The sequence below is a fragment of the Macrotis lagotis genome, chromosome 2 (assembly GCF_037893015.1).
Source record: "Macrotis lagotis isolate mMagLag1 chromosome 2, bilby.v1.9.chrom.fasta, whole genome shotgun sequence".
Lineage (NCBI taxonomy): Eukaryota > Metazoa > Chordata > Mammalia > Peramelemorphia > Peramelidae > Macrotis > Macrotis lagotis.
The window spans coordinates 113,230,538-113,302,626 of NC_133659.1; the positions used below are offsets into that span (position 1 = coordinate 113,230,538).

Consider the following 72,089-nt stretch of genomic DNA (forward strand, 5'->3'; position numbering starts at 1 on the left):
TACTTAACTTTTCCTAGAAAGCAATCCCACCCCTTTCTATTCTGTCCCATTTTCAAGCTGTTTCATCTTGCAACTCATAAATATCTTTAAAAGTATGAACTGTCTCAATTCTTCATATCTTTCCATTTAATAAAAGGCACTATCAATAATTTTGAAATCATACCTTCAACAAATATCCTATCACTCCATGCAGAAGGTAGAGTCCTTGGTTTCCTAACCTTGAAATGATGGCTAAAATGATGCATCAGTCATGAGGTCAATATCCCACACTGATATTGTGGAAGAATCTGATTGTTTCATTTTAAAAAGCAGACACTAAAATTAATTTTCTTATTTGTTTCCTGTCCATTAACAAAATATTATGTGGGTCACAGCAACTCTTTATGTGCCTTATCTCCCGAGTCCCATAAGAGCAAAGACCACACAAGTCCTATCTAAACTCTGCACCCCTACCTACTGTGTCTAGGACAATTTCACTATAAAGGAGGTTTCTAAAAAAATTGTTAAAAGTTGCTGAATAAAAGAAGCAAACTCCAAATGCTCGCAAAGATATATATATATATATATATATATATATATATATATATATATTATATAATATATATTATATAAAATATAGAGAGAATTTTAGTTTTTCTTTTTATAATTCTTGTTGACAAGACTACCAAACTCAGCCTTCTTTCCAACCCTTCTCTTTGTTACAAGAGAACAAAAAATTGAGAAGCTTAAAATAAAGATGATCAGTGTGCTTCTTTGGCATCTTCTAAGAGTAGATATGTGTTTGATTAAACCAATGTAACTAAAGATTCCCAATATCCCCAAACAACTAGCACAGTATATGTGTATTTATTATTAAAAAACATTAACTTTTCAACTGATCAGACCCAACCCTCCTATTTATATTCAAGTTATGGCCTGAAGAGCATGCACAAAATGACTAAATAGGTATGTAAAAATTAGTTTATTTTTCTACTTTTGATAAATGAGAAGAGAGGGGAAAACACAGTAGCCTGTCTCATATAGAACATTTATAATACATAACAATCCATAAAGCCTCATGGTGAGGTAGGAATAGCTTTGGAAAACAATGTACAGTCATAAAACATATTTAAAAAAACCACACCAAAAATCAGTAAAATTTTACACAGAAAATATATTTGTATCTGCATTTAGTGAGATGACAACTGCATAAAACTGCACCACATTCTGCCTAAATAGTTGGCAATAGCAGACACCACAACTACATTATGAAAGTTCCATAAAGACTCACAGCATACACTGATGCATTTTCATTGTGTGCTGTTATCAAGGCAGAACGATAACATGGCCATTTCTATGTCTTGACAAGACTTCTCATATACAACCATACATGCTAACTGTATGCTACATTCCCTTCAGTATCTTTTTGTCAAAGATACCGGACCATCAAATTTTTGGTTTAAAAGTTTAAACTGCAGGACACCCAAGAGGTCCTTTGCTAGTGAAAATGATTGCTAAAATATTCCTGGTTTTGCCAGTAAAATGAAATTGCAGTTACAGATAAAGTCTGTAAAGCTACATCAAGGTGATGCTATTCAACTCCTTTTCAGAGATGGTCAGATAATAAGCTTGACTCAGGTCTAACAGAAAAAGGAGGGAGGGAAAGTTTCTTCTGCTATTACACCAAGTTTTAACACTGTTTTGTGATTCACCATTACACTGAAATTCAGTAGTAAGCAAATATTTCTATATGGTTTGAAGAGCTTCAGCAACATCAACCATGTTACTCTCCACATTTGTTTTTTCATACTTTGTGAAGACATTAAGACAAAAGGTGAAAACGTGACATTTATAACTTTCTTAAAAATGTGTTAGCATTCAAAAAAATTTTCAACCCAACAATTTTCCTGCTTTAAGTATTTTCATGTTTTCCTTTAATGTTTTCAAGTTTCTAATTTTGGAAAAACAAAAATATGAACATTTAAATGGAAGTTCTTCAAAAATAACAATAGCAAGCAAACAAAATTTCCCTCACAATTCAGCACCCTTTTCTCTGACAGTGATGGAAAAAATTCCACTCAAATTGCTTGGCCTCAGAAATATGGCATTTCCCACCCAGCCCCCCCCCAAAAAAAAGACATTCAAATACACTGAGTAAAATAATTTTTCTAATTCTTTCTTAGTGCAGATATGTACTCCAAACTCACAAATTCAACAATCACACAAGCTAAAATGTCACAATGGAGAATCTACTCTCCCTTAATTAAGGCTGCATTTGGCTTGGAAAAATTTTTTTTTCCTAGATTGGTTTTAATTCAGGCACATAGAGTGCCTCCTTTCCTGTAAGATAGACAATAGACAAAATTCTAAGCATTCATATCATAAACTCACTGATCTTACTCACAAAGGAAAAGCCAGCTTAAAAAAGCTGCAAGGCGATAGAACTGGTGCAGAAATGCAAAAGGATTTTTTTCCCCTTAAATATTGGACTCAAGTGCCCTAAGAATCTGAGGGAGGATCCCCCCCCCCATTTCCTTTCATAAAGGCAAAAGGGATACAAATTTAGGAATTCTAAATACAAAACCGCAACCCCCCCCCCAAAAAATGTTTTTTTTTAACGTAACTTCTTATATAGTAAAACATGGATTAGAAAGTGCATTGTAGAGAGAAACACTGTTCTCAGTTAAAAGACAAAAAAAGTGAGTCAGTCGTGCCCACTGCTTTTGCTATTGAATAACAAACTATTTTGAGAAGGAATACGTCAGGGTACCACTTTATGCATTTTATATAAACTACTTTAAAACAAGTTATGAAAAATCATCAGATAACCAAACTTACAGGTTAGTACTTTTGAGAAAAGCATAGCCCTTGTCCTGTGCTTATATTTTTAAAACCTCAATTCTTTATGAAGCAGACCCTATTATAGTGCATTTGTTCAGAGAACCCTTTTTGGATGTTAAGATATTCTATTAGTTATCTTTGTATATCATTACTGAAATGTTTACAAAATATAAACTCAGCTCTGAAATACCTTAAAATAAAATATTCCATTTAAAATGTTAAATTAGGACTGCGCATGATAACGGTACAATTAGCAGCTTTCTTCTTGTTTACCCCCATAATGAGACTCCTCCCCTCCCTGATCTTTGTTTAAAAAGACTCAAATTTACACAAAAAATTAAAGATATCAATTTAGGAATTATCAAATTGAATCATGAGGGTGATATTGGCAAAATATTATTGAGAGACCCCGATTGGCAGGTTTACAATTTTGGCCTATTTTAGCAAACCTGAATTTATAAACTGTGTTTCCATTGTTATCTAAGCACAAATGGTTCTCATTCTTAATGGGATATACACTCTCCATTAACATGGCCTATTCAAAAAAATAATAAGCCCATTGCCAGCAACAGGCATGCATCAAAAGGGGAAAACTTATGCCTGCTACTTGCAAGGATCATACACTAAAAATGAAATTTCTAATTCCAGTCTTTTTTCAATATCTTTATCTTAAAACTTTATGTTTAAATAGTGAATTGTTGTCTAACTCAAAAAGATAAGCCATTTCCAGAAGTAGTCATCTATAAAAACAACTAAAGTAGTCAGAACACTATGGTCTTGGCAAAATAGTTCTAGGTATGATAACTGATGTGATCAATATTACTCTCATTACAAACAAAAAAGCTACACTTAATAAAAAAAAAAGCATAATGATTCTTTCAATCAAGACAATTTTTTAAAATGTTAAATACTGTTTAAGTAACTGTACTTAAAAGGAATAGCATTAAGAAAATAATTAAAAGCAATTTCAGTCATAGTTCAGTCAACTCATGTGTGGGTATTATACTGTATATATATATTCAAAATAAGTCACTGTTGGAAGACCTGAGCAATGACAAGACATTATAGAAGTGAGAGTCCAGTCTTAATTATGAATTTAATTTTTAAAGGATTTAATACTCAAGTGATCTTAACCTCCTAATTTTTTTTCTCCCTAGTAAGTGGCTCACAAAAAAAAAAAACAACAACTAAAAAAAAACCCCCAAAACACTGTTTAGCTTTCTTCTAAATCTATTTGGGGATAGATGCCATGAAATAACTTGAGATCTTTAATTTAAATAAATTACATTTAACAGCTGCTAAAACATTTTTTTGTTTTAGATACTATGTAAGAATCTTTGAGCCTTCAGTCTTACTAATGGAGACAAATCTTACAAACATAAACAATGCTGGTGAACACCTCTGTATAATGTACATATTCATAATTTTTTGAAAGACAAATGTTTTACGCATGTATTGAAAGTTTTTAAACAATTCAAATGTTCTTCCAAACATTAACAAGTTATAAAAGAATCTAAATGATGTTCTGTTGGGTTAACTTTTATATTCTTCAAACACGCTACTATGTGTATAAAATGTAATTTCTCGTTAATTATCTCACATTTCAACTGGAATAATACTCAGCAATAAAGCATAGAATGTAATACAAGATAGTAATTGATCTTTGTTTTTGGTAAAATGAAAAAATTGCTCTGCATGGAAAAAAAATGGATTAACTTTTCCCATCAACATCCATGAGTCGGTTAAAAAAAATGCTACAATTATGCTATGTAATCATTTCAAAGGGGTAAAGGAAAATACAAATCTAAAATGTTTAAGGAAACAAAAATACTATTTCAAGTTTCATCAAGAAATCTCAAATACAAGGAAAACATTGGGTGAGGGGTAAAGACAAAGCAGAGAAGTTCTAGTAACAAATTAATTTTAATTTATTTATCCCCAATTAAGTTGTGCTATGGGAAAACTGAAATCAAAAGTATCATTATGTTATACAAGGTTTATACTTACTTTAACAAAAAAAAATGTAACATAGTGTTAAAACTGGCTTTCCAAAATTGTTACAGCATAGCTGTACTGTGCACTGATAATCACAAAGTAGTACTAAAAAAACTTTGTGTTATGCAATTCCTTTTATGTTCTTACAAAAATAGAATTAAACAGTGTGACCAAAACAAGGACTTCAGCAATTATACTACTTGGCAACTTAAGATTTCAATGGAGAGTCTCTTCCTCTTGTAGATGAAAACAAGTTGAATATCACAAGTTTTGAAAACTTACTTAGGGGAATCTGGGTGCTTGTTTGGCATCTTCTTTATGTCTATCATAACAGCAGGTACACCATCAGTTTTAGTCCTCCTGGGCTGCTTCTCTAAATTGTCACTAAGTTCTAAACAAGAAATGCTAACTGCTGAACTCTTTTCTGATTCCCTTCTCGAATTGGATTTCTGTGAGGTCCCACAACACTGCTTCAAAGCACACTGAGTTCTACAAGCAAGCTCACACGGGGTAAGGCTTGATTTACCGTCTACACTAGCAAACTCAGGCTGAATGGTAGTGGCGTGGATTCCGTGATTGTGAAACACGTCTTTGATGCTTTTAGCCACCTCCATGTAGGACGCAGGGTCGCGACACTTTATGTGAGCGGTGGCGATGATTCGGCTTCCAGCAAGTTGCCAGACGTGAAGTTCGTGAACTTCCTCAACTCCGTCAACATTTCTAAGTTCTATTTTCAAATTTCTGATATCTATTTGTTTAGGTACAGTTTGCAGAAGGATCAGGGCAGATTCCTTAAGCAATGGGTAAGTGGTGTAAAGGAGTATGCCAACCATCACAAGACAAAGGGTTGGATCTAAGTAGAGCACCCAGCAAGGGCCAGCTTCATTTGCTGGTTCTGTACTATTAAGCAGACCTACCAGTGTCTCGCAGGGGTCAGGGATACACGGGTTCTTACAGAACATTCCATCAGAACAAGATTTCCAAGAAAAGAAAAAGACCAAGGCATTTATCACTACAATTACTGAACCCAAGGCATCTCCAAAGACATGCAAAAAAACTCCACGCATGTTCAGTTGTCCGCTAGTATCTCCATCTTCCGATTCTAGATTCTCTGAATCATCGCCGATAAGATTCCCGTTCACTTGCACATCCATTGCTTCCTCTCCGGCTCCTTCTTCTACAAAGAGATGCAAAAATTAGAAAATGTTCACACAAAAGTTGCATTCTCAGAACTGCTTTGTGAGGGTAAGATTGGTGGTAAAAGCCTAGATGGTCTTTAGTGCCCTTAGAAGTTAAACCGATACATAACGGCTGGGCATAACTCGGGCTATGGCTTTTTCCAACAGTACTTACTAAGTCATTAATTAATTCTACCGCTTTTAAAACCTTAAAGGAAGAAAAAACTTGCTTAGCAAAAGACCTCTGAAGACCTGAAGGAATAAAAAGGTAAATCTGAAGGTAATAGAGTATTATGTTATAGAGACTGTGGGGCGCTCCAGTTCCAGTTTGGGGTTTTCTTTTTTTAGTCGGCCACCTTTTCCCCATACCATAGACTTAAAGCCGATTTCGGCTCGTGTCATTCGTTCGAATAGCGCGGAGCCTCTGCGGGGGCTGAGCTTTCCCTCAGGCTCTTTTTAATTCCACTTAAAAATTTGGATCTGTCAAACGGGTCTACAGGGGCACTTCAGCACCCTGCGAGCGGGCAGGGGAGGAAAGTCCTTGGGGCGCCGCCGCCCCCTCCCCCCGGGCCCGCAGAGATCCGGGCATCTCCCGGCCCCGCGGGTCGGCGTGGGCGCGCGGAGTGGGCAGGGGTGCCGGCGCCGCACGTGGGCGTAGGGGGCGGGCGCGGGGCCGGCGGCCGGCAGGGGGCGCCGGGCGCTCGCCGCCCCGCCGGGGTCCCGGGCGCCCCCCGCCCCGCGGCCCCGCGCTCACCTGCCGGCTCCGCCTCGGGCCCGGGCGCGGGCTTGGTCCCGTTGGGGCCGCCGCCGCCGCCGCCGCCCAGCACCAGGGTGTTGGTCTCCTCCGCGCGGGGCTCCGAGCCGGGGCCGCCCCGGGCCCGCGCCCCCTTGGCGCGGCCGTGGCCGTGCCCCCCGTGGGAGTGCCCGGGCCCGTCCCCGAAGCCGCTGTGGTGGTGGAAGAGGCAGAGCCCCAGCAGGTTCACCAGCAGCCCCGCCACGCCGACGCCCAGCACCACCAGCGGCCGCTGCATCTCGTGCGGCTCGATGAAGCGCTCGATGGCCTCCAGCAGGATGGCGAAGCACAGCCCGGTCAGGAAGATGGCGTTCACCAGGGCGCCCATCACCTCGGCGCGGATCCAGCCGAACGTGTTCTTCTGCGTGGAGCGGGTGCGGCGCGCGAAGCGCTCGGCCACCAGGGCCACGACGAGCGCCAGCACGTCCGACAGCATGTGGAACGAGTCCGACAGCATGGCCAGCGACGCCGTCAGCCGGCTCACCGCCACCTCCAGCACCATGAACAGGAAGGTCAGCGTCAGCATGCACAGCAGCCGCGCCCGGTTGCGCCCCCAGCACCCCATGGCGCGGGCCCGGGCGCCGCCGCCGCCGGGAGGGCGGGGGCGCGGCGGGGAGCGGGGCGGCGGGCGGCGGGCGGCGGGCGGGGGCCGGGGCAGCGGCGGCGGCGGCGGCAGCGGCGGCGCCGGGCCGGGGGGCCGGGCATCTGGGGCCGGCGGGCGGCGGGCGGCGGGCGGCGGCGGCGGCGGGGCGCGGAGCGGCGCGGAGCGGCGGCTGCACTCGGCCCCGGCTCGGGCGCTCTGCTCGCCCCCCCGCCTTTGCAGACGGTTTACAAAAAAACTTTGCTTTGCACTCGGAACCCCGTTTTCACACGGACCCGTGCGTGACACTGTCCCCGGCGCCCCGCCCCCCCGCCGCCCCATTCGCCGGCGCGCCCTCACGACAGACGCGCCGCCCCGCCCCCCGGGCTCGGCCATTGGGCGAGGGCTCGGCGGGGCGGGCGGGGGGCGGGGCGGCGGCGCGCGCGGGGGGCGGGGCCTCGCGCCGCCGCGCCGGGTGGAGGGTCGGGGTTGCCGGGTGCAGCCGGCGGCGCGGGGGGCGTGCGGAGGAGGCCGGGTGCAGCGGCCGGGCCCCGCGGCCCCGGGCCCACGTGGGAAGGGGCCGGGCCGCGGCTGTCAAGCGGCGGCGCGGCCCCGGGGCCCGGCGGGCTCCGCACCCCGCCCCCGCCCCCGCCCGGCTCAGACGCGCGGGACTCCCGGGTGGGCGACGCGCTGCCGCGGGGCCCAGAAAGGCTCGCCGACTTTCCTTTCTGTGCCCGCGGCCCGCGGCCCGTGGGAGCGCGCCCGGCACCAAGGAGCCCCCGAGGAGGGCGCCGCCGTGGGCCCGCCCGCACCCCTGCCCACCCCCGTGCCGCGCCCCGGCCTCTTGGGTGGCCCAGCCCCGACGCCGCCTCCAGGCCACGGCCTTCCCCGGCCCCCTCCCCCGAGGGTCCCCCGCATCCCTTTCCTTCCCCAGACGAAGGGCCGAGCCCAGGTGCCCAAGGCAGCAAGCGTGCGAGGTCCGGCGGCTCTTCCGACCCCAGCAGCAGGAGCCTCTCCCCCAGACCCTTTTGTTTCTCTGCAGGCTTGTAGGATCTGTTTTCATATTTGCCTTTAAATTCCTGGTTCTTTGTATACACTCAAACTATTCTTACCAGGATCTTTGTCCTGGCTATTCCAACAGTGTGAAAACAGGACTGCACTGAGGACCTACGGTTAGTAGCTGTTAGTGTTGAATTGGATTGAATCAAATGTTCAGGGTCTCATCAGGTCTTACCTGGACCATTTAAACTCTCTCCTAAGTTTCCCTTAGTTCAGACTTTGCATTTTACCCATAAATACATTGAAGTCTTTAGTAACCTGATCTTTACCTTCCCTCACTTATCCTTTACATTGCTATCTAACCTTATTGTGACTCTGCTACGTCTGACTCACATCATGACTTGTGAGAGCGTTATTTGCCTAGGCTCAACCTCCCTACTGGATTTTAAGCTCCTTGAGGTCAGGAAACAACAACAAACTAGTAATAACAATGTCTAACATTTATGTGGTAGTTTTAAGACTTGCAAAGATTTTTCACACATATTTCCTTTGATTCTCACAACACACCTGTGAAGCAGGTATTCTTATTATCCTCATTTTAAAAAGGAGGGAATTGAGGCTGAGAAGAGTTAAGCAACTTGCCAAGGATCACAGGGAAGTGAGTATCTAGGGTGAAAGTCAAACTCAGGTCTTCTTGAATCCAATCAGTATTTAATAGACTAACTCATACTGTGTCTAGCAATAATTTAGTGTTTGTTTCATTGAATCGAATCAAATAGAACTGAAAATCCTTAGAAGTGTCTGTGGGGGGGATCTCCAACCCTATAGAAAGAAGAGGTCAAAAAGAGTTTGTCTATTGGTTTTAGAAAGCCAAATCCCTAGAAAGGGACTTAACTAGAACCATGTTTTTGCTATTTAAACTGTGGCTCTCAGAAATATTCATTTGGAGATTGCATATATTTTAGAGTCGTAGTAAGATATTTGTGGTTTTTGTGCCTTCCCTCCTCCCCACTGCCTTCCTCTTATTATTGTAGTTATAATAAAATCAGCCCTGGGACATTATGGTCTGACATGCAAAGGGCCAATCTTCCTGGTAGGCCATTACCGGGACTATCCCAAGATTCTGGGAAGGAGACTTGAGCCATTAATTGGGAAATCCTCCTCATGCCCAAATGTATGAGAATTCATAGATTTGGGGCAGGGCCCGTTAGGGGGAAGAAAAAAAAATTAAGCCAAACAACAAGGAAATGAATAACACCCTCCCAAAATAAACTGAAAGGATGGTAATAAGATTTGCACAGATACCCCAAAAATCTGAGCTCACATAACAGCAGACCTCCTAGAGATAGAATTTCAGTTGTCAATTTCCTTGACAATAAGTTCCATTTTCGATGTAGTTTCTAGAAAGTGAGATCTTTGAAGGGAAGAAACATGTTTTTGCCTTTTTTTCTAACTCCATAGCATTTACTACAATAACTGCCACCTATAACCAATTAAAAAGTATTTGTTGTGGCAGCTAGATCGCACAATGGATAGTGCGCTGGCCCCAGGGTTGGGAGGACCTGACTTCAAATTCAGCTTCAGACTGACCCTGGGCAAGTCATTTTATCCTATTGATTCACCAAATAAAATGTGATGGTTGACTGACTTCTGGTGAATACTCACATACTTGAATGTTAAAACCCCTGTATCCAATAATTTGTCAAGACCTATTATATCTCTTCCCTGCTAGAGACCCTCTTTTCTCTCACTCTTGCCTCCATGCTTGTTCAGGCCTTCATCAGATCTTGGCGATTGCAATAGTCTGCTAAGTGTTTTCACTTTGGAGGGAGCAGACATGGAGGGGATTAGATCTGGGAGCAGGACATCCCCTTTCACTTTGTAAGACAAAAAACTTCCTAAGTTTTCTTTTTATTCCCATATTCACTTTGATTCAAAAGAAGTGGTTCTGTGGGAATGTGGGTGGAGGGCCTCACCTATCTGTAAGGAGTTCATTTGAAGACATCCTTATGAAGGGTCCACTCTGGGCAACAACAAACTAGTAATAACAAATCTCTTCCACACTCTAATCCAGCCTCCTCTTAGCTGTCAAATTGATCTTCCTAAAGTACAGGTCTGACCCTGCCATCTTCCTATTCAGTAAAGTCCAGGGGTTCCCTGTTACCTCCAGATTCAAATATACAGTCCTTTGATTTGTGAAGTCCTTCATAACCTCCTCCCTTCCTACCTTTGCATTCTTCTTTCACCTTATTCTACACTTGCAGTGACACCGGCTTCCTTGCTGTTCCCCAAACACTAAATTCTAGTCTCTAGCCTGACCCTGCCTAAACCCTCAGCTAGCGCCCCCCCCCCCCAACATCTGCCTTCTCTTCCTCCTGTTGTCCCTGCCCTTCTTGGAGTCTCAGCTAAAATTCCATCTTTTCTGCCACACCAAGATTTCCCAGTCCTCTTTAATCTTGTGCTTTTCTTCAAGACCACTCCCGATTTATCCTGTACACCATATGTGTTATTTGCCTGTATGTTGTGAGCTCCTTGAGAGCATGGATTGTTTCTTTGGCAGTGGTGGTGGTGGTGGTTTGGGTCTTTCTTTGCTTCCCTAGGGTCTGTCACAACATTGATTAATGCTGGGGGACTGGTTGCCTCCCATGTCAGTACATGACAGAATTATCAAGGATCTTCACTTGTCCAACCCCCTAATTTAACAGATGTTGAAAGTGAGTACTAGAGAGGTGAAGTCTGCCTAAGGTCAACCAGGTAGTAAGGCCAGATTGGAGGCCAGACCCTCAGACTTCAATTCCAGTGCTCTTTCTATCTTTTTTCAACCAGTCTAGTGGGTTAGTTGGCATGAAGAAGGCAAAAAGAGCATTGGCATGGTCTAGAGAGCCAGCCTTGGAGACAGGAAAGTGGGTTCTGGTAGTGCCACTGACATACCGGGTGTGTGACCTTGAGCAAATTACCTCACCTCTCAGGTGCTCCAGGCAACTTTCTAAGATGATAAACTGCTGAGCGTTTCTTGCTGACTTGTAGTAATAAAAGGGGGATATCCTCACTAAAGAATAAATTAGTGAAATCACAGGTCCAGTTCCCATCCTAGCTCACTTAAGCTTAGGGCTTGTCAACTAGTTCTCATATTGACACAGACCAAGTGTATTAAAAGTGAGATTATACTTTCAAAGTTATGCAGCTCATTACTATAGTGAGTGAGCAGTCCTCTTGGTTGACTAGGCTCCATTTTCATATTTGACAGAATTTGCTTTAACTCACTAAAAATTCACCTCATCCAAAAATATGGGGAGAATGTTCCTTTTTTGGAAAAAGAAACTGCCCCTTTGGATGAACATCTGGTTGTCAGTTCTTTGTTGTTTTTTTTTTAAAGTTTTTGCAAGTCAATGGGGGTTAAGTGGCTTGCCCAAGGCCACACAGCTAGGTAATTATCAAGTATCTGAGGCCGGATTTGAACTCAGGTACTCCTGACTCCATGGCTGGTGCTCTATCCACTGTGCCATCTAGCCACCCCCAAGGTTGTCAGTTCTAATGAGAATATTTCACTGCCTCTGGGCTCCAGGAGAGGTCTGTGTTCTCCTGAATCCCATAGGAAACTCCATTTCTCATCTCTAAGCATTTTCTCTGGCTGTTCCTCATGTTTGGAATGTTCTGCCTTCCTTGTCTCTGCCTCCTGACTTCCCTTGGTTTCATATAAGTCCCAACTAAAATCTCACTTTCTATAGAAGTCATTGTTACAATCCCTCTTAATTCTAGGGCTTTCCCTCTCTCTATCTCCTAATTGTCCAGTGACTAGCTTGTTTGCATATTTCTTTATTTGTGTTCCCCCCCCCCCCATTAGATTGTGAACTCCTTGAGGACAGAGTAACTATCTTTTGCCTCTTTATTTTCCATCCCCTGTGCTTAGAACTTTGTTTATTGACCTACTGACTGAATCCAAACAAAAGATGGATGAGAACCCTATTCCTCTAGAGTTCTGGGAGCCCAACTGGTCAATGGTCAGTTGGGTGGAAAAACTTTGGCACTAGTTTGAAAAAATTCTAGTTTTGAAAAAAAATCTGAATTCTAGAATGGCAGCAACCAGTAGCTGGTCAAAGAAAAACTGCTGTGGAGAAAGACAAAACCATGTAATTCAGATCTTTTGGGAAGATTATTCAATAGTTAAATTTGGGGTTCATTTGAGGCACCCTTTAAAATTCAACTTTTGACCATTACATTTGCATGGAAAGAAAGTGTTGGAGGGTCCATTGATAGAGGTTCTCTTTTTGAAGGGCTCCTGGGCAGTGGGTTACAAATGTAAATTCACATTTCAGGCAAGCCAATTTAAGGTCACCATTTGAGTTTTGGCTGCCCCCAGAGGGAATAGGCCCTGGCCTGAAAGAACAAACAAGAAACAATAAAATAACAAGTACAGAAAGAACACAAAGGGAAACCATAAGAAAGAAATAGGTCAAAGCAGGAAACAGTGTTCATTACAAAAGGGAAACAGGAATAACATGGAGCATAGAATGTACAGTGACAAGTCTGAGACAAAGGCTTGTTTTTATTTATTTATGTTTTAAGCCAAAAAATTCCAGGTAAGGGTAAATAGGAACTGCTGGCCTACATATTGTATGGAAATGAAATATATGAATTTAGCATCAACCAGTATATTAAAGAAATTGATCCACATAGAAACCTTCATTAAAGAGTATTTTTATACATAAAAGTTGTTAAATAAATATCAAAATAATGTCATAGGTCAGATTGCCAGTTTTTAGGCAAGACTTTTCTACACTATTCTATCTCATGTAATATTGAGGAGTTTATGTGTCTACATACAAGTTTTTTTCACTTCATCCCATGAGAAAAATAGTGTCTTTAAGCAAAATATGACAAAAGGATGATGGACTTAGGAACTGAGAAAGTATGCCTTGATTTTAGACCCATCTCAGCTACTAATTTACTGTGTGACCTTGGGCAAGTCATTTAAATGTGTGACAATAATTTAAATTATTAGGAAAATCTGAGATTCAAAAAAGTGACTTGACCCAGATCACAAAGTTAGTAAGTGTTGAAGTCATGGTTCAAAACAGGAGCTCTGGTGGACTCTGTTGCAAGGGTGATTACTGGCTCCACAGACTGAGCTCCACAAGATATTTGAATCTTTTTCTTTAAAGGTTTTTGCAAGGCAAATGGGGTTAAGTGGCTTACCCAAGGCCACACAGCTAGGTAATTATTAAGTGTCTGAGACCGGATTTGAACCAAGGTACTCCTGACTCCAGGGCCAGTGCTTTATCCACTGCGCCACCTAGCCGCCCCAGATGTTTGCATCTTGACACAGATCCAGCCTGGTGCAATACACCCTAACAATTCACCCAGGAATAATCAGACTGATTCAAACCAACCAAATGCCAATTTGTTCATTTATATCAGGAAATAGTAGCTTGAGACCACTTGTCAGAGATGATGTTGAAAATGGGTCAATGGATAAGCTCTAATAAATGACTTTGGAGGTACCTTCCAGGGGTTCTCTTACAGCACTTACATCCTTGATTGGGTGACCTGTCTAGTTAGAATCTTAAGAGTGTGTCATTTTTATAGAAGTAGTTGAAACAAGAGAGGAGTAGAGAAGCAGATAAAGGAAGACTCTATGGAGCAGTACAAAAAGCATGAGATTTGGAATTGGAAGGTGTAGCCAGTTCTCAATTCTGTCATTTATCACCTGGGTCATCTGGAAGAAAACTGGGCTGAAGTTTCCTTATCTGTAAAATGAGGCATCTGGACTAGATGGCTACTAAGGTCGTTCCTAGTTCTAAAAGCCTATGATCCCGTGGCAGCAGGTATTTGGGCAAGACCCTTCTTGATGGTTCATTACAAAGCAGAAGGTTGCTTAGGGCACAGGATTAGAGCAGGAAGAGTTATTTTTTTTTTTAGGTTTTTTGCAAGGCAATGGGGTTAAGTGGCTTGCCCAAAGCCACTCAGCTAGGTAATTATTAAGTGTATGAGGTCACATTTGATCTCAGGTACTCCTGACTTCAGGGCCATTGCTCTATCCACTGCGCCACCTAGCCGTCCCAGGAAGAGTTATTCTTAAGAGAGATCTCTCTCAAATAATGAGAGCTTGTTAACAATAATAGCATTTATATAGATGGTGTTTTTAAGTTTGTAAAGCACTTTATTGATATCTCACTGTACCCGCACAACAACCCTGGAAGGTAGTGTTATTATCATCATCATTTGACAGAGGAGGAAACTGAGGCAGGTAGCATTAAGTGACTGAAGCTGGCTTTGAATTCAGGTCTTCCAGATTCCAGGCACAATCTACTGCATAACCTAGATCTTCTCTACTCTAGGGATCTTTCTGTCTAGATAACTGGAACTGGTCTTTGGAATGAAAACATCCTTTCTCCTGAATAACATTGACAAATGATTGTTCTTTGTCTTTTCTATTTGTCAACTCCATATAGACTTTTCATCTTCTACATATAATTTACCTAGTTATTTACATGTTATGTTAAAACAGACATATTTCATTTAAATGAACACAACTTGAGGTTAGGAATTATTGAGGTTTGGTATGGTTTGGCCTTCTTTTCAGCCCTAGCACTTAACAGGATGCTTACTAAATGATGGTGGTTTGAACTGACTGATAGACCTGATCACTCTCCCTTTATGCTATGAGTTTAGACCTGTTACCTTTAATTAGATTGAAGCATATTTTATATCAGTTATTAAATACAAATTTATATTCATAATTATTTAATTGTGCTGTTATATATGATTATAATATTTATTATTTAATTTATATTTAGTTATGTTTTGGAACTTTGCTAGCCTGGCATGGTGGATAAAGGAATGACCATGGACACAGGGAAACTTGGGTCGCTGCATGCCTCCAAGACATACTAGCAGAGAAAGTCACTTATCCTCTGAGCACTCCCATCAACTCTCTGAGATTATATAAATAACAGAATTGCCAATCAGTACTGGTGGAGGTACCGATGAAATCACAAGGCATAAGATCATAGAATTATATATGGAAAGTACCTGAGAAGTCATCTAGTCTTATCTGTTTTATAAACGAAGAAACTGAGGTTCAAAGAAGAAAGGTCATTTGCTCAAGGTCACAAAAAATAAAACGAAAAGAAAAAAAGCCTAATTGGTTTGATGGAATGTAGCAGGCCTGGTCCTTTGATCAGAATTGGGAGACACCTTGATAAGATTTGGAACCTTGGTTTTATCAGCTGCACATTTACAAATTTTCTGAGAGTCTTACTTTTTTTTTTTTAAGCCTTGTTCCCAAATTCTGGAGGACAATTTTGTTGGGAGCTGGTATTTCCCTTTGCCAGTCCCTATTGGCAATAAAGAAATTATGAATCTCTTCTTGAGCTTTCCTAATCCTCTAATTTGAATGCATTTTTCATTGTCTCTCTAGTAATTTGTTAGTAAATTGTCTATCTGTTGTTTGGTCTTATTCTTTCATAGCCTTCCCAAAAGTTAGAATCTTGCTCTCAAGAGACTATTAATTAGATACAAAAGTTTTCATTCCTCTAAGCCCACCCTGAAAGGCAGCTATTACTACACAAAGAAAACATTCCATTTCGAAGGATGTTTTCTCACCCTTGCAAATTAAATTAATTGTCTTGTCCTCTCAGGAAAATAATTTCTTGAAGTTGATCAAATTCCAGATAGGAATAAACATTTTATTTTTACTTTTTTTTTTTTAGTGCATAGAGATAATTATTTTGTGGTTTTTGGTCATATTTTCAACATACTTAATAGCTAAAGTGCCCTGGGGTTCCTTAATAATTTGGGTTGGGCTGAAGGCCCTAGCAAGCTTGAGGGTCCCCCTAACTCAAACCTCTTATTACCTAACAGGAAATGCTTTCTCCAGGCTTTACTACTCCAGTAATGACAGGGATCCTAAAAGACGAGAAGAATAAAAGGTGTTTAATATTTGAAATACAGAAACAGCAGTAGAGTGGGTGGGAGGTGAGAAGCTACCATCTGCCTCTTGCTGACTAATGAGTAGATTATAATAAGTAGCTAGCATTTATATAGATTTGCAAAGCGCTTTACAAGTATGATCTCATTTGGTCCTAACAGCAATCCTATGAGATAGAATAGATATTATTATCATCCTCATTTTACAGATGAAAAAACGGAGACAGAGAAGTTAAGTTACTTGCCCAGGATCACACAACTAATAAGGATCTGAGGCAGAATTTGAACTCAGGTCTTTCTGATTCCACATCCAGGGCTCTATCTAACCATGCCATTTACTTGCCACATGGCAAAGGAACACATTATGATAGCATCATAGTCATTTCAGTCCCTGACTTCCCCTTTTTTTTTCCTCAAGAGATAGTTTCTGGGTAATTTAATCATTTTAATAAGGCCAGCAGATTATTAATAAAAAAAAGTATGTCTCTCTTAGCTCAAAGACTATTCCTCCTTGTTTTAGGCTTGACTTTCTGATGTCTCTATAGCTGATTTCTTTTCCCTGTGCCAACAAGGTTTGTCATCTGATATCATGTATTGATTTAATTTCTTTGTATCACACATGAGTTCCAGGGAGAACCCTCTATGGCTAAAGTATCTTAAAACTGACCTACAGTCAGACGGACAGGTAAATACATGGCAGACCCCTGCTGATCTAGGGGTTCCAAAACTGCAAGTAGAAAACCTCAAATGGAAAAAAGGAGTAGTTGTCCATTTTGGGCAAAAAATACTTCTCTGATTCATCTTGGTGTGGTATCTAAGGAGGTATAACGGAAAATAGGGGTGAGTTTACATCAGAGTAGAATGGAAAGTTAACTGAGTTGCCAAGCAAGTCTGTCAATTCAGCCCCCCAAAATGATTCTTAGATTTGTTGCTTCCTATCCATTCCCCTCCCCACATCCTACTCCAAGTCCTTATGTCACAACTGAACTGCTAAAATGGTCTCTCTACCTCCAGTTTCTCCTCTTGAACACAATCTCACTAAAATACTCCTGCACATACATCACTCTCTTGCTCAAGAAGTCTCCATTTCCTACAGTATAAAGTCCATATTCCTTAGTTTGATAAGGCCCTCCACAATCTGGCCTCAGTCTTTCTAACCTTATCATGAAACCTCAGCTCTAGCCAAATTGCTGCATTTCACTGCCACTATCACCAGACGTCATACTTTTTCCATCTTTGTCCATATTATCATCCTTAAGACATCAGACAAGTAATCAATTTTTATTGAGTAAATAAAGGGATGAATGGATAGAATACCCTCTCCTCTGTTTCTAAGGTTCCACCTGTTCTTTCAAGATCTGGATTCAAGTTCCATCTCCATTTCTCACCCCATGGTAATTTCTCCTTCTGACTTAACAGTAAGTAATGTGAATACTTATGATTATGTGAGATGATTTCTCATTTTTGTCCTGGTCCCTCAACTATATCTCCTTCCTCCCTGACTAATCACAACTCATAGGTCATATGGAATATTAGAGATTATTCAATACTTGTTCATCTTCAGAGGATAAAATTGAGACTCTGAGAATTTATGTGACTTGCCCTAGGCAAGAAAGAAGCTGGGGCTATTGCTTTTCATTTTATATGCCCCTAGTACTTAGCACAGTGTTTTTCATATGATAGATGCTCAAAAAAATTTGATTCTATTATTGAAAGCTGTAATAATAATATAGATTCAACCCTATCATTTAACAACTGAGGAAACTGAGGTCTCAAATTCATTAACTCTTGTAGGTACAAAGTATAAAGTTTGGATTTGAATCCAGGTCCTGAGACTCCTGATCCAATTTTTAGGACACTCTCTCACCTCAGTAGATAACCAAATTCATGAATTCTCTGAAGGCAAATGTACTTAGCAACTATCAACACTATTAGAAAGCTAACAGTTTTCTAATTTGAAATTGTTCCATGCTCAACTGCCTGTCCCAACAGCCACAGAACCTTTCAGTCCCAACATTCTACTCTTCTGGCTGAGGGAGCCTCAACTGAAAGCTGCTATTTGAATTCAATTCAAAACTCATTACACTATAAAGAGTTCCAAGGGGGATGTTCTAATTCTTTTGGTGCTCTGGAATTTTGTTGTGTTGAAGTTAGCTTGAAAGAAGTGGGCCACCAGCTGGGAATCATAAATCTTTTTGTTTCACATTCATAGATATTTTTTTCATGATGCTATTTGGTATTCCATTATCTAAGAACATATTCTCTGTCTTCTGTACTTTGGATTATAAACTCCTTAAGGGTAGGAAAGCTATACATGTATAATAGGTAAATATATATATATATGCATATGTATAATTTAATATGAGTTTTATTGATTTTTATCATATCAAACAATAAACATTAATACCTACAGTATTCTAGATACTGGGTCAAGAACTGAGAATAGCAAAAAGAGATATGTAGTTCCCTGCTTTCAAGGAGCCCTCAATTTAATGGTGGCAACAATAGGCAGATAAATATAGACAAAGCAAGTAATATACAGAACAGGAAATAATTAACAGAGGAAAGGCACTGGAATTTAAAGGAGATAGAAAAAGATTTTCTGTAGAAGGTGAGATTTTGTGACTTAAAAGAAATAATCATTTCAGTAAAAAAAAAAAAAACCCTCTAGTGTCTCCAAACTGAACCCTTCCTTGTAATACAAAAACAAACAAAAACCAAAACCCCCCAACATTCTGCCCTGTCTCCTGAATGAGAAGAGAAAGGAATGGGGCATTATTAACTTTTTTCAGTACACTAAGTGGTTTTTTTAGTTGCTCAGAGTTTGGTTTAATGACCTTTTAATTTCCACTATTGTGGTCATTGTGTTCCATTTGTTGTTCTTTGGTCTTGCTGACTTCACTCTTCTCCATTTGTACAAATCTTAATATGTTTCCCTGATTTCCTCATCCTCGTCATTTCCTATTGCACAAAACCCACTTTGCCCCCCCAGAACAATTCACTAATTATTTGACAATAATTTAATTCAATGGAACAAATGTTAGGTACCCACTATGCCCTAAGGTGATATTCTTTTTTATTATATAAATATTTTATTTGTTTTCCAATTATATACAATAGTAGTTTCTACCTATCATTTTTGTTAAGGATTTGAATTTTACAATTTTCTCCCCACCCTCTCCTCCCTCCCCCTCATCCCCACAGAAGGCAATCTGATAATCTTTACATTGTTTCCATTGATCAAAATTGAATATGTTGAGAGAAACCACATCCTTGAGGAAAAAATAAAATATTAGAGATAGTAAAGTTATGTAGTACATAAGACAATTTAAAAAAAATATTGAAGATAATAATTTTTGGTCTTTGTTTCAACTCCACAGTTCTTTCTGGATACAGATGGTATTCTCCATCATAGTTACCCTAAAATTGTCCCATTGCACTAATGGAATGAGCACGTCTAAGGTGATATTTTAAGCCTGTGGGACATGAAGCCAGAAATGAAATAGTCCCTGTCTTTAAGGAACTTACGGTCTAATGGGACATACACTTGAACACAGATAAGAAAATGTGAATATACACAAATTAATAGAGTCATTTCAAAAAGGAGAGAGAAGTAACAATTTAAAGGTGTTGGGTAAGACCGTGTAAGGGCAACAACATTTGAGCAGTGCTTTGAGAAGGAAACTAGGGGTTCTTCCAGGCAGAAATAATGAGAGAATGCATTTCAGATGTGGAGGTCCATCTGTGTAATGATTTCAAAGCAACAGATGAAATTGAATTGTTTTCAATATTATAATTTTTTTACTCTTTAGATACTAGCTGTTTCAGGTCTGGCTATTTCCATTGCTTTTGGGTCCTAGATTGCTAGATTGATAAAAAAAAAAAAAGTATATTTTTTTAGATTTTTTTCAAGGCAAATGGGGTTAAGTGGCTTGCCCAAGGCCATACAGCTTGTGGTAAGTACTAGGGGCATATAAAATGACATATAGACAAAGCAAGTAATATTATTAAGTGTCTGAGGTCAGATTTGAACTCGGATACTCCTGACTCCAGAGCCAGTGCTCTATCCACTGTGCCACCTAGCTACCCCAAAAGAATGTATTTTTTAATAGTCATTCTACTTTGATTTCTCATGGTTCAGGTAGCAGAGGGTCTTAAGTGACCTTTAGTGACCATTATTGCCATAAAATGCCAACCAAAATGCTTTGTCCACTGGTGACCTCCCCCTCAAAAAAAAATATTCATGTGCTCCTTTCAATAATCATTCCTAACCACTCATCTCCATAAACATTTTCCCACACAGAATTTTGGAATTAGAGAGAGTCAGGAAGACCTGAGTTCAATCCAACCTCATACATTTATTAGTTGTATGATTCTGGCCATCTCCAGTTGTCCTGAACCATATCTGGCCACTGGACCCACTCTGGAGGAGAAAGAGAGGCTGGTGACTTAGCACAGCACCCCCTCACTCAAATCCAGTTCATATGCTTGTTATGATATCACCTCCCTGATGTTCTTCTTGGAAAATGAAGGACAAACAATGATTCTAGGCAAGTCACACTATCTCTTTTTGCCTCAATTTCCTCACCTTTTGAATGGGGGAAATAAGAGCACCTACCTTCCAGGGTTGTTGTGAGAATCAAATAGTAAGTGATATTTATTATTATCTTAGTGGTTAGTTTATCCTTATTTTATGCATAAAGAATCAGATGCTGGGAGAGACCAAATGACAAATAGTGAGCATGGTACATTGAAAGGGAAACCTGGCTCTGAAGTCAGAGGACTTGAGTTCAAATTTCACCTTCTGAGCTTACTCTCTGAATGACCTTGAACCATGGCTTAGTATCCCTAGGCTTCAGTTTCCTCCTTTATAATAAAAACTAGAGGGTCCCACTACTAGATGGTCTCTGAGTTCCTTCTAATTCTCTGCCAGAGGATTCCTGGACTAGATCTAGACCTCCTTGTCCTAGGCCTGTGTGTTCTCCATTACGCCATGCTGCCTTATACAACTGATCAGATCAGGGAAAAGACCCATTTAATTTCTTCTCCAAGGAAAAAAGATGTTATCCAAAGTATCAGTGGGAAAGCATCCCATCTGTATGACTCATCCTCACTCCAAGATTAACTACTTTCATTATACCACTTTCATTCCTTCCCTCCCACTCAGTTTCAAGTCTCACTTGGGCCTCAAGATTCCTCCCTCCTTTATCCTCTCTTCTTTTTTTTTCTGCCCCAGTTGCGCTGTCCTCCTCCTCCCTAGCCTTCATTGCATCATCTCCAGATTTTACTGGCCACTTTCAGTGGGATCCATTTTAAGGAAGGTATGTCTTCCTGAAATATCATGTTGACCTCCAGTAAGGATAGAATAGACAAATCTCATCAAGTCTCTGCAGTTGCATATGAATAAGCATACACCCATATGCTGCTGAGATGTCATTAGGGTCCATGCATTTTAACAGAGAATTCCTTTCTCTCTCAAAGCATATGTTATATTGAAATCACCTCCAAGGGACATATTCTTCACTTGCAGCTGAATTTTGCAATGGAGAATATTGTTCCTAAGCTTGACTTTTAAAGCCCTTCCATCTGGATTCAGCTTCCTTTTCCAGACTTATTTTATGTTATTATTCTTCCCTTTTCTCTCTACTTCACTGAATGCTACCCTTCCTTAGGGGCCACTTCAAGTCTGACCACTATTCCCTACCAATCTCCCTTCTATGGACTTCCTGTACCGAACCCCTTAGCTCCTGCTTTTAACAATCTTGTCTTCCAAGCAGATCATCATGGAAGGAACCAAATCTTATACTTCTCTCTGTCTCTCAGAATACCTAACCCAGGCTAGGTTGGTGAATATGACTTTTGGTGGCCATGAGATAAAAGTTGAAAAGTAGAGCCCTAAGGGAACACAGAAAAGTATTGGTAAGAAGATAGAAGATAGATGATAGATAGTAAAATATAGATATAAATGATGATAGATAGGTAGATAATAGATATAGATGATAGATAATAGGTAGATAGATAATCTGGATTATATTAGCCTTGCTACTCACACCCTCTGATTGGAGGATGGAAGCCTACTCAAAGAATTTCTATTTAAGGAGAATGCTTAGGCCAGCCATCTCTTCACTTCCCACCAGGTTTCACTTCTCAGGACTTTTCCATCAGGCTCCCAAGATGGTACTTTTTCTCCTCTCCTCTCCCTTTTCAGTTTCCATTTCAGAATGTAAACCCCTTAAAGGCAGGGACTGACTTTGTTCTCATTTGTATTCCGAGTGCTTAGTACAATTCCTTGCCTATGGTAGGCACTTAACAATTGCTTGACTGACTAGTGCATCTATTTTTTTCTGTAAATGACCTCATCCATAGGGTTAAAAATATGTGGCACATAAGGGTCATTTACCACCTCACCCAACTCACCTTTCTAGCCTTATTATCCATTACACCCTGCTTCACACTCCCTACAGACAAGTCCAGCTGGCTTTCTTGCTTTTCCTCACACACAATACTCCCTCATCCATTTTAGCATCTTTGCACTAAAGGAAGGAACCAAATTTTATACCTCTCTCTATCCCTCAGAATACCTAACATACACTGGGTTCAACTGATGCATTCCTCCTCACTTCTCCTCTTAAAATAACTTGTTTCTTTCAAATCCTAGTTTTACATGAAACATTTTATTATTTCTCTACCTACTGGTGTCTCCTAACCCAGATTACTTTATGATTATTTTGCAATATGAATCAAATATGGACATTGTCTCAGCAGAATAATAGCAGCTCTTTGAAGACAGAGATAGATTTATTATAGGATGGTACCTAACTAGCACCCATATTATCATTGGTCCTCTTTGAAAATGAAAGATAGATTAGTGAAAGCAGAATTAAAATGGACCCAGTTGAGGCTAGCTTATATTAAGGTGACCTCTCTTTCTGATAATATGCCTCCTCCTAGAGCCTTCATTTAAGGGGACCCTTTAGGCCAGCCATGTCTTCATTTCTCTCTAGGCTGTACTCTGAACTTCTCATTCACCCCAATCCTCATTTTCAGTTTCCTTTAATGTATGTGTTCCCCAATTAGAATATAAGACCCTTAAGGGCAAAGAATATTTTTCTTTTTGCACTTGACCAGAGTGCTTGACCCACCTAAGCATTTAATGCTTGTTGATTCAATAATAATCATTGAAAAAGTTGTGAACACAATTTAAAAAAATCACTAAGAAGTCATGTGAAATTCACATTTCTTTTTGTGACAGGTATATTAGAGAAATGCTCTTAGCACAGAGATCCATAACCTTTTTTGTATCATAGATACTTTTGGAAATCTGTACAGGCTGTGGACTCCTCAGAATGTTTGGGGTTTTTTAATATTCATTATAGAAAAAAAAGCTAAATTTTAGTTAGAAATAAATAAAAATAAGGAAAATAATATTTTCCCATATAAATTCATGAACTCCCTGAATCCATGAACTATATTCATGAACCCCTTGGAAATTGGTGTATTGTTTGAGAGTTTGTAGACACTTTGTTTATCTAGTTTATCTGAATTTAGCAAGCTAGTTGACAAAGTCTTTCATGATATCCTTGTTGACAGGAGAAATGAAGCAAAAATTATGAATGATAAGTCCCAAAGAAAGTTTTGTACCTGAACATTTGTTCTTAGAGTCTCACTGCAGATGTCTTCAATATTAGACTTAGACATCTGATCAAATATGTGAATATCTAACATATTCATTGAATCAAGATCCTAAAAGATCTTGATAATCAGGAATTATGATGGGCTACAAGAAGAAGGAGGGGTATAAAATGCTTCACTTAGAACCAAAGTCATCTATTATAATTAGGAGATGGAGAAGACAGTTTGCATGAAAAAACACCAAGGGGATTTAGTTAGCTGCAAATTCAAATAAATCAATGGCATAATATGATCAGCAAAAATAAAAACTTTAAGCTATGTTAATAAAAGTTAATGCCCAGGACAAAACTGCAGCTGATTTTGCTATTCTGGAATGAAGAATGAAGTGCTTCTATAGAATAGGTGGGTCAATCAGTGAACTGTAACAGAACCTATACTCCTATAATAAATTTGTCCTTGTCTTCAAAGAGCTGCTATTCTTTTGAGATAATGTCCATATAAAAATGTATTTGATGCATATTGCAGAATTATCAGATAATGAGTTGCGAGCCACTGGTGGGTTCTTAGCCTAAAGGAATGCTGTAGAAGTGCTAACCTTGTGCTTTGAAGGAAGCAACCTGTTTCCCATTCTTAAAAATCTAGACTTGATTTCCCCAGAATTTCTCAAAATTCTTCAGGATAGATGTAAGGAGTAGATTGTGATATTGAATATGCATGGTTTTTCACAGAATTCAGTGACAGAACCTCCTCTTAAGGACTAAATGGTAACCTCATCTGATGCTGCAGTTCAGAAACTCAAGGCTCTCCAGAAGGAATCTCTCTCTCTCTCTCTCTCTCTCTCTCTCCTTCACACACACACACACACACACACACACACACACACACACACACAATCACAGAGTTTCAGAAGGAATTTTTGGTTCCTGAAAGCTGAGACTGTGAATAATTATACTGACAATCTTGTAGTGAGTGGTCATCAAGTATCTCCCCTCCAGGATGGAGGTCATGTAACCCCATGGTGGATGATAGGAAGATGACTCTTGGCTTTTATTGCCTATGCAATGTTCAGCTTAAGGGTAGAAGGCTTCACTATGAATCTCCACGGAATAACCAGTTAAGTTGGGGATCTGTATTTCATGAGGATAGCCCTGCGCTACCATCATGTTTATCATTTAATAGGACCCAAGCATGTTAGATATCACAGTAAGTGTTAAATATCTCAGCTAGCTCTCAGGGAACTTTGATTTCTCTTGACATTAACTCATGTTTACCATGTTTACCAAAGCAACTGGTATGTCTTATTTTCCTTAATCTACTAAAGCCAAATAGGTCATCAACAAGCACTTGAGAATGTTGTTGTATTCTCTGTGATGTTATGTACAGCCTGTTTCTTAAGCCATTATTGATCCTTCACTCACATGCAATTGTCATGACATTTTCATCTTTTGACTTAATCACCAGGACTTGAATACAATTACCCTAAATATTCTCATTCACAGCCTTAGTAGTTCAGAGGTGATGATCAGCTGATATTCAATACCAGACCACTACAAATAGATCCCCAGTCTGTTTTGAGGATGTCCATGGACCCCAATATAGGTAGCTCATGCTGATATCGGTGGAATAAGGAGGAGGAGGAAAATGAGGTTGAAAAAGTAATGAAATTGAAGAACAGGATATGGTTGAAGGGATGGGTACTGTATATCAAGAGCTAGACAACTGAGTAGTGTGGGGCCTCAATTTTCCTTTTGACCTCAAACATTCCTTCAAATTATTGGGGAGGAAGTAGAGTAGAGAGAGGAGGAATGGGAAAGAAGAGTATGTAGTTCAAAGTGTAAAGAGGACAGACCATGAGGAACATGAAGACAAGGGGCTAAAATCACCAGATGAAAAGGCTAATTGAATCAGGCCACTTATGATGTCCCAGGAATGGGACATTAGGAATTTGTATTATGGGTGGAACTTCCTGACAAAAAGTATGAGAATTTGATACTTCTTTTCACAGAATTATAGATTCAGAGCAAGAAAGACTCATAAATGTCATCTAGAACAAGTTTTACAGATGAAGAAAATCAGGTCCAGAGTACTGAAATGTCTTACTCAGGGTCACATAGCTAGTAAGTATCTGAAGCTGGATTTGAACACAGGTCTTTCTGAATCCAATTCCCCCCACACACACAACTCTGACCACTGTACCCTATTCAATAGGAAACAAAAAAAATTCCCTACATTAGAACTCTGCATCTATTCCTAGGGCAGTATACCTGAAGGGGGAGAGGCAGATGGGAAACTATGAAGAAAAAAAGTTTCAGTTGGTGAAACATTTTGCCTTAAGATGTATATAAGAGTCTTTATCTCTTGAAGTTATCTATGCTGGTTTTGCAAAGTAAGAGCCAATTTGAAAGTGAATTTCATTTAACTGTAATTAATATGTTAATCAGATCATACATAGCTCATTCCTTCAGAATGCATGCAATCACATCCTTCTAAGGTCAAAAAGAAGTCCATGGTGGAATTGGAGAATCCTGACTTTAAAAGAGACCAGATAACATCTTCTTCATCTTTATGTTCTACAGACATGACCAGTCTGAGATTAAGTTAGCTTTTTATGGCTTCCTTAAAATCCTTGCTTCCCCCCTTCCACCTCAGGTGCCAGCCCAAATCTGCTTGCCCCTTCTTCTGTGCTCTCTGGAATATCTGCTCCATAATTAACACACTTTTTTTATCTTAAATCCTTTCCTTTCTTATTCCTTCCATCTTCTGGCACTTACTCAAACCTAGTTCCCCTTCATTGACACCGTATCCTTGGCTATGGTTGTGTATTCATTCCTAAATCCCAACTTATTGGTTTTAGTAGGAGGCTGGAATATTCCTTGTTCCATATTTCTACTTCAAGACTCTTTTTACCACCACCACTCATTAATTATTAATTATTCTTTTAAAGTTCATGCTATCCAAATTTATTACCCAATGCAAGTCTGGTACCAGTTATGTATCCTGACATTCTTCCATAATCACAATGTTTCCAGTCTTATTCTAGCCCTCTTACAAGTGGACAAAAGAATGCTCTCTCTCATCTATCCTAATTTCCTAGTTCTTCAGTCTAGCCACTTCCATAGCCTGTTCCTCTACTACAGATACACAGAGATGATCAGACACTTGATCTTACCATCACCCACCCCATTTCCAAGTCAAATCAAGGAGCATTTTTCAAATGTAGTTCAGGCATTATGTTAAATGTTGGGGATATTAAATATAAGCAAAAAGAAGTTCCTGCCCTCAAATAGCTTGTGTCCTAATGGTGGAAGATAACATATAAAAGAGACCTAAAGGGGGCCAAGGCAGGTATCCAAGATGGGACATGGTGGTAAAGTGTGGAGGATGAAGAATTGTTTATCTAAGTCCTTCCTCAAAACGGAGGTCCCAGGGGGCAGAGAGAGAAGTCAGCTAAAGCCTGGAAGCAAAATCCAGAGAACAAAGCATGGTTGGGTAGGCCCTTCTTTAAGATAAAGGTCTTGGGAGAAATTAACTTTTAGCTAATCATAATCTTTGATCATTCCATTTTTCATTATGCCTATTGACCCTAATCCTGTGCTTAGTCCCCAGCATTCTCTCTCTAATCTCTCCACTATGGAAGTCTTTTCTAGACCATCAACCCTGCACTGGAAGTGGAGACTAGTCCATTTAAAGGTATGTTTTAGCCTAGAAAAGAGAAAACTTAAAGGGAATATCTATCTTTTAAGTATCTGACCTAGGAAGAGGGACTCAGCTTATTCTGCTTAGTCTGAAAAGGGCCCTGAAAAAGTCAAAATTTCAATGTTATGTAAGGGTTTTCCCAAAAAACCCTTTATAACAGAGCTTTTGAAAAACAGAATGAGCTGCCTTGAAAACTAATGGTTTTGTCTCTTAGAGATCTTTGAGTGAAAGCTGGATGACTACTTGTTAGGGATTTAAATGTGTGTGTACACACACACACACACATATACATATAATATATACATATATATAAAATTTTTATTTTGTCTCAATTAATCATAGAATTTTTAACATTAATTTTTCTAAACTTTTGAGTTCCAAATTCTCTCCCTCCTTCTCATTTCCTCTTCCCTGAGACAGTAAGCAATTTAATATAGGTTATACAGATACAATCATGAAAACATATTCCAATATTACTCATGTTTTGAAAGAAAATACAAACCAGGAGGAAAAATGAAAAGAATAAAGTGAAAAAGAGTATGCTTTAGTTTGCATAAAGATTCCATTCTTTCTTTCTCTGGAGGTGGGTATCATTTTTCATCATGAGTCTTTTGAAATTGTCTTGAATCATTGTATAGCTAAGAATAGCTAAGTCATTCCCAATTGATCATTGTACAATATTGCTGTTACTATGTACAATGCTTTGCTGGTTTTGCTCATTTCACTTCAGTTCATATCTTCTTTTTTGATTAGTTAAGTTAGGCTATTTGTGACCCCATTTGGGGCTGGAATAGCTTGCCATTTCTTTTTCCAACTCATTTTACAGATGAGAAGACTGAGGCAAATAGGGTAGTCACACAATTAATAAGTGCCTGAGACCAACTTTGGATTCAGGTATTCTGACTTCAGACTGGTGCTCTATGCACTGCATCATCTAACTACCTTGTGTTGGGGATCTTCTAAGTGGATTCCTGATCAGATTCAGGGTGATCTACAGGCCCATAAAGGTGTTTCCAATTCTGAGATTTTTTTTTTAGGTTTTTCAAGGCAATGGGGTTAAGTGGCTTGCCCAAGGCCACACAGCTAGGTAATTATTAAGTGTCTGAGGCTGGATTTGAACCCAGGTACTCCTGACTCCAGGGCTGGTGCTTTATCCACTGCACCACCTAGCCACCCCTAATTCTGAGATTTTACATTCTATTTTTATAGGCCTCAGGAGGGGCTAAACAAATGGTTCATTGAATGGGGGAACCATCACTCTCATCACTTCAATATGTCTAACCTAAGGCCTCGACACTATGACAGCAGTTGTTAATCATTTGTGTTTGTATATATGTGTGTGTGAGAGAGATGTCATTTTCTAGAGTCAACTTTAAGCCTTCTCCAAAATAATTCCAGGGTAGCCCACACTTAAAAGGGTTTCACATCTAGTGTAATGCACAAACTAGGGACCCAAATCCAGGGGACCCCATCTCCATCTCCATTCACTTCTAGTTCCAAATAGAAGCCATCCAAAAGAGTAGGCTGCAAACATTTTTAGATCAAATAACTCAGCAAGGTACTAGATGCCCAAACAGAATCCTTTCCAAAACAAATTGGATGTGAAAGAGAGACTTGAATTGCGGCAAGAAAGTTATTAATTAGACCTCAGGAAGAGCTTAGGGACAGTTTAAACCTGAAATAGATGACTGGCCACAGTTATGAAGTCTATCCCTGGAGAATTTAAATAATAGATAGACAGTCATCTCTTGTCTAGTCAACTTGCAGGGAAGTAAGGGAGTAAAATCAGACAACCAAATGAACATCTCCTACAGTTCTAGACTCTTTTGATCCTTGAAACATAGGAACTGTGTACTCATGTCTTATTCCAAATTCCAAGTAATAATCATTGTGCTTAATTTCCAAGCCTGTTTTTCTCTTCAATTGAATTTATCAGTATGGCCTCCCAACAGAATAATTATGATAAATGATTAATAGAAGTACACAGAAGGCATTAAGACTATGAGGCCATTCTGTAATCTAGAATACAGCAGCCCAAGGAGATGTAAGTTATTTAGGATGCTTTCACCATTAGACATCGTTAGGGGCTAAGGGCAGATAGATCCAGCTTAGGGGCCAGTTAAAGACAGGGCTTCAGGATGCACTGATGGGGAAACTTTACCCAAGGAAGAAGTCTTACATATGGCCTCTTAAGTTGTCTTTATTTTTCTTTCAGGGTTGACTTGGAGGAGTCCTACATTTGCTTTGGCATTAACCCTAATCCTTTGAAGTGCCCACAGATTAGAGGAAAAAGAAAAATCTATTCATATACTTATACACACACATACATACTTAGTGCTAAGGCATAGTTGACTCTCCAGAAACATGTCCTAATTCAGCAGAATTGAGAAACAGTAACCGCAGACAAGAGGACACAAGGTCAGGAATGCTGGTTGTCATTTTGGGGGGTCAACTATGAGTCTGAAAGGTAGCTACCATCTGCAAGCAAAAGCTGTGATGGCAAACTATGGGAGGGTATAAATGAATATAGTGGGGGTGAGGGGGGGACGGGGAACCATGACTTACTATTTAGTTTATTATCTCTAGCAGGGAACTCAGATATCATGTGTCATCTTTGAATATGACAAAGAATAGTACCTTTAACTTGCTAAATTCCTTTTAAGCTACCTTCTGAAGACTAATTGCATTTATCTTGGCCTATTGGGAACAGCTTGAAATTAATCTCTCTCTCTCTCTCTCTCTCTCTCTCTCTCTCTCTCTCTCTCTCTCTCTCCCCACCTCTCTCATGCATCTCCCTGTCTTTCCCAGGCTCGAACTGCAGCCACTCAGGAGTTGACCTTAATTCTCTTGACCTGGGTCATTTCTCCCTCGGCATCCCTCTCACCTAGGATTCTCACATTGCTGTTGCCAGACAGTACACACACCCACTGTACTACAACTCAAACTCTAGAGTCCAAGTGTTCCACCAGCTTCAGTCACCCTCAGAGCAGGGATTACAGATATTGTACCACCAAAACTGGAGCTTATTTTCACTAAAATGGGTTTTTTTTTCCTCTTGTTTATTCTTTGTGGGAGGGGAGAACTCTGGGACAGGGAGAAGGGTACATGGGAAATAAAAGTAATGGGACAACAAAAAATAATAGAAATTAAAAAATACTTAACCTGTGTTCCCTCATAATCGAGTGTATTTCCTGCTCTTTAAGGAAGACATATGTTCATTGTGACTAATTGAATAAAGGACAAATTAGGATGGTATTAGACCATGACCACTCACTGAGATCCTACACTTCTGCTGAGGGCAGAACCTGGGCTGAAGTTCTGGCTTTTGCTATGTTCCCTTGGGCTGGCCACTCAATTTTATAATATCCTAGCATCATAGATTTAAAATCAGAAAGGGTTTCAAGAGACCATCAGTTCCAACACCCCCATTTTTTAAATGCGGAAATTGAGGACAAAGACAAAGGGATATGCCTAGGTTCACAGAGTTATCCATTGTCCACATGTGAAGAGAGGGGACTATGTGAGTGCTAAGGTGCCTATGCACCTTACATGTTGTTACTCCAGGACTAGAAAGAGATGAAGCAAGTAGTTTCCAAAAAAATGAATATCCCATAAACCAATCTGGCTCAGAGCCATTTCTCCAAATGTGATGATCTTGAAATTCCTTTGGTTCCTGAGGCCCCATCAAGGAATTGATCACTTTGCTGTTATTTTTTAGATTTAACGGTCATATGGTGCTAATGCCTCGACTCTGATTATGTAATGGATTGATAAATGACACGTGTAGCCTGGTTAGACTCATTAGAATTCTGATGAGAAATTCCTTACTAGTCCCCATGCAAGATCAAATCTGATGCCACAGATTATGCTTGTACTGTTTATTCAAATATGAAATGACCCAACATGAGGAATTCTCACTGTGGGACTGATCTATTAGTCTACAAACTTGTACAGAAGTCCTTGGGAGTTTCCATAAAAATTAAATGATTTGCTTAAAATCATAGAGCAAGGTATCAACAAAGGTGGGACTTGAATCATGGTCTTCTGGACTTTAAATTCAATACTTTCTCCATTTGATATACTACTTGTTGTTTAGTCATTTCAGTCAAGTCTGACTCTCTGTGACCCCATTTGGGGTTTTCTTGGCAAAGATAAAGGAATGGTTTGCCATTTTCATCTTCAGTTCATTTTCCAAGAGGAAACTGATGGCAAAACAGGGTAAAGTGATTTTGAGGCCGTATTTGAACTCAGAAAACTGAATCTTCCTGACTTCCTGCCCGGTGGTCTATCCACTATACCACCATGCCACCTCTACTGTTCTATTTAATAGTTGTTGTTGTATTTTAAAAAGGGAAAAAAAATCTCCTTGGTAGTGAACAATATATGTGTGGTAGTAAGTGGTATCAAGCAGAATCAAGGTGTGAATGGAGCAGTTGTCGCTTATTTTTTGTTTTTAGTCACCAAAGAGACCTATAGATAGAAGTCTGCGAACCACTCTTTTAAGATGGATCCTCTAGATGAGCCATCTGAGTGACAGGGCCACATCAGAGTCCACGACATAGAGGAGAAGTCAGAAGATCTAGATTTGAGTCCTTTTCCCACCACTTCTTAGGCATGTGACCTCAATAAGGCAGTTCATCTCTTTAAGCCTCAGTTCATTCATCTGTAAAAGAGAGAAGACAATGACTAAATTTCTATAGGCCATTAAGGACTTTCCTCCAATGTTCACATTACTCCTATAAGGGAAGGGCTACACTTATTACTGTCTCCATTTTTATGGATAAGAAAGAGGTGTCTCCTAAGAGGTTGTTACAGTGCATGGGACCTGGGGACAGTAATATTTGCCTTATCTAGCTAACAGGACTGTGGCCAGTACATGCACAAGTGTTTTGTGATCTAAGCAGCATTCTCTAAATGTTCATTGTTATTAGGACTAGGGGCTACCTGGAGAGTTCTACTGATTCATACTTCTTGGAGGAGAGATTGCTGCTAGTTGGAAGGGGACATTCTCGCTCCTATTTCCTTAGGACTTTGTAATAACCTACAACTATTGCCATCTGGAAACCTTTCCTCATTTCTAACCAAAAGTTCTCATGCTATATAGCACAAGTCCATTTACACTTGTTTTTCCCTGGGAAAGAAGTTGAGCAGCCCCCTGGTATGATCAAATATTGTTCAGCTCCTACCATGTGCCAGACACTCTTTAGTTCTTTGCAAATATTATCTCATTTGGTTCTCACAACCACCTTGGAAAGAAGATGCTATCATCAATCCCTTTTTATTGATGAGGAATATAGGGCAAACAGAGATTAAGTGGCTGGCCCAGGTGCACTCAGCTAGCAAATGTCTGAGGTGGGATTTGAATATGGGTCTTCCTGACTCTCAGTCCAGCACTTCCTTCCCTGAGCCTCCTAGAAGGCATTATATGAAGACTGGTAAAAGGGAACAAACTACAAAAGAAAATGGCAAACCATCCCAGTATCTTTGCCAAGAAAATTCCAGCACAGTAATGGTCCAAGGGGTCATGAAGAATTGGACATGACAGAACGACAAAAAAAAAAAGAGAATAAGCTGTTAGTAAATGTTCCACATTTTGGACTGAAATCTTTATGATACATGATTCCAAAAGAAGAGTGATTATGGAGAAAGTGAATGAACCATTTAAGCATCCCTCCATCTATCCAACAAATATGTATTTAGCATCTATATTACCAGTCATTAGGGAAGGTCCAAAGATGCAAAAAACATTTTTAGTCCTTAGTGTAAAAGATTTAGTTCTAGTTTTTTTGTTTGGTTGTTTTGCAAAGTGATGGGGTTAAATGGCTTGCCCAAGGCCACACACCTAGGTAATTATTAAGTGTCTGAGGTCAGATTTGAACTCAGGTTCTCCTGATTCCAAGGCTGGTGCTTTATCCACTGTGTCACCTAGCCACTCTGAGTGTAAAAGATTTAGTTCCTGATCTCAAAAAAAGGTTATAAGCTTGGAAAGTTCTTTCCAATGAAAATGAAAGTCTTTGAAGAACTTTGAATACTTTTGGGGGGGTCCAGTTCTGTGATTTTTTTCCATCAATGCAAACTGACAATTCATTTATAACCTGGAGTCTCAGAAACTTACCTGGAGCATTGGGAAGCTAAATAATCACAAAACTCACATGTTGGAAATAGGACTTAAACCCAGGTATTGGGACTCCATTCATTTAATCATGCTGCTTCTCAGTGTAAGCGTTATCCCTATTTTTCAGATGCACTAACTTAGACTTGAGCAGTTAAGTGATTTGTCCATGGTCATGCAGGATATAGCAGAAGCCAATTTGAACCAAGAGCTTCATGGTTTCAGATATCTTCTTTCTATTTCATTGTCTATTAATCTTGCTTCGGTAAAGTGAAAACTAAGCAGATATATTCTGATGATATAAATAAACATACCAATACCAAAATACCATGTTAATGTAAATTGTTATTATTCTTACTAGGAGGAACTTGAGGAGCTCATCTGGTAGATAAATAATAATTCATTAATTCTCCCATTGTTTAATGAGGTAATGAGTTTTAAGGCTCATTCAGGGTGGGTGGAATCAGCCTTGCTTTTTTAGTTGCAGCAGAAACCCAAGAATGTCAGCATCCTCAGCCCGCCAACTTTATTGTCCTTATGCCAGCAGAACTGATTCATGCTGAGATCATAAAGCATTTACCTGCTAAAAGCATGTATTAATAACCTATTGTGTAATTAAACAGACCTGTCTAGTTTTGTCTGTACTGAGTGAAATGTGTCAACTCAGCATAACCTAAAATACAGTTTGGTATTTTGTTCCCCCAATGTTCAGGGGTGGATTGGTGATGAAACTGGAAAAGCTCTTTAAGAATGATTAAATCTCACTCTTTGTATTTCCACAGCAAACTTCATCTTGACACAATAACTTCTCTAGAAGATAGACAGGTACACATTTCTACCTTACAAATGGTAGAACTAATTTTAACCTTAGCATCATAACATCATTTTTCTTTCTAAAGAAATAGAATGATGGGGACATAGATTTATTGCTATAAGAGACCTTAAATGTCACCTAGTCCAACCCTCTTATTTTATAGATGAAGTTTAAGTGACTCGTCCAAGGTTATTTAGGAAATAAATGGTAGAGTGGGTGTTGGAACCGAGGTCTCTTCTGTTTCCAAATCCAGGCTTCTCTTTCTGTAGTATATATTGTCCCCTGGCCTAAACTTGTTCTTCAGCTTGTAATCTGTTCAGCTTTCCAGCTGAGATGCTCTAGAAAACAGGGTACCGCCATCTTAAAGGAGTATCCTGGGCAGGAAACCTCTTTAGGAATGATGGCTGTTGCTTCCTCTCTATTTCCATATTTTTCATTTTCAGACCTTAGGTAATTTTGCAATCATGGATTTCAAGCAATAATAACATAGCAAAACTTCAGTTAACCAGAATGCTTTGGAATGGTTGGGGAGGAAGGGGTCCAAGTTGAGCTAAATGAATAACTAGGAATTCTTTTTCAAACCCTGTGTTTGCAAACCCTTCCTCAAGTATGTTAACTTTAGTAAACTACTTTAATAAATAATTATTTATATAATAAATTTATTTAATACATTTAATAAAAATATTTAATAAATAGAATGAATATAATATAAAAGCTTAAATGAATGCCTTAGGGTCAGGGTTATGAAGATCATTGCTCATTGAGCAGTAATGTACCTTTAGTCACTCAGTCATTAAATAATAACAAACATTTAGAGGGGCTGTAGAGTTTTCCTAGTATCTGAAAGAAGGGTAAATATACTTAAGCCCATAGATGAGAAAACAGAGGTCTGGAAAGGGAAGGTGGTTTGCCCAGGGGTTCCTGAGGCTAGTAAGCCTCAGAGGTGGGACTTAGGTTCAGGTTTTCTGATCCAATTTGGGAGCTCTTTCTAGCATAGCACACACTTTACAACGTACTTGGTAGAGAAAGTGAATGGGATAGAGAGAAATAAAGTATCTCTACGCTTTGAGATATTGCAAGAGAGTGAGTGTAATGTACTCTGACCCCAAAGTCCTCTGATGTCTTTGAAGTTGCTTTTTTGAAAAAAAACATCTTCTAAAAGATCTTAGACCATTGAACATAGAATGTCAGAGCTAGAGGGATATTAGGGCTCATCTGATCCAACCCATTCATTTTACAGTTGAAGAAACTGAGTTTTAAAAAGGTTAAGGCCTTGTCTGAGATGACACAGCTGATTAAAGACAGAGACAGATTTGGAGTCAGCCTTTCCAATTGAATGTTTTGTTGTCCAAATTTCTGCATTAGAAGAGAAGTCTTGGGCCCCAATAGAGATCATGGTGACTTTCATCTAGTAATGATAATAAACATATATTTTCTTGAGCATCTGCTGGAAATAAATATTGTTCTGGCCAAGCCTGGCCCTGCCTATACTACTTATGTGGTATTTTAGGGAGAGTCTCAGGTCAAACATTATGCCCCCAAGTATATCTCCCATAGACTTGCCATAGTATCTGAAAAGTCTGCTAGTTAAGATACTGAGTTTATTAAAATGCAGTTGCCTCTGGGAGAGGTTACAGGTTAAGTCATTTTTAGTCATTAGTAAAAAGATTTTCTCAGTTTGAAACTCAACATAATTTGTGTAATATAGAGTAACTCCACTATGGAAATAAGCTATAGGACAGTTGAGTATTGACTGGAGGTGAAGGGAGAGCTGGAAGAAAAAGAATATTGGAAAAATAAATTTAGAACAGAGGATATTTTCAGGGAAGGAAAGACTCAGGGACTAGAGGTATATGAAGAAGGGCACGTTAGCCAATTATCATAGGGTCACTGAGCATGTGGGAACCCTCTATCACAAAGGAAAGAGGGATATGGTAAGGGAGAGAGAGGAGGTCTAGAATGGGGTAGGAGGACAGATTTAACTGATTTCATTGATTTTCTCTTGTCATTTTAGATGGGCACAGCAGAGATAAAGCATGTGACTTCAAAAATATAAAACTGGATACACTTTTCATGGACCTTGGTAGGTTTCAAATTTATTCTACATATTTGGATTGGTTTAAATTCTCTGTCTCTCTGGCATTGGTTTGCACAAAATGTATATGGCTTAGTGTTAGGGTTAAGGTTAGACTTAGAGGAAAAAAAATATGTATCATTCAAAAAGAGACATTGGCACTCCCACAATACCAGGTTCAGAAAACTCAAGTTTTTGTTGTTTTTGTTTTTTTAATTACAACTGCATAGAAATATTGATTAGCAAGCCCAAATTATATCAGAAAGAAAAAATTTATCTTTTCAGCATCTTTATTTCTTTAAGTAATGTTATTTCCCTCCCAGAGCACACCCATACACCTCTAATATTTTTTATCATTCGGTTTTGTCCGATTCTTCGTGATCCTATGAACTAGTTTTCATGGCAAAGATAATGGAGTGATTTGCCATTTTCTTCTCCAGGGGATTAAGGCAAACAGAAGTTAAGGGACGTGTCCAGAGTCACACAGTTATGAAATGTCTAAGGGTGACTTTGAACTCAGTTCTTCCTAATTCTGGGGCCTTTGCTCCATTCAGGCAACCACCTAGCTGCATCCTTTTTAAAATTTTAGCTTGAGTCAATTAAGCATATTTCATTAATCTTAAATTGGTTTATTTCTTCAGGTGGTCAGTAATTCAGCAAATTTACCTTCATTTTCCCATTTATATGTCAACTTAGCTCTACAAATTAACCTGGGGGGGGGTGCTAAGATTGGCATTGAAATTCTTCCCTTTCAGCTCTGAGCTCTTCTTGAACTGCTTTCTTTGCTTCAGAAATTGCTGCCCTCAAGAGAGAGAAAACATTCAATGGGAGTAGATGTACCCTTAGTGCGCTTAGCTAGGAACCCGAGGTCACCAAGTGGGAGTATAATGTCATAGACTGATTCTAGGGGAGCCAGTTATGGCTTTGAAAAAAAAAAACTCCTTTAGCAAATCACTTCAAGCAGGAAGAGAAAAGAAAAAGGCTTTGTGTAGATCTGATTGCTGCTAATTTAGCTGGTGAGGGAGCTGGCAAGGCCTCCGGGGAGCCAGCTATCATTTCACGCCATTCTAAGAGAGAAACGGAGAACTCTGGGGGATGGTCTGACAGAGGGAAGGAAAGGGGATGTGGTGGCGATGAGGGAAAGCTTCTTCTTAGTCAATTCTGCTTCAGACTCATTTTTACTAAGCTTTTCAAGTGGTCTTTAGATTTACATGTAATAATGGAAGCTTTAGGTTTCTCTGGAAAATGCCAAGCACAATGGGACCATGCTCATTCTAGAGCTTGCAGGATCATCTTGCTGGATGTGGATATCTTTGAAGAAGGACAAGTGTTTTACAACTCTAGAGCCTGAAGTGCCTCCTGGGAGTTGAAAATCAGTCTGTGGGAAGGCTGGGAATCCTAGAACTTGTGTTTCTCCTCTCCAATACAAAACTTCCAGAATCAGCTGATGCACTCCTGGAAAGAGCCTTGGAACTGGCGACTTACCTGGGCCAACCACTCTCTGCTTTCAGTATCCCTGACAAGGGGTCATCCAGCCTCCACTCGAGTTGTCCCAGGGAGGGTGAACCTCTGACCTCCCATGGCAACATATCCCACCTCTGTGAAGGCTCTCTTTGTTAGGAAGGTTTTCCTCTATGAAGCAGCAAGCTGCCTATCTGTGACTTCCACGCATTGTTCCCAGGTCTAGCTTCTGGGTCCAAGTAAAACAAGTCAGCTCTCTTTCACATGACTTCAATACTCACCCCTCCTGTTACCACAAACCTTCCCCATATGAGTTCAAGATTATATTACCAAATATCCATGAAATGCAGAAATTAGCAATCTCTTTAGCACTGGGTTCTAGAAACAGAGCAAACATGGGAGTTGGGTTCAGGTCTCATTCAAAACATATTGACTCTTCTCCCCCCCCCAAAAAAGAAATTTAGCTCCTCCTGAATTCCCTTTTTTCTGATAATGGTGTCATCATTTTCTGAGTTCCCCAAGGTCAAAACCTCAAAGGCTTAACTAGCAGCCTCTAAGGTCCATTTCAATTCTATTATCCAATGGTCTTCTGGTATCCATGACTTCTGGCTTAGAAGACTCCTCATGTCATGAAAGAAGGAATGAGGGAATGAAGGAATGAAATTTGTATTAAATGCTTCCAAGCATTGTGAAAAAAGCACTAGTCAAAGAAATACAAAAGCAAGACAGTTCCCCACCATCCCTAAGGCATTCCTCTGCTGTCATCATTTGGCATCTTCCGCTCCTTTGAGTTTTATACAATCCCTATTTTTTATCACTCTGTCCAGATCCTTTATTGCTCTCCTCTACAAGTTATTCCCCTCCTTTCACCAGGATACCAGCCCCTGACTCACCATCTTCCTGTTTGCTCCAATTAACCCCAGGCCTGATCCTGAGCTGTGATATATTGTGTGATAAAAAAGGCTGAATATGGAGACAGGAGATAATTGGGTTTGACTCTCACCTCTAACATTCACTAGCTGCATCATTATGAGTCCCTCCAATCTCTTGCATCTCAGTTTCTCATCTGCCAGAAGGTAAAATTCTTGTAATAACTCCCTCAAAAAGTTGTTTTGAGGATCAAATGAAAGAATGCATAGCACAGAAAGTTATCTTCAAACATTAATGTGCTATATAAACTCCAATTATTATTAGCATTGGTCATTTTAACATTCATATTTTATGCCCTTTGGAACTCCCTGGTCTGAATCTCTTTAATTCTGATAAGAGAATAAAAGAATCACAACCACTTCCAGGCTCTCCACTTCATTCCATTCCACAAAGATTTATCAAGTGTTTACTTTACCCAAGGTACTATGTTAAGCACTGGAAATGCAAATACAAAAACAAAATAATTCTTCAACTCAAGAAGTTCACATAATAGTTTGAGCAAGAGGTGCTTAGGGCCAGACTGTAGTTGTTGAATATGTCCAATGTAGATAATCTTAGTCATCATAGATTTTATATATGAGAGCTAGTAAAACATATTAATCTGCAATTTTCTAAGTCAGTATGTGGTGTCAGAGATCTATTTCTATTTGAGTTTGATATCTCTGCAGTATAGATAATTCTCCAAGACTCTAAATTGCTGGGAATGTCCTGACTTGCATTGGTAGAAGTTGTTTCCTGATCTGATCCTTTATATCAAACCACAAATACATAATGAATGTAAGAATGAATGAAAAAGCATATATTAAGAGCTTTGTAATATGCTAGTTGCCATGGATATGAATAGAAAAGCAAAGATAGTACCTGCTCTCAAAGAGCTCATATTTTAATGAGGAAGATGATTCATATAAGAACTATTAGCTGCAAATCAGACTGAAAGGTTATCTATATTCTTTTTTTGGTAAGGCAATGTGGTGAAGTGACTTGCCCAAGGTCACACAATTAGATAATTATTAAGTGTCTGAGGTTGAATTTGAACTGAGGTCATCCTGACTCCAGGGCCAGTGCTTTATTCACTGTGCCATCTAGCTTCCCCTATAGTCTTTCTTTGTGATTTCTTCAGAATTCAAGAGTGCAATGATTATCTCTCCACAAATGGATGAAAAATTCATATATCTAATTTTAATATGAAATCCAGTTCCAAATTTCCAATCTAAATGTCCCATTAAAATGTTCAAATCAGTATGAGAAAAGCAAAGCTCATGGAGAGACTTGAGTAAAGGATTTGTTGAATTTGAGATGTCTACAGGACATTTAGTCTGAAGTGTCCTAGAGGCTGTTGGCAATGCAAACTTAGAGCTCAGAAGACAGAGTAGGCCTGGATAGATCTTGTGGTCTTCACAGAGATGATCATTGGTCCCAGGGGAATTAAACAATGTCACTGAGAGTATAGAGAAGGACAAGCAAGGGCCCAAGACAGACCTTGAATAGAGTATAGCCACAGTTAGGGAGTGGGACATGGGCAAGCAAACTGCTGAAAGGAAAAGACCACATCTTTTCATCTTTGCAACTCCCACAGCATTCTACATATAGTCAATGCTTAAAATATGTGTTGTAAACAATGTAAGAAGGTGCTGGGAGAGAAGGGAGGAGAGATGGAAAGTCCCTTCTTTGAGATGGGAAATTTCTGACCAGCTGACTTGATGAAAATTTACACATAGAATAATTCCTCTCACAAGTCAGAAGACACAGCCTTAAGATCATTCCAAAGCAATATCAGAGGAGCAAAAGGCAATCTACTTTCTAGTTAAAGATTTCATTCTTGGCCAAAATGAATTTAATCTATTTGAAACCCTAGCACTGAATTTTTTTTCTCCTATTTTTGTTTTGCAGAAGTCTGGATAACAATGCAGGCAAGGTGGCTACTACAGGAATGAAGGATTCTAGGCTGAGATAATCTAGGCTGAGATATGTGTGTGCTAGTCTGTGAAGAGCCTAGGCATCATTTTTCATCATTGCATGTCTACAGTTCCAGAGAGTATGTAAATTGGGGCTTGGTCATCTATTCTCTGACTCTACTGAAGATTAACATTCCTAGGACTGTGTCTTGATTCAATGGTAGACTTAATCCTGCACACTAGTTGAGACATTAACACCTTCCTGCAAAAGAGATATGGCAGAAAGAACATTGTTTATACTCCAAAGAACTGGATTTGAGGTCTAGCTATTCCAATTGCTAATTTTCTGTGATGAGAGCTAATCACCTAATCTCTCAGTCCCAGTTTCATTTTCTATATAATGTTGTTCATCCTTCATTTTTTAAGAGCTCCAATAGCATCACAGATGATCTCTTATGTGTGAATTGTTTTAAGTGAGGAAGAGCTGTGGAAGTCAGTCAACCTCACTCTCTCTTTCAGAGTCATCAAAGTCCAGTAGTAGGACTGGTGTCACAGTGACTGATGATGGCCTGGGATGCAGTGCGTGACCTTGGCATCTTCGATGCCTGACCAGTCTGTAAGCATTCCACAGTACCTGTGTCAGCTTCATGAAAATTGGAACAAATTGCTCTCATCTGCCCATTCTAATGGGAGAAGTCTTCACAATCTTGAAGTAGACATCCCCTAACTCACTGATGAATTTGCAGCCCATTGGTTCCCCTCAACCTGGTTTAGCTATCTGCCAAGATGTTTTGACTAGAGTATGTCCACTGTGCACACTCTAGCTTCTTGGAGCCACAGTGGACACCAAAGGTAGATAAGCAGCACTGTTTAGCCTTTGCACCAAAGGTACGAGCTCCTTGGACACCTCAAGTCCTTGTGTTTACAGCAATCCTTTTTCTGCTAGTCTCCTGCCTTTGACTCCCAACACCCCCCCCCCCAATAATGTGTTTAGAGCCCCTAGAAAGTTTCCTGTGCTCTTCCTTGCTAGCCTTTGTCCTTCCTGGGTTCCACCATTGAACTATTGTTGGTGGATCCTGCAAGATATAAATGGTAACCCTGTAATTAGGTCAACACCTCCATCCTTTCTCCTGGCCAAAACCAACAAGTCACCATTTCAAAGCCCAGTTGAACTATGCCCTTCCTGGCAGTTGTCAAGGTCCTGATTTTGGTGGCTTCCCAGCTTGGGAGGAAGATCTATACTTGAACTCAAACTGCCATAGGAAAAATTTGGATGAGTAAACTAGGAAAAGACTATTAATAGGCCTTCTTGCACACAATCAGCTGCTCTAGACCCAAAGCTATGAGAATGAGTCAGCAAATGGAAAATCTGGTGACAAATCTGAAGATGCAAAAACCAAACTCTCTAGGCCTGATGGAAGTGAAATTTATAAGAATTTGTTACTTAGCAAATCTTAGTTTCAGTTTTATATGACTCATTCGACCCTTGGAGCTCTTCACAGAGGACCAAGCATGTCTTTCAGTTATAACTCTTAAAGCAAAATTTAAAACATAAACCCACTCTTGTCACTGAATAAAAACAATAGCTTGTATTTACAGAGTACTTTATGGTTACAAAATTATGGTATAATTTTAAAACAACCTTGAACACCCAACTTAGCTCTTCCCTCTCATTCTCAGCCATAGCCCACATTTATATAGTCATCAGTTTTGTCTCAGCATCCTTCATGTCTGTTCCTTTGTCTCAGCATTTACACTCTCTTCATCTTTTGCTTGGACTATTGAAATAGGTTAACTATGTGATTCAGTCTTTCCCCGCAATCCCTCTCCTCAAATGTGGCCAAAGTGACATTCCTATAAAACAGATCTATTCTGTGACCTGAGAATGAAGTGAGCAGAACCAGGAAGATGATTTATACAATTACAACCTTGTATAGATAAAAGCCTTTGAAACACATAAGAATTCTGATTAATGCAAGGACCACCCACTATTCTAGAGGAGTAAGGGTGAAGCATTTGTTAGAGCAAAGATAGACTCAGGTTGCAAAATGATAATACAGTTCTGGGTCTAGTCAATTTTGTGGATTTGTTTTTCTTGACTAGGCTTACCTTTTACAAGGGAGGAAGGAGAATGAAAATATATAATGATAAAGCTAACTCCTAAATATCAATGATAGACCACCTCCCTAAGAAAGGAAGGAAGGAAGAAAATAAAAGGAAGGACTTAATCTCATTGCCTCATTCCCTGACCCCCCCAAGGAAATAATGGACATAAAGTAGTTTGAAAACCTTAAAGTCCTATATAAATGCCAATTATCAATCAATAAACATTTATTAATTGCTTACTAGGCACCTTAAAGTGTTAAGCACTGGAAATACAAATGCAAAAAGAGACAGTCCCTGCCTTTCAGGAGTTTACAATCTAATGGAATTACAAAATATACAAAAGAAATATGGGAGGAAGGAAATGGTGGAGAGGCTAAAGAAATTTAAAAATGAATGCAGCTGAGTAGGAGATAAGGAGAGTTTTGAGCTCTCTTTATATTTTCTATTATTATCATTGTTTTAATTTTTATTGCAACTGCTCTATGCCTTTGAATCTATCTTTGAGAGTTTCTATGGCTAAAAATTTCATTAATCTTACAGTTAAATTGGTGATAAGGTTCCCCAAACTTAGACTGGATCTTGGACAACAGATATTGTCTTTCACTAGTGGTAATACAATGAGGCAACTGACACTTTTAGTGGATACCCTCCTTTCTAATGGGCATCTAGATGGCAGGATGGATAGAGCCCTGGACCTGGAGCCAGGAAGACTCATTTTCCTGAGTTCAAATCTGACTTCAGCCATTTAGTAGCTGTGAGACCCTTGGAAAGTCACTCAGTTTGCATCAGTTTCCTCATCTGTAAAATAAGATGGAGAAAGAAAAAGTAATTCTAGTGTCTTTACCAACCCCCCAAAGGGGTCACAGTGAGCCACACACACCTGAAATGACTCAACAGCAACATTCTATTAATACTGCCTATGAAAGTCCCTGTTAGCTTTTTGTTAACTACTATGTCCCATTGTTTACTCCAGTAGACTTGTATAGCACTAAACTTCCATTCAAACCTCAAATTGCTTTCTTGGGAATTGTCTAATAGTGATTACCCCATCTTTCAGCATAAAACATTTGGCAATACTTTACTAAAATACCAAGGATCTCTAATATGAGTTTCCTCAACTCCCCTTTGTTCCCACCTAAAATTTTTGTTTTCACCCAACCATACTCTTCACCCCTTTTCCAAGTGATCTCAGAGACCATCTAGTCCAGTTCCTCCATTTTGCCGATGAAGAAATGGAGGTTTAGAGAAGTTTGAATGACTTGACCAATGACCTTGAACCAATCACTTGACCTCTTGGGAGGCAGTTGCATTGTCTAATAACATCATAATGGGTTGAGCTAGATAACCCCTAAGGTATCTTTTAGTTCTAGAGCTAGAAGTTTATACCCTTTGACCTTACCTCTACACTTGTCATATTTTACATATAAAATATAAACTCCTTGGGGGAAGGGACTGTTTGCTTTTGTCTTGCTTCCTATGGTCAGTGTTGGTCACAAGATAGTTTCTTTTTTTAAAAAATTCATTTGAAATTTAAATACAAAAATAAGAAAAGAAAAAAACATTACTTGGCTTTGTGTTTTCCTGGTTTACCTTCCAGGCCCTAGGACTTCTTCACGTATACAACAGAACAAGAGAGGATTCAATAAAAAGCAATAAATTTCCAATTCAAGGAAACTTATATAGTAAATACTATACACTATGTTCACAGCTGTCTAAGATAGTTTCTTAATGGTTTATTAAATCTGAGTTTCTCTATCTTTTGTTTACTTGCCACCTTGGAGAAATTTATTGAACAAATAGTGAGTGTTAAATAAATATCTGTTGAATGAAAGGATAGGTCTTCAAGAAAGAAGGGAGGAACTTCAGCTAAGTGGGGGCTGTTTTTAAGTATTCTTTATGTTCATGTATACATTTATTCCCCTCCCACTTCACTTAAGGGCTTTGGAAGTCAAATTCCTGAGATAGGAACATGTCAATTATTAGCCTTAGATACTGGTTTGCTTGCTGTTATTTTAAAGATTGTGTAATTCCTTACAATAGTATAAACAGATCCAAATTATCCCCATTTAGGATCTCTCCTTACTTTACCCCAGAACTCCTAATATATACATATATGTGTGTATATATATATATATTCAATAAAAGGGGAACTATAGTGTATTATTTCAAGGAGGCTTTTTAGTTATAGAGAAAAGTTGTTAGACTCAGGGAAAGTTTGGAACTTTCCTATGATCACATACCACAAAACTTAAAGTATCTAGCTTGGATTCCCTATCCGGTCTGTGCTCAGAGCATCACTGACCAGTTTTAATTGAAGGTGGCTTCTAAAGGGGGCTGGATCAAGTATTTTCCATAATCTGAAAACTTCAATTCTAGCATTAAAATTCTAGAGTTTAAGGTTGGCTCATTCAACATGTGGGAATAAATTAAACACTCAGTATTAACAACATATAGAGATGGCAGTGAAGTGGATAGATGATGGCACCTCGAAGGGTTTCTTACTTCTAGTTTTTAAATCAAGACTTAGATGGCCACCTCCATGACTACTGCAGAGGTCAACTTCAGAACCTGTTGCTGAATGATGAGAAATGAGGGCCCTTCCTCTGGTGGGCCAGTCTTTCGGACAGTGCCACAGAAGACTTAGAAACTGGAAGGCTATGAAATGTAGGGTGTTGGTCTTCACAGGGTGTGGAGGGGAGCCCTTAGGGAATCCATTACAAAGGGGGATTTTCCTTCCAGGACAGCTAGGTGGCACAGTGGATAGAGTAGTGGCCCTAGAGTCAGGAGTACCTGAGTTCAAATCCAGCCTGGGACACTTAAATAATTACCTAATTGTGTGGTCTTGGGCAAACCACTTAACCCCATTACCTTGCAAAAACCTAAAAAAAAAAAAAAAAAAAAAGATTTTTCTTCCTAAAAGGAGTCTTTCGAGTCCTTCCATTTGACAAAAGGATGGAATTGTTAATCAGGCCCACCTATGAATCAACACTATTTAAATAGTGGCTAGGTCCTAGGTGCTGCCAGGGAACAGGAGATATCTCAGTTAATCTAATTATGAGTAGACAATCTAAAAGGTAATATTTTTCTCCATCCTTAGGGAACCCTCCATGGGAGGAAATTTATCGGAGCCAGTTGTCTCAGAGAATACTGGACAGGAGGATGGGTGCCCTTAACCTTGGCTTTTTTTTGAAACTTCCAAGTGCTTTCTTGGGTCTAGGATTGGTGTCCTGTATTTAAATTCTCCAAGCTAACACCTAAGGAAATCACATATACATAGAAAAGGCTTTCAAGTTCCATTTCTATTCCCAGACAGCAAGGAGCTAGGGTATAAACCATTTTAAACTCTCAGATGAAAGGGGGCTCTTCCTGAAAGGGGATGGATTGAGTAATCCCATTGAGCTCCCTGGGATGGGAACCTGCCTCTCCCACTCCACCCCCCGCCCTCCAGTCTACTTGTGCTTACCATTGTGATTAAAGGCTTCCTGTTGAAAGAACGGTCCCATCCTGGGCCAAAACAACACTTAGAGCTGGCCCTTGTCCATCTGATCCAAGTCTGTTTGCAGCCAGGGGTGGGGTGCATTCAAGCCAGGACTAACCCATTTGGGTTTAAAACAAGGCTGAAATTCTTAGGTAACAAACAAACAAGCAGACAAACCCTAGAAACCTTTTGGTTGCTATCCTTTTTCCCTCACAACTCATTTTTCCCCTCTTTCCATCCAAATCTTATCAGACCTTAGAAATCAAGTCATAATGTAGTGGTTAATGAGAATGCTTTGTTTCACATTAGAAATAATAATAATAATAATAATAATAATAATAATCTAAAAGAGCTTGCATTTATATAGCATATATAGGTTTGCAAAGAGCTTTACAAACATTCATTCTCCTTGCTCCTCTTTTCCAAATAAGGGGGAAGATGAAATAAAAATTTCTAATATTATAACCTCTGCTAGATCCCTTAGTTCTAATAACATCAGTTCCATTTTGTTTTTGTATTTTTAAATTAAACTTTTAAAAATTAACTCATTCATTTTTACTTATTTTTAAAATAAAAACATAAAAAAAGTTTTTAAAAAGTGAACATAGTATGCTTTGGTCTACATTCAGATTCCATAGTTTTTTCTCTGGATGTGAATGGAATTTTCCATCAGAAGGCTTTTAGAATTGTCCTTGATTGCTGAACTGCTGAGAGGAGCCAAAGCCATCATGGTTGATCATTGTATAATATTTCTGTTTCTATGTACAATGTTCCACTGGTTCTGCTTATTTCACTCAGCATCTAGGCTTTTCTGAAGTCCTCCTGCTCATGATTTCTTACAGAACAATAATACTACAACACACACATAGATATAGATATAATTTACACACACACACACACACACTCACACATATATGAATACTATATTCATGTTTGGCCATTCTCCAATTGATGGGCATTCCCTCAATTTCCAGTTCTTTGCCACTACAAAAAGAGCTGCTATAAATATATTTGTATAACTCATATTCATTTTCTCTCCTTCCTACCTGGTTCATCTTACCTACCTACCTCCATTAGGAGAGGAGAGAAAGAAAAAAAATTACAAAAATGTACAGTTCTTCAAAACAAATTATGCATTGGCCAGATCCAAAACCACATTCCTCATTCCATCAGCTCCAAATACAAATAAGATTGTGGGATGTAGCATCAGACATGAATTCAGAAGACAACAAAACTCCTGGTTCTGCTCCTTACTAACTGTGCAACTATAGGCAGCTAGATGACACAATGGATACAGCACCAGCCCTGGAGTCTGCAGGACCTGAGTTCAAATGTGATCTCAGACTTGTGACATTTACTAGCTGGGTGACTTTGGGCAAGTCACTTAACACCACATGCCTCAAATCCACAACCACCTTCAGTCATCTTGATTCATATATGGCCACTGGACCCAGATGGCTCCAGAGGAGAAAGTGAGGCTGGTGACTTAACACAGCCACCCCCCCCCCCAAAAAAAACAACTTCAAATCGAGTTTACTTGCCTGTAATGGCATTACCTCCCTGACCTGGTCTTTTTTGAGAATGAAAGGCATATCATCATCATCATCATCATCATCATCTATGGGCAGGTTTATTTAATCATTTGGAAACTTCTCTTTGTTCATTTGTAAAATGAGAATAATGATGCCCTGGAGTCATGAAGACCTGAGTTCAAATCCAATCCCAAACACTTTTGAACTGTGTGTCTTTGGGTAAATCACTTTATCAGTTTCCTCAGTTGTAAAATGTATATTGTAATAATATAGGTTGTTATGAGGATTAAATGATATATTATTCGTAAAATGCATTGCAAATTTTAATGTTCTATATATTTATTATTGTTAAGTTATCATTATAAATAATGATGATAATAACATGTTATGGAAATATGAGCAAATATTAATAAATGGGAATAGCCATGATGGGGAGAAGTATAGGAGTAAGGGAGAAAGTGGTAAAAAGCCCAAGAGAAAGGAGTGCATGCCCAAGTGCTTGTTGTTCTTTTTTAAGGAGGGGAAGGAACATTGAACACTTGACAAATTCTCTCAAGTAGACAGTAGGGTACCATTTCAACCAAAGCATAGCCACAAAACTCAGTAATCCTGGGTTCTGCTCAGGGATGTGCTGGAGCCAGCTCATATCATCTCTCCCACAAGCCAACTTTTAAATTGTCAGTGTGAGCATTTTATACCTTAGAAACTAGCAAATGCTACACATCAGGGCTTGATTTATTATTTTGTTGATTGTCTACATTTAAGAAAGAGAGGGAGAAAAATATTTATAATGAAGATTAAACTTGGAATGTGTGTTAGGTATAATTTTTTTTTCCCTAGAGAGTTGGTTGTTAAATATTGACCAATATATCCCTGGTTCTAGTCCAACTCCTGTCACTATCAAATGTGATCCTGGGCAAGTCACTTAACCTCTATGGATCCTTGTTTCCTCCTCTGAAGAATGAGTGGATTAAATGGTCTGTAAGGTCCCTTAACAGTAGCATGTCACAGAAGTATGTCTTCAAAGAGCTTTCATGTTCGGTTACTCTTCTTCACCTTCTATGAAGTGGGCTTCTTCCCATGCTGATCTATATTTTAACAGAATCTGAGCCTTGGAACTAAAAGAATTCCCATTTGATGAGGGTCACCCCCATTCAAGCAGTGACCTTAGTCAGAGGCTGGCATCAATGCCAGCACAAACTTGCTCCAGTCAGGGTCAGCCTGCTAGCCAGCAGAGTGGACCTATAGCTACACATCCTTCCTCAGTTCACACAAGGGCCATCCTAACAATACTTGCTCAGAGTATCTTGACTGGGGAACAATATCAGTGTGTACTAAGACAGATCTTTAGGATCATTACTCACACAACCTTACTCATCTGAGGAGTTGAAAGGAAAATTAATAGTGGGAATTAATAGCTAGATTGTCTTTTCTTTGTATTTGTATTTGCACTCCCAGGGCTTATCAAAGTTCTGGTCTATGGTAAAATCTTACTCCATGTTTTTTGACTTGACTTGGAAAGGGTTGGGGTGGTGGAAACCTCCGTTTGAATGTCATTTATCCAAATTACTCTTTAGTCCAGATGCTAAGACATCAGACTTTGTTATCTCCGTGGTTAGAAAACCAGTTCATAGACTGGAAACCCATGAGAGAGATTCACCTTCCTACAGAAAGGCTGGTCCACATCCATGGACTGTATTCCTAATCACACGCTGAGCTTCTCAGCCCATGTCTATGTTGAATTGTTAAACTGGATGGAAAGGAATTGAATTGCTGTTGAACTTGAGTCCCATTTGAAAGGGGAAAGTTCTTATGGCCCCTTACACCTCTAAATCTGTACTCTCATGATTCAAGGTGGGAACCAGGTCCAGAGTGTAGATGGCTTGATTCCATACATCCTCCTCCCAGCCCCGGCACTCAGAGAACCTGCCCCATGATTAAGTCCAGAATGTCCTCTTCATCTCTAAAGGCCTGTGTGCTTTATGTTTCATTTTCCTACATAGAACAGAGTGGCCTGTGTCATCACCACGCAGACTATCTTCTTGTTTTTATTAAGGTTAACTTTTGTCAGAACAACCTGTGGTATCCAGACAAGTCTAGGGATTTCTGGGGCAGCCCCACACACCAGGTGCTCACACCTGAATGTACAGATAAACATGCTCACAGGCATGTGAGAAAGCAGCATGGAAAGAGGGGGTAGCCAGTGACAAAAGTCCAACATCCTTCTACCCTTCCTCCACTCCTAGGAATCTCTTTTCAGTGATTTGGGAGAGGAAATTGTAGAATCATGAACCACAAGTACTGTCCTGTACCAGTGCCTGGCCTAGCTGGAAATTAGCCTGGTGTTTTTGGAAATAACCACACCCTGTGCTCTATCAGCCAAGAAAATTTTGCTCTTGGCCCATTTGTGATGTCAAAGTCAAAAGTAAGATAGCCTGTGGGGCCCCTGAAGGGCTAGTGAAGTCTATCATGATCCCAATAACCTGACTTTTCCATTAGGAGAAGGATGTAGTGTGATCTTGGCCCCTAGACCAGGCCTGGTGGCTTGGCCCTGGGATGAGGATTCCCCAATACTCTCCTGGAGGAGACCACTATATATCATCCCACAAAGCAGCAAAGAAATGCCCTTATTGAGGAATCTAGACCAAACAGCCTTATGAATTGTTGAGAATAAAATATGAAAGGCCCTGGTGATTCTAACAGATTATTAAGAGCAATACCTGGGGAAACAGCTTCAGAGAGAACTCTGATGACCCTAGATTCTTGATGATGAATCTGAGTGGGACCTCAGAACACTCATGGACTTATCCAGAGGATATTGTGTTGAACAGCAGTGAAAAACAAGCAGACTTTGAACAAAACATTTCTTGCTTCCAAATTACCATAGACTGACTCCATCCCAAATCCCCAAAGTAGGCAAACTATAAGTTCTCCTCTTCAACCTACATCCCAACCTACAAAAATTCTACCTGTGGGGGGGGGGGGGCTAAATTGTGCCCTTTCCATGAGGCTTTCCCCGATTCTGCCAGTTCGATAGAACCTCCTCCTCAGATATCTAACAGCACTCACCTCTTTGTTTTTCTATGCATTTGTAATATTGCACTTGTCTTATAATTATCTATGTATGGATCTCTTGGTCCTTCAAGGGAGGTACTGTCATCTATTTTTAGTACATGAAAACAATATTTTTGTCATTTTATAACTTGACAAACACTAAATGTTTTTTGATCATTCCTAAATAAAAGAACAGAAAAAGAAGGTTTCACAAGAAACTATGAATCTCTATTATGCATAGTGTGGGCTTGTTTTTAAGTATATAAATGTAACATGTATGAGTACCAGACTCCACTCGTTGGTGGAGAGAATGATCACAATCCATGATTCCAGGACAGCAAAGCTTACTTAGGTGAGCTAGGTTCCAGCTTTAAAAGTGGAGATTGGTGGTTCCAGATTCTCTTCAGTGTGGGACCACAGAAAGAAATATTTTGGGAAGAAGCCAAAATGTGGAGAGTCCCCTTGGGGGAGAACAGAGACTCTGTCTCTGTCATTCCCTCTTCCTGGCTCTGTCTCCTTTCCTTTCTCTCTTTGATCCCTCTTCTCTTCAATCTTCTCTCTTCTTTCTGTCCCTTCTCTCTATCTCTGTTTTCTGTCTCTGGTCTCTGTCTCTCTCTCTCTCTCACTTCTTAATCCAAGATTCATTCACTCTATTGTCAGGAATGTTCTAATCTATATGAATGCTCTGATTTCTGGTAGATTTGCCATCACCTTGGATAAATGAGTTTATACACTCTTTAACCTGTGTGATGTCATTTGGCAGGAATGGAACCAAACCCTTCACACATAGCTTGGGCACAACTTCCCCATTATGGAATAGCGACCAGAAAGAGAAATTTGAACTTAAAAAATGTTTTCCCCAGACTAGTAATATTTAATGAAGCAAATAGATTTAATTCTATCCTGGTGCTGCTTCTCTGAGGAGAACAGAGCAGGCCAGCCTTGTTGGCCTACTCTGCTCCCTACCTGGAAGGAACTGAAGTCTCCCCTGGAGAGAAGATTCCAGAGAGATTTATTCATGTCCCCTCCCCGCCAAACTGTATTTAGACAGATTCTTGTGGACATGCATAAAACCTATTTGGTAGCTTGCATACCTTACATAGTCAATTCTATACATTAATTCCCGAGTTTTCCCATTTGACTATATTTTCACTAGAACCCTCTTCTATTCCATTCTGTGGAATTTTGAATGCTTTGGATAAGGTCACTAACCTTGGCAGTATACTTCCCAGGGATGTACACATAGAGGATGAAATTGATGCATGAATTACCAGAGCTAGCTCAGTGTTTGGGGGGGCTTTAAAAGAAAATGAGGTAGGGGGCAGCTAGGTGGCACCAGCCCTGGAGTCGGGAGGACCTGAGTTCCAATCCAACCTCAGATACCAAATAATTACTTAGCTGTGTGACCTTGAGCAAGTCACTTAACCCCTTGCCTTGCAAACCCCCCCCCAAAAAAAACAGCATGGGAGAAAAGAAGTCTTCGGCTATCTACCAAACTGAAGGTCTACAGGGCTATTGGATTGATCTCGTTGTATGCTTGTGAAAACTGGACAATCTACCAGCATCATGCCAGGAAAATGAATGGTTTCCATTGAAATTGTCTTAGGAAGATTCTGAAGATTACCTGGCAAGACAAGGTACTAGATACTGAGGCTATTTCTTGAGCCGAACTGATAATTACTGCAGAGAGCACAACTTGGAGAGACTGATCACATAGCCCAAAAGCCAAAGGCACATTTGACCAAAAGACTGTCTTAATGCAGAGCTTCTTTCTTTTAAATTAATTTTTATTAAAGATATTATTTGAGTTTTACAATTTTCCCCCCAATCTTGCTTCCCTCCCCCCCCCCACAGAAAGCACTCTGTCAGTCTTTACTTTGTTTCCATGTTGTACCTTGATCCAAATTGGGTGTGATGAGAGAGAAATCATATCCTTAAAGAAGAGAAGAGAAGTCTAAGAGGTAACATAATCAGACAATGAGATACCTGATTTTTCCTAAATTAAAGGGAATAGTCCTTGAACTTTGTTCAAACTCCACAGCTCCTTATCTGGATACAGATGGCACTCTCCTTTGCAGACAGCCCAAAATTGTACCCGATTGTTGCACTGATGGAATGAGCAAGTCCTTCAGGGTTGAACATCACTCCCATGTTGCTGTCAATGCAGAACTTCTACCAGGTAAGCACTCACATGAAGGTCAGAAGAAGTGATACAAGATACAAGGATCCTTTTGAGGTTTCTCTGAAGAACTTTGGAACCAGTTGTGAGACACTGGAAACAATGGCATGGGACCACCCAGCGTGGCACATGGCAGCCCTTATCAGAGAAGGTGCTGTACTCCATGAGCAAAGCAGATTTGAAGCAGCACAAAAGAAACATGAGATATAAAAATTTAAAACATCTCCACTTCAAATGTTTATATGAACCAATTGTACCCAACCAATGGTAGAACCTTCCAAGCTCTCATGTTGGTCTGACACAGTCAGACATACATTACCTTGACCTCAATAAAGTGATGTCATTTTGGTACTTTTTGAGCCCAAAGAACAATAAGAAGTGCATTTTTGAAATGTTTCACTGCTGTGTTTTCATCTCTCTCTCTCTCTCTCTCTCTCTCTCTCTCTCTCTCTCTCGCTCTCTCTCTCTCTCCCTCTCTCTCTCTTTCTCTCTCTCTCACACACACACACACACACACACACACACACACACACACACACACACATATACACACTCTTTCCATCACTCTCAGTGGCTTCCATTCTCCCTGCTCCCAAGTCCCCCCAACCCACTCAATTTTTAAATCTTTCCTTATAACCAATAAGCATAGCCAATTTAAGCAAATCTACATATTGGTCATAGCTAAAAATGTATATTTCATCCTGCACCTCTAATCCACCACCTCTATGAAAATGTGGGAAAATGTCTCATACTTCTTCAGTTCAGTTCAATTTAACAAGTATTTATTAAATGGTTATTATGTTATAGAGAATTACACTAAGCACTGAAGGACATTGAAGGCTGGATATGACATGGTTCCTGCCCTCATGAAGCTTACAATCTAATATAGAGAATATTTGTATTCCTAGGTACTTACCATAATATTTTACCCACAGGAGACATTTAATAAATGTTTGTTGCAAATTAAATGGAACTGAATTTCTCTTCTATACTGTCTTATCTTACCCGGGACCATCTGCTCTTCCTAGGCATGGAGCATTGGGATGGAGTTATAGATCCTGCTTGGCTGAGCTATGTGAACATAGGATTACAGATCAAGGAAGGACAGATAGAAGGAAGGAAGGAAGGAAGGAAGGAAGGAAGGAAGGAAGGAAGGAAGGAAGGAAAGGAGGGAGGGAGGAAGGAAGAAAATTTGCTTGAAAGAAATTCTTTTCAGCTCCTTCTTCCCCATCATCACCTGTCTATTCTTCCTCTCTAGGTAAATTACAATGGCCGAGGGGTGGCTAGGTGTCACAGTGGATAGAGCACCAGTCCTGGAGTCAGGAGTACCTGGGTTCAAATCTGGTCTCAGACACTTAATAATTACCTAGCTGTGTGGCCTTGGGCAGGCCACTTAACCCCGTTTGCTTTGCAAAAAAAAAAAAAAACCTAAAAAAAATTACAATGGCTGGCAGAACTGCATGGAATGAGATCTCTTTACTCCTCATCCTCCTCTTACCTCTCTAAACAGGAATACTTTGGAACTATCTCAAATAATAATGTCTCTGGAAGTCTATTGCTCTGAGGGTGGCTTCCAGTCTTCTAGAATTACTTTAAACAATTTAGCATTTATTAAGCAATATTATGTGTAAGGTGCGCTTGGTTCTGAGGATACAAAATCAAACAACAAAACCCCACAAACAAAAAAGCAACACAGTCCCTACCTTTAAACTACATATCTCCTAATGAGAAAACACAATTTGTACACAGATGATACCAAAAAAAAAAACCCACCAAAAAACAAAAATAAAAAATGCTGTAATACAAAAAGTTTTCTACTTTTTTTCATTCTGAACATAACATTCTGAACATAAAAATTTCTAAATGGGCATTTCTATATACACAATAGACTAGAAGGGAAAAAAATGGATTGTACATGAAACTGTAGGATCTTGATCGATTATGTACAGCTTGCCTTACTTTTTAAATATATAATTTAATCTGTAGCTTTCAAAGCCATCCTACTTTTCTGTGCTTCTTTCTGGCCTTCTATCTTCACTGTATTTTCTCCTCTTTTTATTTTTGTAAGGCAATGGGGCTCACTGAATTTTCAAGAAAAGATGTTCAAATGATTCTCCTTTCTTTTTTTGCTATCCTTTTCCTGATCTCCCTTATTTGCCCCTCATTGGTCAAGTTATAAATATACATTTGCTTGCATATTCATATATAAAAGATATTTGTAAATATATGCATATACAAAGTTATACAACATAATTTTAATGAGAAAGCACTAAAAATTAGGGAACTAGGAAAAAAGAATCTTAGAGAAATTTTGCTTTAAAGGAAAAACTTCTGAGCTGCAAAGCTAGGGAAGAAGTACAAATGGTTTTCAGTGTCATTCCATTCCTTTCATTTCATGCCAACCATCCCTAGGTAAGAGTGAGTGCCCGACTCTCTTGTGACTTCAGCAATGACCTAAGTCCTTCCTGGGTGGATTGTCCACCTAGCATGAAGTTTGGGAATCCAAATCCCCCCAAATCCACATACCCTTAACCCACAAAATAGTCACTGCTTAAACCAGAACAGTCTCTCTGACCTCCCACCTCAATTTTCAGAGCCTTGTGTATGTGATGTTGGCTACCCCTCTGCCTAATGAAGCCCTTTGCCCTACAAAGCAGGGGAAAACATTTCTATTGGATCTTTCCTGAAAACCAGTAGGAAAAAGGCTTCTGTTTCTGGAACTGCCTCACATCTGGCCCCAACAGATGCTTCCATCCTCTCATTGTTTCCTACCTGACTGTGGTGCTGCCAACAAGAACCCCATGGGGAGTCCAGAATGACGATTTCTGCCCAGCCTCTGTTCCCACTCCTGAAGGCCCTCCGGACTCCCTGCTGTCTGTCCTTCAGCTATCTGACATGCATCCTTGATTGGGAAAGCCTCTCATCCACATCAACAACAAAACCAGAAACATTTAAGTGCCTACTGTATACAGATGATGTATTAGGTGCTGGGGAAGATACAGAAAAAGTCTTTGCTTTCGCAGAGTTTTTACAGTCTAGGGGAATCAAAACAGCAATAGAGAGTTGATGTATAAAATACCATAAGATACTCTCAACTCATCACAGGGAGATAGCTGGTATAATGGATTGAAGGCTAGACTTATTGGCTAGAGCCAATAAGATCCAAGTTTGAACCTTCCTTTAGACACTTATTAGCTGTGTGACCCTGGACAAGTCACTTTCTCCATTTCTTTATCTATAAAAGAGGATAGGAATAACACCCACTTCACAGGTCTATTAAAAGAATCAAATGGGATAATGTATGTAAAGGGTTTTGTAAACTTTAAAGTGGGACAGCAATGTGGCACAAGGGAGAGAGTGACAGACATAGCATCACAAAGACTCCTCTTACTGAGTTCAATCTAGCTTCAGACACTAATTGTGTGACCCTGGGCAAGTTCAAATCTAGCCTCAGATACTAACTATATAATCCTGGGCACTTCATCCTGTTTGCCTCGGTTTCCCCTTCTGTAAAATGAGCTGGAGAAGGAAATGGCAAACCACTCCATTATCTCTGCCAAGAAAACTCCCAAACTGGGTCACAGAGTGGAACACAATTGAAACAACAAACCTTAGAGTGTTGCATAAATGTTAGGTGATAGTACTAATGATTATTATTATTATTAGTAGTAGTAGTAGTAGTAGTAGTAGTAGTATGGTAGTAGTAATAGTAGAATAGTAGTAGTAGTATAGCAGTAGTAATAGTAGTAGTAGAAGGAAGCAGCAGCAGCGGTAGTAGTAGAAGTATTTTAATGCATAGTATAATTTGATATTATTTGCCTTAGATGCAGAATAAATGGTTTTATTGTGGAAAACTTATTACTCATTGGTGAGATCAGGGAAGATTTCCTGGAGACTTTTTTAAGTTGAACTTTAAAGGATGAGGGGAAAATCCAACCACAAAAAAGGGTGAGGAGGACATTCTAGGCATGAGAAATAGTGTGACTATAAAGGTGTAAGAGTACAAGTACAACACATATTTGAAGGAGTGAGACTCAGTTGCTTCATTTTCACTGGAGCAGAGAATACTCTGGAGAGGAAACATAGAAGAAAACACTGAAAAAGTTGACTAGCTTCAGACAGTGAAGGACTTTGAATGGCAGGTTGAGGTAGTAAGCAGTAGGGAGACATGGAAGATTTTTGAGCCAAGGGGGAGCAGGGTCAAGTGTGTGCCAAATCTTTTCTCCTCAAGCCTCCTTTCCCAGCATTCCCATATTGGGGAGATAATTTGCTAATAAAATAGAGCCCATTCACTGTGCATTTCTCCCTTCTCTGCATCTCAAAGTTCATTGATATGGCTCCCTATCTTTACTCCAATCTCTGATGAAGACATGGTCTTTCTCATTGCCCAACTCTACCTTTCTACATCAACCTTTCACCATCCATCCTCATTTTTCCCCTTTCATTCCCTCTCTGCCTCTAATTCTCAATCTCTTCCTATCTATCTGCTGCCTACAAGCATGTCCAAATATCCCCATCTTTTAAAAAACCCTTACTTGATCTATCTTGTACTCAAGCAAACTCCTAGAAAAAAAAAGCTATCTACCCAGTGGCTAGGTGGTGCAGTGGATAGAGCACTGGCCCTGGAGTCAGGGGTACCTGAGTTCAAATCTGACCTCAGACAATAATTACCTAGCTGTGGCTTTGGGCGAGCCACTTAACCCCATTGCCTTGCAAAAAAAAAAAAACCTTTTAAAAAAAGCTATTTACTCTTTTTTTTGTTGTGGATTTAAAGCTGTCTACTCTTATTGCCTCTATTTCCATAAATTTTACTTCTTATACCTTTCCATTCTATCCTCTCATCACTGTTAGTGGTATGCTACTAAATATTTAACAGCCAGTCTTCCAAAAACAAAAATTATGTCTGACAGAGTTTTAGATTTAATCTGCATTATGAACATTTCCCCATCACTTTTTTTTTTTTTAGTTTTTGCAAGGCAATGGGGTTAAGTGGCTCACCCAAGGCCACATAGCTAGGTAATTATTAAGTGTCTGAGGCTGGATTTGAACTCAGGTACCCCTGACTCCAGGGCCAGTGCTCTATCCACTGCGACACCTAGCTGCAACCCCCCTGCCATCATTTTATTAAGTCTGAACAAACAGCAAAACAATATATCAGCTTGACTGTAAACCGGACTTGTCAGCCTTTGCTAATTTCTGACATATAAAATACTCACATTGAAAATTTGACAATCAACTTTTGAAACAATCACATCACTATAGCTCTCCCCAAAGTACCAAGGATTTAAGGGTTTTTTCTGTCTTCATCCTTCTTGATCTCTCTGCAGCCTCTGACACTGTTAACCACCCCTCTTCATGGATATTCTTTTCTCTCAGGTTTTTGTGATAATGTTCTCTTCTGGTTGTTCTCCTACCTGTCTGACTACTTCTCAGTTTCCTTTTCTAGAACATCCATACCCTCCCCTCAACTGTGCAGGTCCCCCCACATCTCTATTCTGGGAACCTCTTTTCTCCTTATATTTCCTCTCTTAGTGAACTCATTAGCTTGGGTGGCTTTAATTATCATCTCTAGACAGGTGACTCCAGGATCAATACATCCAGACAATCTTCCTAAGTGCCACTGACTCCTGATCAGATATTTCAAATTGGATGTCTCATAGGAATCTCAAACTCTCCACATCCAAAAGAGAATTCATTATCTTTTCCTTCAGGTCCATCCCTTATCCAAACTTCCCTGTTTCTGTCAAGGATACTATTATCCCTCATTCTTCAATACATATTATATATATATATATATATATATATATATATATATATATATATATATACATATATATATATATACACACACATACATACATATATTTATATATAGATATACAGAGAAAAATGTCAGTTGCTAAGCCTTCTCAACACTCCCCCCATTACAGTTCTTGAAACTGTCCCCTTCTCTTCACTTACTTGGCCATGCTTCTCCTCTAGACCCTTGTTCCCCAGACTATTTCAATAGGTTTAATTGGTTTTCCTGTTTCAAGTCTCTCTTCTATCATCCCATCCTAGTCAAAGCTGCCAAAGGAATAACCCTAAATCAGGTCACTTCTTACCAAGATCACTTCTTTTCCCAGTAAATACCAGTGGTATCCAAATGCCTCCAGTTGGCATTTAAAGCCCTTCACCAGCTGATGCCAAACTACCTTTATACCCTGGGCTTCTTGTTTCTCATACAATTATTGTCCATCTTCTGTCTCTGTATTGGTCTTTGGCACTATGATGTCCTCTCCTCTCACCTCCCCTTCTCAGAATCCTTCATTTTCTTCAAGTCTCAGTACAACTGTCACCTTCTATGAAGTCTTTCTTGATTTCTCAGGCTGCTGACACCCCAGCCAAGTTACCTCTATATGTAGATATATAGATCTAGTTTTATATACATATATGTATATATGTATATAAAACTAGACATATATATATAAAACTAGACATATATATATATATGTATATATATATATATATATATATATATATATATATACACACACACACACAACTATATATAAATAGTTGGGGCAACTAAAAATACTAGAGCTGGAATTAGGAAGACCTGAGTTCAAATTTGATCTCAGATATTTGAACTGGAGAAGAAAATACAAACCACACTAGTATCTTTACCAAGACAGTCTCAATTGGGGTCCCAATGAGTAGGACATGAGTGAAATGACTCAGCAACAAAATAGATTAAATAGTTAGATAATGACTTTTTAGCTATGTATGTATAATGACATATTTATAAATATAAGTTATATATAAAGCAACATGTTTATATATACAAAGTGATATATATATATATATATATATATATATATATAAACCACTATTGATTAGAAAAATACAAATTAAAACAATTCTGGGGTACCACCTCACATCTATCAGATCGATTTATAGGATGGAAAAGGAAAATCACAATGTTGGAGGGGAAATAAGGATAAATGGGACACTAATGAACTCTTGGTGGAGTTGTGAACTGATCCAACTGCTTTTTGAGAACAATTTGGAACTATACCCGAAAGTTCTAAAATTGCACCTAGCCTTTCATTCAATAAGATCATTACTTGGTCTTTATCCCAAAGAAATCAGAAAAAAAGCACAAGGGCCTATAATATGCAAAAATATTTCTAGTGGCTTTTTCCCAAGAATGGGAAATATATATCTATACATACATATAATATAAAAAGTGATATGTATTTTATATGTTTATAGAATAACATTTATACATATAAAATCCCTATAGAGAGAGATTTATGTATATTATTTCCCTTCAATAGAATACAAACTCCCTGAGATCAGGGATTGATTCATTTTTTTCTTAGCTCCCCAGGGCCTAGCACACAGGATGTTTAGGACAGAAAATTATTCTCACCAGTCTACAGTATAAATTGAAGGTTGGGAGAGAGCAGAGACAGAAAGACTCATAAGGGCCTTACTGCAGTTGTTCAGACCAGTGGATGTATGGTAGAATGGTGGCGGAAGAGAGAAACAGTCAGTCAATAAGCATTAATTAAGTCTACTCTGGCCAGGGAAAAGAGACATAGGAGGTGTCACAAAGGTAAATTGGCGGAATTAAGTAATGAATTGGTTACAAAATGTGGACAGGGAAAGTCAGAGACTTTACCCCAACCTGTAGCTCTAAGCCTACTTTTTTTTTTTTTTTTTTTTTTTTTTTTTTACTAATTTCAGTGACTAGCAACTGGTGTGCCACCTTTGGCCCTGTTAGGTAGACCTACAGACCGTCAGCAAGCATGATGACGCAGGATAGCAACTCAAAGAGGTGCAAGGGACCTGTTGGGAGGTCAGGAGTATCCCAGGCCTATTAAGGCTGGATGCTTCTCTTGTATCCCCCCCCCCCCCACCCGCATGCTGCTAATTGAATTCTTCCCAGTGTCTAGTCAAAGGTGGTTATGCCTGGCAATATGCCCTTGAGGAATCAAAGGTGACTAGGCAGAAGCAGAGAAGGAGCCTCCCCAAGACTGGTCCCCAGGACCATCAGGTTTTAGTCCATTAGATGAGATTACTTCTTTGATGTTGTTGCCGGTTTGCTTTATTCAAAGACTTATTAGCAATAGTTCTCTCAGATCCTCCTACCCTCCCTTCCCCTGTTATCATCCCCTAAACCTCTCCCCATTCATACCTTCCACTCTGGCTCTTTAGGTCTCAGTGTTAATGAGGATCTCTGTTTCATAAGCTTCTTTTGATGGGCATTTTTAACAAGCCTCTCCCTCCCCAGCTAGGCGCCTCTACCCAGCAGAGCCATACCCTTATCCCAGTCAAAATGAAGCTACGGATGAAAAGGTTCATCTTCTTTTCTGTTTATTATAGTTCTGAAATTCTTGCTGAATAGTCACTCATGTTGCTTTGAGGGCAGAAATAGAATGAATGTGGATTCCCCCTGAGTGGGACAATCTCCCTATGACATGTCCACAGCGAGAAGGACTCAGGTTACTTCTACTTCTGCTTCTCTCTGCCTCCATGGAAAAAGCCAAACAGGGCAGCTTTCTTTCAAGGTCTCTGTGTCCCTTGTTTTTTGGGTCTAGCTCTGGAGTTAGAATTTGAGGGACAGAGAAGGGGAAGGCAAGGAAAGCAGACTTAGAGGATATTTGGTGAACATTTCCAAGCTATTAGTATTATGATTACTATTATGGAATCCTCCTGAGTTCACAGACCTATTAAGTTTAACAGAGGAGGCAGAGACAGCAGAGGCAAAGGTCACAAGCAGCTCCTACCTGCTTTTAAAAGAAGAATTAATGGTTACCTTGCTATGTATTTGGAAAGTGAATGGGTAAAAGGGGGGATGGGTAAATATAGTGAAGGATATGTGTGTGATTCACCTCAGTTTTCATCTTTGTGAAGTTTCCAGTTGTATATTATTGGATCATAGATCCAGAACCAGAAGAGAGCTTAGAGATGATCTAATTCAATTTTTCCAATTTACAGAAGGGACCCAAGAAAGAATCTAGAACCATGGAGTCATGCATCCTTAATGTTAGAAGAACATCTCAAAAATCATCTAACATAGCCTTTCAACCATTAAAGAAATTTTTTTCTACAAGACTCTTGCTAAGTGATCATCTAATCTCTACTAAGAAGGCCTTTAATGATAAGAATTGACCTCTTTTGCAAAATTATCTTTTCCATTTATAGACAATTCTATTAAGGACAAATACATCCCCATAGTCTCAGAGCTATGGATGGGTCTTCGGAAGTTGTAGAGTACAATTATACCCAAACAAGAATCCTCTCTAAGACATCTTTGACAAGTGGCTATCCAATGTCCACATGGTAACCTCTAGTGAAAGAAAACCCACTACTTCCTGGGGCAACCCATTTCATTTCAAGGAATCTCTAACTATTCTGAGGGAAAATTTGTTTCTTTGTAATTTCCATCCAATGTTCCCAAGTTTAGTCTTCTGGCACTAGGCTGGAGAAGGTCTCCTGAACATGGTGTTCTTTCAAACACTTTAAGTCAACTATCATAGTCTCCACAATAAACACTGAACTAAGAATTTCATCTATGCAACTTCTAACTTACAATAAACATCAAGAATCGTGGTACCACCACACTTGACACAGAAATGGCATTAAGAGAGCAAAGATAGAAAAAAAACCAGATTGAATGAAATATATAAAAGAGTCATTTTAGAAGTTCTATTAAGGGACCAAATTACCATGTATCTAAAAGGAGGAAAAGGTATCATGGGAAAAGATCTCATATCTTATTGGTAATCAAGAAAAGATGAACAACTATAGATCCATGTGCCCACTTTTCTCCTTATACAAAAGCTTTTAAAACTCATCCCCTAAAAATTGATAATTTCTTCAATTAGGATATTGGTAAGGCATCAATGGGTTTTCACAAAAGATAGTCAACAACAGACAGAATTTTTGCCATCTCACAATTGGATTGTGTTATCACCCCATTGTACTTGTTGCTTATTGATTAAGAAAAAATTTTCATTTAATAAAATAAAATGCTACTTTACAGGCTCTTTTACAGCAGGATATTTCATATGTATTTGTCAAGATTCAAGATTCTTTGGGGTATATAACAATAGAAATAATCCTGTTTAATGACTTTCTGACAATAAATGTCAAATGAGGCATAAAGAGGAATGTTTGCTCACCAAAAATATTCACCACTAGATTAGTTTTCTGATCAAAGAGGGATTCCCAGTGAATGCCAATATCTTCTAGATACTTCTGTTTTTGTGCTGATTACCTGAAGCCAAGGCAATGAATAGCTTCCAGGAGGAGTTGCTCAAAGGAGTCTGATCTGTCCCTCCACAAAGAAATGATCAAATCTATTGTCCAAACTTCAAGATGCTTCTCAACAGACTCTAGTGAGAGTTTATCTCTGATTAGGTATTTTTACCTGGGACAGACAATACAAATAGACAATGTTCTGGACCCAGAGTTGAAAAGGAGGAAGAGAGCAGATTGCATTGCCCTCAGGAAATTGCAAAGCATTTTTAATAAGAGTTTGCATTTATGTAACACTTTAAGGTTTACAAAACACTTTACACATATCCCATTTGATTTTTGTAACAATCAGAGAGGATAGGACTTTATTATTCCCATTTTATGGATGAGGAAACCTAGCCTGAAAGAGCTTAAGGGAGTTGCTTAGGATTACACAGATAGTAAGTGTCCGAAGAAAGTTTTGAACTTAGTACAAAGATAATGCTGAATTCACTTTGCCACCTAAAAGAAGTCCAAGCTTCATAAGATGGCAAAGGTCTATCTTATCAATGAATTATCTTGCCACTGCCTCTGAAGGGCTAACCATATGCATCACAATGGGAAGATGCATGGTGGGTGTGAGAAGGCTCTAGCAAATAGCTAATGGTGGACTATAAAGCATAATTGGAATAAAAGATTTCATCAGAGAACTGTATGATCAAAATAAATGATGGGAGAGGGCAGCTAGGTGGGACAGTGAATAGAGCACCGGCCCTGGAATCAGGAGTACCTAGGTTCAAAACTGGTCTCAGACAATAATTACCTAGCTGTGTGGCCTTGGGCAAGCCACTTAACCCCGTTTGCCTTGCAAAAACCTAAAAAAAATAAAATTAAAATAAAGCCCTGCAGAGTAGAAGTACAAGTTATTTATAAGGGAGATGGAGGGAAACTCATTTGTCTGGAATATAAAGTAAATGGAAAGAAACAAGATGAGATAAAAGTAGGATGGTTACCAGATGGCATCAAACAAAGGAGTTCAAACTTCATTGGCTGATATAGTTGAGGGCCAAAGAGAATAAAAAAAGATGGAATTTAGGGAGAATTACTTCCAAGTTGTGGAAGAAGAGAATAAGAAGCAGTGACAGCAACAGGACCTAGAAAGGTCATCAGCTGGGTAATCACTCAGCAGGGTGAAGATGAAGCACTGGACCTGGAGTCAGGAAGACCAGATCCCATGTGACCCTGAAAAAGTGTCTCAACTTCTTTCTGACTCAGTTTCCTTAACTATAAAATGGAGGTGATGAAACCACCAACCCCCCAGGATTGTTGTATCAAATAATATATAGGGGTGGCTAGGTGGCGCAGTGGATAGAGCACCAACCTTGGAGTCAGGAGTACCTGGGTTCAAATCTGGTCTCAGACACTTAATAATTACCTAGCTGTGTGGCCTTGGGCAAGCCACTTAACCCCATTGTCTTGAAAAATCTAAAAAAAAATAGATGATGGGCTAGAAGAGTTTTAAGAGGAAATGAAGAAGTAAATTACCTAAATATCCAGTGATATCCAGTGACATTGGGAGAAACCAAGAGAGGCATACAGGACATTGGATAGTCTCTCTGTGATAAAGTATTACAAAGACATCGATGAGAATTGTTTAGGAAGGGCAAGAATGATTTGGTTTTGATTTCCTGAATTTATGAGCTTATTCATCTATTTAGTAACTTCTATCTATCTGTCTTAATTATGTCCTCAGGAGCAAAATGGAATAAATCTGTTACCCTTCCACATGACAGATCTTCAAACTTTTAAAATAATAATAATAATAATACTCATTCATATAACATTTTAAGGTTTAGGAGACTTTTCTCATAATAACCCAGTGAGTGCAAGTATTCTTGTCCCCTTTTCATTGATCAAAAGCTACACTTCCAAGACCATAAGTAATCACATAGGTACTAAGTGCCAGAACTAAGATCTTAACCCAGGATTCTCAATACCAGGTCCAATGTGCTTTGTATTATGCACATTGCCCCTCCATTTTAAAGAGAGTGATAACCTTCCCCATACAACATCTTCTCTAGACTAAGTATCCCCATTTCTTTCAAACTATATGAAATGGTCTTTAATCCTCTTACCATTTAGTTCAGTTTCTCTCTAACTCCCTTCAACTTGTTAATATTTCAGGACTTGGATGATCTGCCATTCTGTAGGTGTGGGTACTTCCACCAAAGAAGATCATCACTCTTCCTGTCATTCAGTGAGTGGTCTTTGTGAACTGCTTGTGGCTGAAAAATTCCTTCTCCTACGCAATATAGTGATGAGCCTATCCAAAATTAACTAGGTTAGTTCTCTGACAGACATAATCTATCCATGGGCTTATACTCCTGATTTTACTAACCTGGTGGGGCTCATCTTTATAGGCTGTATTCCACTGGCATAGCCTTTGTTAACTCAGGGACAAAATGTCACTAATGCTGCATTATAGGATTTGTCAATGCCTCTCTCAAAAAAACAAAACAAAACCCAGTATTCTAGATGTGTTCTAACCAACCTGGAGCTCAGTGGGACTGTTGCCTCTCCTGTCCTAGATGCTATAAACCCATTCTCTAGTCATCTTCATTTCTCCAGCACATCTCCTAGTGATTACATATACATATAATCATGGCTAAATACAACAGAAACATATCAACAAATATATAATTTGTAGTAACTACACAGATATATATATATATATATATATAAACTAAGACAACACTGACTAATCGTACAGTAAAGAAGGACAATTAGCAAATTCATGGACCATGTTAAAGCATTCTTTGTTCAGAACTAATCCTTTGTTTAAGGTTATTGTTTTCCTTTATACTGAAAGAAGATCAATGATATTACAGGATACAGTGTGTCTGATTGTGACTGATCAGTCCAACAGGACTGGTCAGACACTAATTGTCCATTAGAACTTTTGGGATATGCGCCTCTAGATTTATGCATCTCACATTTCCTTTGTGCTGGTGTGATTCTGTATTGCTCATGGAGAAAACATCTTCTTTGTTGTGGGCACTCAATGCTCTGTGGTCCTGTGCTTGTGTCTCCCATAGTTCACAATCAGTAATAAAGATCTTCAGAAATACCTTGAGAGATACCTTGAATCACATCTTCCAAGCTCTGTGTGTGGGGGCACTTCACAAAATCATCTTTTAAGTCAATGTACATTTAGCCTTAAAACAATGTGCCCAGTCCATCAGAGTAGTGCTCTCTACAGTAGAGTTTGAATGTTTGGGAGTTTAGTTCAAGAAAGGACCTCAGTGTCCAGTACCTTATCCTGTCCTTCAAAATCTTCCTAAGAAGTGATTCAGTTTCTTGGCATGGCACTGGTACTACCTGAAGATAGGAGAAAGGGGACTAAGGGAAAGAGGGCTTAAAGATCTATATGAGTTCATTTTGAGTGAAGAAATCATCAACTTTCTGACTCAGGAGGGTAAGAAAAGGTTTAAAATTTAATACACAGATTATTACAAACATTCACAGGTTGCTGCAAAAAGTTCACAAGTTACTACAAAAAGTTTACGAGTTACCACATAAAAACAAAAAGTTCACAAAATACTACATAGGTGACTACAAAGAGTGCACAGGTTAAATTCTTTGAAGAAGCAGAAGATAGTGTATTTCTGTAGAAGTAATAGAGTTAGGGTAAAGAAGAAACACTACAAGCCAGGTTGGTGAGAACATCAAGGACAGTTAAGACAGATGAAAGAGGGTGAGAAATTATTTGGGGGGGGATCTTGTTTCCCCCAGAGTGAGCTGTCTTCACAGGAAGGTGGGGATAGGTAGGAGAGAAGAGCAACGAGGTGGGGGGATCATGCTCCCCCAGAGTAGTCCTCCAAAGGCAGAGGAGCAACTCAACTGAGTGAGCTGAGCTTTTAAGGAGTTTGTAGGGAGACTTAGGTGGGGGGCAGGTCAGAGATGAAACAATTTAGGTATATGTTGATGGGGCCAGTAACTCAGAGAGCAGAGAGGAGATAACTTAGCACAGCACCCTTTCACTCAAATCCAATTGTCATGTCATCATCTCCTATAGTTTTCTAAGTAGGTATTTTTTGTGTTTTTTTTCCCCAAGGCAATTGGGTTAAGTGAGTTGCCCAAGGTCACGCAGCTAAGTAATTATTAAACATCTGAGATTGGATTTGAACTCAGGTCCTCCTGATTCCAGGGCTGGTGCTCTATCCACTGCACCACCTTGCTTCCTTTCTAAGTAGTTTTTATGTGTGTTTTCTGACTCTTTATTAGGCTAAACACCCAAGGATAGAAGCAATATCTCTTTCTCTACCACACACACACACCATACAAGGCTCTGCATATAATAACTTTTCACTCTCTGGTATTTGCCTGAATAATCATGAGCAGAAAATGAAGATAAATTGCAAGTTGAGGATGGAAGGATAAAGGCATCTCAGAATTTCCACTAAGGTCACCTGGACACAATCTTTCCAAAAGCAAAACCAAAAACTTTTGGGGGGAAAAATGTAGTGAATTGTTTATCACAGGTAGTAACTAAATTAAAAGTTGTCTGGATGAAGGTATTTGGAAATGAAGAATAAAATTCATAGGAAAATGTTAAGTTAGACTGTTGGAATGAGGAGTCGGAGGAGAATAGGAATATATACAGTTGGTGGTAAAAGGGAAGGTGGCAGAGAGATGGCTCAGTGGATAGAGTACCAGGCCTGGAGCCAGGAAGGATCATCTTTCCAAGTTCGATCTTAGCTGTGTGATCCCTGGGCAGGTCAGGTTGGTCTCTATTTCCTCATCTGGAAAATGAACTGGAGAAAGAAATGGCAAACCACTCCAGTGTCTGCCAAGAAAACTCCAAATGGGATCACAAAGAGTCAAAAGCTGATTGGATGATTGAACAACAAAAAGGTAGAGGAAGCAATGCTGAAAGTTCAACCCCAACAGCAACAGCATCTTAGCCCTGTCTAGTTGTTACACTGGACTATGAGCTCCTTCACAGAAAGGATGGATGTTGTTGTTTTTGCCTTTGTATCTGCAAAGCTTGGCACATTAAATACTTCAACAATACTTTTTTTTTTTTGCAAGGCAATGGGGTTAAGTGGCTTGCCCAAGGCCACACAGCTAGGTAATTATTAAGTGTCTAAGGCCAGATTTGAACTCAGGTACTCCTGACTCCAAGGCCAGTGCTCTATCCACTGTGCCACCTAGCCACCCCCAACAATACTTTTTAACAGACATTCAAAGCAAAGCTTCACCTCCTGACTCATCACTGACACTGAATGGCGATCAGGTTAGCAGACAGCCAGGTGCTATACAACAAGCACCCCAATATTTATGAATATGAATATAGATTCATAATATAACAATATACTATGATATGACTATTCAAATGACTATTATAAATTTTAGTCTATATGAATGTATTGTCCTTTGGGTCAGCTTCTTTCAAGGCCCAGCAACCCTAGGTTCTTTTACTTCATCAAAGTTGCCTTGTCCTCCACTCCCAAAATATCTGCTGACCTCTGAATCCGAAGGTCTGCTAATTTAATTGAAGCACAAAGGACATCCTTATGTTCAAAGCAAGACAGAAGGGAAATTAAGGGAGAAGTCTGAAGAGGTATTTAAGAATGTGGGAAAAATATGGGGCAAAGGAAGGGTAGTGACTTCCAAGGCTTTACAAGATTTGGCCATAGGACAGTTTGCACAATTGCTAACTTAGAGACAGGTTTATGCATCTGTTTATAATCTCCTGGTGCACTTTGAAATAACTTGATTTTCTCTCAAATGCCATTCTTGACTTCCCATGTCATTTGTTCTTCAAGTCAATTAATAAGCTTTTATTGAGTTAGAGATTTTCAGAGAAAAGGCTGTGAGAGGCCCTCCTTAGGGTTCTGCCTGTCTTCTTGAGGCCCTACCTGGAGAAAAAGGACAAGGCCCCTGGTATCTCTGGGGTGCAGGGCCCTAGTTTGGGAGAATTCCATTTTATCTCCTCAGACCTCAGGCCTCAACCTTCCCGCTGTGCTGAATGATTGACCAAGGGACTCCTTTGTTTCCTTCCCTCCCCCACCAGGCATCTACTAGAAAAACACTGAGTGTGACTGCCCACCAGAGCAAACACTACTGGACTCATCTTGGCTGAGTCATTCCTGAGATAGCCAGATAGCCGGGTCCTTCACTGAACTGTGTTGGGGCCTCAGGAAGGGCAAGGGGGTTTGGGAGCCCGTGTTGGGGGAGGGACATAGGTCAAACCCCTGGACCTGGAGGCCCCCTCCACAATCTAAAAGCCGTCACACTCTTCTTCACTGTACCCCAACCCCACTCTTGGCTTTCCCCTTGGGTCAAGATGGATATTCTGCCCACCATTGCCCTGGGCATGGCAAAAATAAGGTAGCAAGGTTCCTTTCAAACCTGGCTTCATGAGGTTGATAGTGGATCGGAAGAACTGCTTATTTTTCTTTTCTAAATAGAGGTAGGGCCTCTCTTTTCCAAGAAAGGGAGAATCATCCCATAGTCCCAGAAAAGGGAAGGGCAATAGAGACTCCTTTAATTTGAGAAATAGTTGGGATGATGGAAAGGTAGAAAGAAAGGAAGGTGGCCATGTGGAATAATTACATGGCCCAAGCTTCTCAACAGAGCCAAAGCTTTGTATCTAGAGTTACTGTAATTATATCTTGAATGGAAATAGCAATAATAATAATAATAATTCCCTGGTACATGTTACCACTAGAATAAGGCTGTTTTGGAGCCCAAGAAGGGTGGGAAGAAAGAAATAATCACCTTTTCTTTCCCATCATTCCACGGCATTACCAAATAATCATTTTTGGCACAAAACCTCCAGAAATTCTCCTCACTGGCAACCTGAGCCTGTAGGACAGAAATAAATGTCATAATCGCTCAGTCAGCCTCATGGGCTAAACCTTGATCTGGGTTCTGAGGAAAGAGAAAATTGACTATTTTTGATTCATAAACATCAAAAAAGAAAATGATTCTCTAACAGCCATCATTTAAAATTTGGTCCTCATAATAACCCTGTGAAGCAGGTGCTATTAGCTCTGATTTATAGATGGGGGAACCTAGGCTCAGAAGTTTATGTTTAGGGGCAGCCAGATGGCTCAGTGGATAGGGCAACCAGGCTTGGAGTCAAGAAGACCTGAGTTCATTTCTGGCCTCAGATACTCACTGAGTGATCTTTGTAAGCTCTGTTTGTATTAATCTACTAGAGAAAGTAATGGCAAACCGCTCCCGTATCTTTGCCAGGAAAAAGCCATGGATACCGCAGGGTCAAGAGTAGTCAGACATGGTTGAACAACAACAAATGCTTTTCAGGTCTGACCTTACACTAATCAGATTTATATTACATTATCAATGCTTGCAATCAAATTTTATTAACTATTTAACAATACAATCATCCCCATTAGGAACAAACCACAATCTAATTTCAAAAATTCTCAGTAAGCCTATCTTACACTGATGCTAATCTGGCCAGAAGCTACCCGTCTCCCTCCAAGGTGACATTCTGAAAAATCTCCATCAATCAGCACTGTTCCCATGTGAACTTAGGCTGTTTGAATTCCCAAGGGCGGAATTCAGGACCCTAATTAGGACCTAGAAACAAGTTGATATCTGGGGTCTCTGGTAGGTTTTTATGGTTCTCGTTAAAGAAAAGTTCAGGAATAAGTATTTCTGTAGAATCTACTAAAAAATAGGGTGCTAGATAAGTGCAGTAGGTGGAACACTGGCCCTGGAGTCAGGAGGAACTTAGTTCAAATCCAACCTCAGACATTTATGAGCTGTATGACCTTGGGCAAGTCACTTAATCCAGATTGCCTCTAATCCAGGGCCACCTCCAGTCATCCTGATTCATAACCGACCACTGGACCCTGATGGCTCCAGAGGAGAAAGTGAGGCTGGGAACTTAGCACAGCAGCTCCTCACTCAAATCCAATTGCTTGTAATAGCGTTGCCTCCCTGATGTCATGGTCTTCTTCAACAAGGAAGGACAAACATTACTATGTTAAGCACTTTAAACAAATATCTCATTTGATCCTCACAACAACCTTTGGGAGGCAGATGCTATTATTTCTCTATTTTTAACAGTTGGGAAACAAAGGCAAATGGAGCCTGAGGTCAGATTTGAACTCAGATCTTCCTGACCCAAGTCCAGAAGACACATAGCTGCCTCTAGTAGCAGCAATGTCTACACTCTCTCCCCTGTTCCTGGACAAACCAGTTGCCTGGTTATAGCCAAGGAGAATAAAGCCTAATGGTCCCGTGGGGAGCTGTAGAGCTCCTGACCTTTGTCTACTTCTAACTAAATGAAATAATAGGTCTCACTCCTAGGGCAAAAAAAGTAAAGGATTAGGGGCAAAGTTTTGAGGAATTCCTCCTGGAGTAGGAAGTTGACCACCAAACCTTTGCCTTGACCCAGCATGAAGAGATAGGGAAAGAGAATTGATCCCAGATTATCAAGGGGATGGTGGAGGTCTCTGATCATCTGTCTAAGGTCACAAAGGTCATCAGTACAGCTAGGGGAGGGGTGAGAAGAGGATCTGGGGAATGCAGACCCTTGTGACCAGACTAGCAAACATTAGCACCTATA

At 39.6% G+C, this 72,089-nt stretch overlaps 1 protein-coding gene and 2 long non-coding RNA genes across 6 annotated transcripts; 1 reads left to right on the top strand and 2 right to left on the bottom strand.

Moving 5' to 3' along the window:
- Positions 1-2,100: 2,100 nt before the first annotated feature.
- SLC30A1 (solute carrier family 30 member 1) lies at positions 2,101-7,392 on the bottom strand. The gene is made up of 2 exons (XM_074222609.1): positions 6,748-7,392; positions 2,101-5,992 (listed from the first exon to the last, which is right to left on the bottom strand). The coding sequence occupies exons 1-2, from the start codon at positions 7,349-7,351 to the stop codon at positions 5,094-5,096; spliced, it is 1,503 nt and encodes a 500-aa protein (XP_074078710.1). The 5' UTR covers positions 7,352-7,392; the 3' UTR covers positions 2,101-5,093.
- On the top strand, positions 7,212-36,631 carry LOC141513105 (uncharacterized). 3 transcript variants are annotated; one of them, XR_012475709.1, is made up of 5 exons: positions 7,212-7,298; positions 25,932-26,043; positions 27,526-27,616; positions 34,517-34,559; positions 36,563-36,631. It is a non-coding gene; the product is annotated as an uncharacterized LOC141513105 (long non-coding RNA). The 3 variants fall into 3 exon arrangements; XR_012475711.1 differs by lacking the exon at positions 7,212-7,298 and adding an exon at positions 8,110-8,538; XR_012475712.1 differs by lacking the exon at positions 25,932-26,043 and having other exon boundaries at positions 7,227-7,298.
- On the bottom strand, positions 32,016-46,598 carry LOC141513104 (uncharacterized). Of its 2 annotated transcripts, XR_012475708.1 has the most exons (4): positions 46,478-46,598; positions 38,414-38,461; positions 38,108-38,312; positions 32,016-32,285 (listed from the first exon to the last, which is right to left on the bottom strand). It is a non-coding gene; the product is annotated as an uncharacterized LOC141513104 (long non-coding RNA). The 2 variants fall into 2 exon arrangements; XR_012475707.1 differs by having other exon boundaries at positions 38,108-38,461.
- Between the last annotated feature and the right edge of the window lie 25,491 nt (positions 46,599-72,089).

Bases quoted from the DNA above. Each gene is read 5' to 3' on its own strand.
- SLC30A1 (XM_074222609.1), bottom strand. From the start codon at position 7,351: ATGGGGTGCTGGGGGCGCAACCGGGCGCGGCTGCTGTGCATGCTGACG. The intron at 5,993-6,747 runs GTGAGCGCGGGG...ATCTCTTTGTAG, and splicing joins GCCCGAGGCGGAGCCGGCAG to AAGAAGGAGCCGGAGAGGAA.